This window comes from Abramis brama (genome assembly GCF_963993115.1).
Source record: "Abramis brama genome assembly, chromosome: 10".
In the NCBI taxonomy this organism is placed as follows: domain Eukaryota; kingdom Metazoa; phylum Chordata; class Actinopteri; order Cypriniformes; family Leuciscidae; genus Abramis; species Abramis brama.
The window spans coordinates 2,293,276-2,354,223 of NC_139972.1; the positions used below are offsets into that span (position 1 = coordinate 2,293,276).

At 39.3% G+C, this 60,948-nt stretch overlaps 2 protein-coding genes and 1 long non-coding RNA gene across 9 annotated transcripts in view; all 3 read left to right on the forward strand.

Moving 5' to 3' along the window:
- LOC311091353 (protein NLRC3-like) overlaps nucleotides 1–3,630 on the forward strand; it is a 61,896-nt gene extending 58,266 nt beyond the window's left edge. For all 4 annotated transcript variants that reach the window (XM_084127268.1, XM_084127266.1, XM_084127269.1 and 1 more), the window contains 3 exons: nucleotides 912–1,085; nucleotides 2,211–2,384; nucleotides 2,962–3,630. In XM_084127268.1, the coding sequence (XP_083983394.1) occupies nucleotides 912–1,085; nucleotides 2,211–2,384; nucleotides 2,962–2,986 (373 nt within the window). In that variant the 3' untranslated portion in view covers nucleotides 2,987–3,630. The remainder of the gene's footprint in view (nucleotides 1–911; nucleotides 1,086–2,210; nucleotides 2,385–2,961) is intronic.
- A 16,922-nt stretch (nucleotides 3,631–20,552) lies between these two features.
- Nucleotides 20,553–23,606, forward strand: LOC311091409. Its single transcript, XR_014608076.1, has 7 exons — nucleotides 20,553–20,813; nucleotides 20,888–21,460; nucleotides 21,540–21,654; nucleotides 21,745–21,886; nucleotides 22,024–22,097; nucleotides 22,242–22,619; nucleotides 23,150–23,606. It is a non-coding gene; the product is annotated as an uncharacterized lncRNA (long non-coding RNA).
- Nucleotides 23,607–28,637: 5,031 nt separating this feature from the next.
- LOC311091372 (NLR family CARD domain-containing protein 3-like) lies at nucleotides 28,638–59,823 on the forward strand. 4 transcript variants are annotated; one of them, XM_084127308.1, is made up of 10 exons: nucleotides 28,638–28,806; nucleotides 29,335–29,431; nucleotides 30,628–30,741; nucleotides 32,215–32,310; nucleotides 32,505–34,232; nucleotides 35,142–35,213; nucleotides 37,027–37,200; nucleotides 53,925–54,098; nucleotides 57,078–57,251; nucleotides 58,648–59,822. In XM_084127308.1, the coding sequence occupies exons 2-10, from the start codon at nucleotides 29,382–29,384 to the stop codon at nucleotides 58,661–58,663; spliced, it is 2,598 nt and encodes an 865-aa protein (XP_083983434.1). In that variant the 5' UTR covers nucleotides 28,638–28,806; nucleotides 29,335–29,381; the 3' UTR covers nucleotides 58,664–59,822. The 4 variants fall into 4 exon arrangements, with proteins under 4 accessions (XP_083983434.1, XP_083983435.1, XP_083983436.1 ...); XM_084127307.1 differs by having other exon boundaries at nucleotides 28,695–29,036; XM_084127309.1 differs by lacking the exons at nucleotides 57,078–57,251; nucleotides 58,648–59,822 and adding an exon at nucleotides 55,935–56,154 and having other exon boundaries at nucleotides 28,688–28,806.
- Nucleotides 59,824–60,948: the final 1,125 nt, after the last annotated feature.

Genomic DNA, 60,948 nt, shown 5'->3' on the forward strand with positions numbered 1-60,948 from the left:
TTTATGTCTAAAGTGAAAGCAAACTTGAGAACATTGAGTAAATCTGCCGCTTGTCCTTAAAGGGATAGTTCACCCAAAAATAAAAAAATATCTCATCATTTACGCACTCTAATGTTGTTCCAAACCTGTATTCATTTCCTTCTAATATATTCTAATATTTTTCTAATATTAATATTTTGAAGAATGTGGCTATCCAAACAGTAGCTGGTCCCCATTGACTTACATTGGAGAAAAATATACTATGGTAGTCACTGGGGTACATCAACCGTTTGGTTACCCACATTCTTCCAAATAACTTTTATTTTCAACAGAAGAAAGAAACTTATTCGAGTTTAAAACAACTTGAGACAGTAAATTATGATAATTTGAATTTTTAGGAGAACCATCTCTTTAATGTTAATAAAACAACAAAATGCAAAGAGAAAATCACTCACTGCTCTTGACTGATAACTTTAATAGTAGCTTTAATAAGTATCAATGTATAATTTATACAGTGAAGTCTGTTTTGTTTTATTTTCATATTTGTTCATTTAATTACTTTCTTCAATGCTACTGTTAAATACACCTACTGTAGCTGAAAACATAAAGCACTGTTTAGCCTATTTAATTTGCATGCATACATACGTACATATCATACTTGCCTGTTGCAAAGTTTATTTCAGCATCATATAAAATAAACAATAATGATAATAATTATATTAAAGCAAACACAGCTCTGGTATCGGAATAGTATCGGTATTGGCCGGTATCCAAATTCAGGTATCGGGATCGGATTGGAAGTGAAAAAATGTGTATCGGTGCATCCCTAGATACTACAAAGCAAAACAGACTTTAAACTAAACAGATTAATTGCATAATCTTCATATTCATCAACAGGATATAGACTTAATGTGTGTCATTGTTCTCTACAGGTTGAGTAAGTGTGGTGCCACAGATGAAGGTTGTGCTGCTCTGGCTTCAGCTCTGAGATCAAACCCCTCACACCTGAGAAATCTGAATCTGTCTGAGAACAAACTAGGAGACTCAGGAGTGAAGCTGATCTCTGCTGTACTGGAGAATCCTAACTGTAAACTGGAGGAACTGGGGTAAGATCATCTCTACTGTAAAGACTCAAATTGTGTGTGTCCAGCTGAAAAGAGGGAATTGGTGTGTGTTTCACCTGAACCAGGACTGTCACCATATCAGATTTATCACTACATGATTATCATGGCCAAAATAACACACAATAACAATATATAACCATATCTATGGAAATCTTGAAAACAAGTATAATAATGCTATCAGTCAAATTCATCTTTACTTTGTTTATTTTGTGTTATTTTTGAAAAAGAAGAATCACACCATTACATACAAAAGTAACAATTACACTTAATGGCGACCAGTTTGAAATAACGGTAACACTTTATCACAAGTATACAGTAATACAGCGCTTATAAATGATTTACAAACTATTAGTTTATAGTTAATGAATAGTATATAATAGTATATAAGCTGTAGTTAATACATTAAGTGACTAAATACATTAGAGAGTTCTTCATTCGTTGTCACTGTAATTAAAAAAGTGTTATTGTTTAATTAGCTCTTATGTAAAGAGTTGGATAATGCTTTAACAACGTATTAACCATAAATAGCCCTTATTGGACATTAATTAAATTAGTATTAAGAGTTCCTTAATTTTTACAGATACATTAAGCACGCTCTCTCTCACACACACACACACACACACACTAGAAAGGAGAGATCCCCTGATATGATTGTAAAGTGCTTTGGGTGTACAGTAGTACATATGAAAGCGTTATATAAATTCCTCATCTATTCTAGGCTGGGCTGATACACCAACCCTGATTCGGAACACACTATAATGAATACCCGTTATTTATAGCGTGCTTCTTAAAAGATCATTTAACAAAGTAAATGCCAAAATCATTCAGGAAAATAAGAGTTCTGCTGGACACACACACACACATTCCTTAAAATGTTTACAAATACATTAAGCACATACACATTGAAATAATAATTTTTATACTGTAAAAACTGTATATTCTCTCCCCTAACTGATTGAAATTACTGATGTATTTTGACAATGTGAACTAATGACTATTTCTATATATTTTATATTGACAGCATTAAGTTATGTTCTTTTTTAAGAGTTATGTTTATCTTATTCATCAACAGGATATAGGCATAATGTGTGTCATTGTTCTCTACAGGTTGTGTGATTGTGGTGTCACAGATGAAGGTTGTGCTGCTCTGGCTTCAGCTCTGAGATCAAACCCCTCACACCTGAGAGAACTGGATCTGTCTGAGAATAAACTAGGAAACTCAGGAGTGAAGCTGCTGAAGGATCTGAAGGATGATCCACATTATAAACTGAAGATACTATGGTAAGAATAGTTCTTAACGATTTTCATCATATTTTCATTTAAAATTCATATGGCTGATTTACTCACTAGAAATAAAGTAAATTGCACCAGGTTCAGTAAAATTGTGTGTGTAAATATTTTGTCTGAGATCATCAGATAATGAGTCTTAAATTCAGCTTCAGTTTCTGTAGGTCTCTGAACTTTAAACTGTGTATAAAGTTTATAAGTAAAGGAATATGAGTTTAATTCTGCTCTTAGTTTTGTGACTGATTATAAAAATAATGTTATTTTCAGCTTTTCTCCTTTAACTGTCTCTGTGTGTGTGATGATCTGAGATTTGGGTTGTTTGTTATTAACTGATATTAAATTTGTAGTGAGTGTAATGATCATTTCTGCTGGTTCTGTATCAGCTGTCCGTTGTGTGAAAGTGACCTTTCATGTGCTTTTGATTTTGTAAAGTGACTGAGCATCAGATAGAAGCTATATTATCATATTTGAGAATGAATTAATATAGATTATCTAGTTAGTTTTCTTATGAAAAGATGTGACAGACGTAATATCTCATACTGCATATATGACTGTTTGTGTTTTATTTTAGGATTGGCAATCATGTGGCAGTCTGATCTGATGATCATTTGATGGTGAATAAGGATCCACTGCAGAGACTCACAGTCAACAGAATCAACAGAGACTGAAGATACAGTGACTTCACTGTTATAAATTAAGACTTCATTTAGATTTCAACGATCCTCTGACAGACCTGATGAGGCGGCAGTGAAACACCTTTTATTTCACAGCAAATTACAGTTTCTCATTTATAGATTAACCATTTTATTTGTATAAACATACAAAAACTCAAAAAGCTCAGAGTTTTGTGTAAATATAGAGCCTGAATGTGTTTGTGTTGTACCAGCAGAGGGAGACAAAGACTAATGAAAGATTAATTTCTCATAATTATGAGAAGGGGAAAAAAACAGTTAAGCACACTTTTGAAAATCAAACAAAGGAAGCTTGAGTTTATAAATCGTTTTAATAATAATTGTATTACATTTGAATTAATATCTGAAAGGTGTCATATGATGCGTTTTCATGTTTTTCTTTTTCTTTAGTGTGTTATGTAGCAGTTTGTGCATGTATAAGATCTGCTAACTTACAAAGCTTAAAGCAGGGGTCACCAACTACATTTGTCGGAGGGCCAGAATTTTACTGGACACTCACCTTGGGGGCCGGACCCCCAAAAAATTGAAATAAAAATATAATTTTGGCATAAAATTATCACTTAATGTTTATTATTTGTTTATATTTTTTCATTTCATTACAAAACTGAAGGCATTTTTAGCCTTTATGAGTCAGGCTCCTATCACTTGTACCACAGTCAACCACCAGGAGTGATAGAGATACTTTGTTTTAATTCAAGTAAACTTTATTTATAGAGCACTTGAAAAACAAACAGATGAAACAAAGTATCGATATAGGGCTGTCGTCCCTGGCTTCAGCGCTAATACAGTTTCAGTTAGTGGATGGAAAAGGCCTCTTAACACAGGTAGGCTAAAATGGCACTCTCAAAGGCCATGAAACGAAAAGTTGACGCGGAAAACAGATCCTTTAATGACGAATGGACTGAAAAGTACGCATTTATCATGCCAACCTTCAGAAATGCGTTACCTGTGTGCCTCATTTGCAACGAAACTGTTGCTGTTGCAAAAGAATATAATCTGCGCCGTCACCACAACACTAAACACACAAATTTCAAGGATTCATATCCTGAGCAGTCAGAGGCCCGAAAGAGAAAAATTGCCACATTGAAATCTGCGTACTCCCGTGCAAGTGGCATTATTACTCGAGCTTTAACTGATCAAGAGAGAGCAACGTGTGCATCAATGCAGGCTGCCTGGGTGCTTTGCAAACATAATCGACCTTTCACAGAAAGTGAGGTTTTCAAGGAGTGCATGGTCACAGTTCTGGAGGAACTTGCCCCCGACAAATCCATGGACAGAATTATTGCAGCTGTCAAACAAATACCTCTCTCTGCTTCAACTGCCGCGCGTCGTGTACACGTCTTGGCAGAGCATGTCCAGCAAGTTGTCATTGAAGGGATCAAGGAAGCCAAATACATTTCGTTGGCCATTGATGAGTCCACGGACAATACGGATATCTCACAGTTGTGCGTTTTTGTCAGATTCTTTGATGGCAAAGATTTCCGAGAGGAGCTGCTGGCATTGCTTCCGCTGGAGGACAACACCACTGCTGACATCATCTTCGGAAAACTGGAGGATTTTTTTAAAAGTCATGGATTGTCCTTTGATAAAATCAACCTGATAGTGACAGATGGAGCACCTGCTATGATTGGCAAAAACAAGGGTCTGGTGAGCAGAATAAAGACTGTCGCTCCTAAAACTAACGCGCTTCACTGCATTATCCATCAAAGTGTGCTGTGCGCAAAGCTAAGTGGGGAGCTCAAAGAGGTGATGGAGAAAACAATGAAAATTATCAACCACATCAGAGGAACCTCAAGCACACAGCATCGCCTGTTCCGCAAATTTGTGCTCGAATCCGAGGCTTCTCATGATGACCTGTTACTCCACAATGACGTGCGCTGGCTCAGTAAGGGCAAAGCACTGGAGCGCTTCGTTGAACTCAGTGCCCAGGTAGTGGAGTTTTTGAAACAAAGCAAAGCAAAAGCGGCAGCTGACCATCTCCGCACCATGCAGGACAGTGAATATATGTCCAACGTTGCATTTTTGACAGACATTTTCTCGCATTTGAATGCACTTAATCTCCAGCTGCAAGGAAAAGAGAAATCAGTGGTGGATCTGGTGGAAAAACTCGATGCGTTTGGGAACAAACTTGACCTTTTTAACGCAGATTTGTTGTCGGGGAGGCTGTTGCATTTCAGCACACTGAAGAAGGTGGGACAAAGCCACGTAACAGACAGGATGAAGAAATTCATCACACAATTAAAAGACAACTTCTCCTCCAGGTTCGATGACTTTTTAATTCCCAGGGATGTCATTGGATTTGTGCGTGATCCTTTCAGCATCAACCCAAGTGGAGAATTCTCCACAAACGCAGTGAAAATGATGTCTTTGGACGAAGCGGCCATTCAGAGCGAGCTGGCTGAAATCCAGGCCGCAGGGGACCTGAAGGCTGCTCTCCGTGGTGCTGAAAACCTGGGCGCATTTTGGTTGTCCTGTCCCGAGGAGTATGGTACATTGAAGACGCTGGCTATGTATGTGCTCACCATGTTCGGTTCGACGTACACCTGTGAGGCTGCGTTCTCCAAAATGAACAACATAAAAACACATGAGAGGAACCGGCTGTCACACCAGTCCTTGGATGACTCTTTGCGCATAAGTCTGACAGCGGCCAAGCCTGATGTAAAAAAGTTGGTGTCAGAGGGGAAATGTAATTTTAGCCATTGAGCAGTGTGAGTAACCTATTTCAGCCTTGTGATTTGAAATCGCTATAGCCCACTTAACGTTTTATTTGATGTGCAAACATTATTTGTATCCTGTTTTTGTTCGGATACCAGGTTAGTATTTATTTACCATGCTATTTTAAGTTATGCCAGCCAGTTGGTTTTCTCTCCTTTTTTTGTACGGAGAAGTCTGGTTTGAAGTTTGTTGAGACTTTGAAATAAAAACCAAACGTTAAGTAGGGGGCATAAGGAAAAGTTATGTGTGGAAAATAACAAGAACTGTGTGAAACAATAAATGTAAAAAAAAAAAAAGCGAGTTTGTCCTCATTTCGGAATAAAGCCTAAATAGAGTCATAATTGGTGGGGATTACTGATAGGCCGCCAGTTGATGATCACTGGCTTAAAGTCTCCTACAAAAATATTTATTCTATCTAATGCCCGGTATACACCTTATTATTTTGGGCCATTCCAGACGAAAGATGAGCATTGTGATTCATCTCAAGTGTGGGTAGCTGCAGCTTGAAGTAATGGGCAGTTGGGCATGTCGAACGGTTTCTCATTTATCGTGAAAGCTGCCTGTTCCGCATAAAAGCCAGAGCCATAGAGAGAGAGAGATTCGCAACAACTCCATTCACTCCAATGGAACATTTATTACAGCAATGGCGGCTCGTGGAGCCTCTCAATAGTTCCCGGAAGTAGCAGCAGCGCAGTAGAGTTTCAGCAGAACAGACCGTTGGTGATGCACTTTTAAAAGTAAGACGTTTAAAGAATAAGATTATATATTATCATTACATCTGAATCAAATTAACGCATGCTAGTTGAAAATTGCTCTCTAAATTAGTAGTTTTATGGGATGTTATCTGACAATAGATTAGGCTAATATAGGTTATTGGATAAAGTCAGTCACACATAACAAACCATAGACAGTCTATTAATGGTTTAACCCGTTCTATTAATGCAGTTTTATCCATCGTTAGAGGAAAAAGCTTCTAAACGGGGGTAAAATATAACATTGGGGTGTGTGATACAGTAATGAGGGGAAGTGGTCAAATGAGAATATTGGTTTCATTACTTAGAAAATGTGTAATAATAAAAATAAAATGCATATTTAAGTAAGCAAAACCGTATTGGTGGAGTTTTTTAGGCATTGTGATTCTACAGTCACGAACAATGTATTTAAAAAAGTTTTAGTTGTAAACCTTTCAAAGAGTTTAAATTCACCTGATGTGGAAAGTGTACCAACCTACCCATACTTGAAATCAGCACTTTTTACCAGTATTTGAGAGAGATCTACAAAACTTTTCACTCTGCCACAAGGATCAGTTGGGCCCTTCTCTACAATATTTTATAGAAAAAAAATATTATGCGTGGTTAGTATGTTTTGGGAAAAACATTGTCACTGCAATAAGGCCATTTAACACATACTGAATAGTTTTCCATAAGACTTTGGAATTACTATTCTTGTAGGCTAGAATTTTTTCTACAAAATGAGGTGAAAATCATTCTGACCACTCTTTCACAAACAACAATATAACGATTTTAATTTTGCATGTCAGTTTTTGTGTCAGCACTGCTGTATGCGTGGCCCATGAATATTAATGTGATTCACACCAGGGGTGTGACTAAAGACACTCCCCCCATGGCTAATGGGCCATCAAGGTGCTGTGAGGCAGCCTGAACAAAGAATGATGACCTAAGAATGATTCACTGATGAATAAAAAGTTAAAAAGAACAGCATTTATTCAAAATAGAAATCTTTTCTAACAATGGAAAGACTTAAAGTTATTACTATCACTTACATCCTTTCCAAAAAAGAAAGAAAAAAAGACCAAACTTTTGTTTTTTTATAAAAAAATATTTTTATTCAAAGAATCCTGAAAAAACTATTACAGGTTATAAAAAATATATATTAAGCAGCACAACGGTTTCCAACACTGATTTAAAACTCATTGCCGTTTTCTGTGACACACCACAGAGCTCTGTTATAAGTTGCTCCATAAACTCTTTATGTGACAAGTTACCATGTAGCTCTTTGTGCACAATGAAAGAGTTGGTGGAAGCAATGTCCAAGAAGTGTAGAAAAATCTTACTGTACCACTTCATGGTTATGTGCTGTGTTGTGTAGTACTGTATCAGCTGATCAGACAGGTCAACACCCCCCATGAGTTTGTTGTATGCAGTCACAGGTGCAGGACATGGAAATGTCTTTGTCCTCCATGTATCTTGTGTTTTCACCCTCATCTGCACAGTGTCTCCTGTATAAGCAGAATGGATGGTTTTTGTCATTTCACACAAGAATAGGTAGGCTACTTTTATATTATGACGATGTAAACACAATTAGGCTACATTTCATCTGTAAAATATTACGTCTATGCACTTACTCGGTATGATTTCTCGATCGCACTGAGAACTGAAGGTTCACATTCCTAAAAAACAACATCAAAATAAAACTTTTAGCATACATTATACAAAGTAAACTGCTGAGCAAGTGATGGTTATGGACAAACAATGTATAGTTGATGGGCCATAGAACGGAGAAAGATCTATTTATGGGCCATAGACCGCGTCACCGCGAGTATCTGTTGATGGGTATCCGCACGCATTTAGTGACACACGCAATGAACGGATCGTTCGCGAACGACACACATCACTACATTTCAAACATTTACACCTGTATTCACAAACATCTGTGCATAAGGCAGTATTGAAGCGTGTCTTAGGCTAACCAAAATCGAGCATTTATATAAAAATATAATGTAGACAGTAGGCTATATCACATATTTTACCGGAGGCTGAAACATATTTGCACTAAATCACATTAGTAGATATTCACAAACAAGCTACATTACGCATAAAGAAGTATTTTAGCATTATTTCAGTGTCATAAGCTAATCAAAACTGAGTGAAATATATATGAAGTATATAAATTTAGCACTGAAAGGTTGCCTACCAGTCTAGTTCACATTTTAACATGTTTCTGTCTATTTATAGATGCATATACATGTACGATATTAGGCTTAGTTCATGTTTTTACTCCAAACTCATTTCATAACATACATTTTAATCTGGCATGACCAGTTTAACATGTCTTACCTTAAAAATCTTCTCATCTTCAAATCGCGTTCTTCTGAGGTAAATCCCAAGGTAAACAGCACAGCACAGCACAAGGTAAACAGCACAGCACAGCACATCTTCAAACTCGATGAAAAGCAGAGAGGAGTAAGTTACCGAAGTCTCTTATTCTTTGTTTTGAGGTGATGAGGGCGTTTACAGGTCTGCGTTCTGCCGTGTGGATCATTTGCATGTCAATCGCTCGTGCGCGCGTGGGTGTGGTCACATTATAGTTAATTAGGATGTGTTTGAGAAACTGTACATGTCGCTGCTTTCTTACGGATTACTTAAACAGAGAATATTTGTTTTTTATATAATTTACATATTTTAAAAATAGAGACTCCAAGCGTTGTATAGACATGTGTTTTAAGTCTGTGTGACAAACATTCGCTGAGTTACAGGTCATTTTCTGTCGCGTTTCAGAATGAGTTTCACATTGAGAGAGACGGCAGAACGCGCATCATGTTTATTTTTCTTTATTTGGCGAAAAGCACAACACTTTGTTTTTATTATGAGTATGCACAAAAAAAATACACACTTAACAGGATCGATTGATGTACAACACAAGCATATAAGATAAAAATTAATATTACAATTTTGATTTTGTTTGCACTGATAAGGAAAAAAAACGAGCCTATGCGAAAACAGCCCTGAGCGAAAACTGTGGCTACCTGGAAAATCTGTCACCTGGGCCCAGTTTTTCAAAAAATGTAATCTGGATCAAATTGATCCGGATTTGGAAATCCCTTGTTTTGCTATCCAGGATCACCTGATCCATTTTACTTTTATGCCAGTTTTTTAAAGGAACCTTGGATTGGATCACTGTGATCCACATACCAAATTTCAGGATTACTAAATCCTGTTTACTAGAGCCTTAAATGGAACCAACAGTGTAGCCTACTGGCTTAGCAAAGAACAACAGTTGGCAAAATACCGGTGGCCACAAATAACCATTGTTTATTTTAATTTTAAGAAACAGAAACACTGTAATAAACAGAAACATTTTACTTTCCATATTTTGTTATAATGTTAAATTGTAGATTTTGTTGTTTTACCATATCTCATTAGATGTGACATGCTTCATATATGCTTCAAATATGAAGAAATGTATATATCATCAGTAAACATTGATTTTGTGATCATTCACTTAAAAAAAAAACTCTCTGGTTTTATTTGGTTCGAAAAATCACAACTGAATCCACCCTTCTGATGGGATCAGGATAATCCTATTTTTTTGGATCAAATAGATCCCAAAACCGAGTTCAAAGTTCTGAAAAACCCAAAGGGCAGGTTTGATCCAGATCAAATTTAAGATCGGATTACATGATCTGATCTTAGTTCAGAATCCCTCTTTTGCTTTTGAAAAACCCATTTCCAAGATTTGATCCAATCTGTGATCCGAAATCCCACTGGATTACTTTTGAAAAACGGGGCCCTGGTGATGTGGTCTTGGCAGATCGAGGGTTTACTATAGGAGATCATCTCAAATTACCTGCCTTCACTAAAGGGAAACTTGAAACTACAAGGGGACTAGCAGCTGTTCAGATCCATGTGGAACGTGTCATTCGTGAACAAACGTATACGTGACAAATACGTGAACATGAACAAAAGCTCACTGAGATGACGCAGATGGAAAAAGTAAATAATAAAGTAATCGCGCAGTTCTTCTGACAGGATCATTTTATTTAGCAAAATATCTCATCATTCACTGATGCATCCAGGTCGCACTCACTCGCCATTATATGTTTGGTCTAAAACGCTAAAACTGCTCATGTTTTACCGCAGGACAGCAAAGGTGTGTAAATTCGGTAACACTTTACAATACGGGTGCACTAATAAGCATGCTTAACTAATGCACAGATAATCGTGTTAATGTATGAAGAACTAAACTATCAATTAATGATTACTGCATCAGTAACTAATAAAGATTCTAAATGATTAATAGATTAAGTAATATATGAATTGTTATTAATTAAATGCGTCATAATGTATTAATTCCTTAATAACTTATTTTATTAACTAAAAGTGTAACTTAATGTGTTAATTACCACAGTTGGTCAAAGCAATGTACTTCATCTTCCAGTTGTCTGCTTTAATCATTAACTAATGATTTTCAAATGTATCATTATGTTATGACTTTACTTGTTGAGGCACATGACTATTAACTAATTAAGTAATATGCCATTTTGGTTTTGACATCCACACTAAGCCATGGATTTCGATTTCCAACCATATACAACCAAGGTTTCACTGAGTCCGATGCACCTTGTTGTTCACACACAGGAATATGTCAGATTCAGCTTGAGGTCGAGGTACACTGAGAACATGCGGTTGAGAACTGCTATTTCATAACACTGTGTCTAGACTGGACAAAGACAACAGAACGTCCATTATAGTCAGTGATACTACACTGGATGTGGCGTGACGCTACATGGCAAAACCCCGACAGTAACTGATGCCACACTCTATTTCGAGAGAGGCCAGGCCTGAATTTTATTTGTGTTTTGTTATATCTGACAGCAGTCGTCCGTGAAGGGCTGCTGTCTGTATTTTCATTTTGTATTTGTTCTTTAAATGTTCCTTCACGGATGACTGCTGCTATAAAACAGAAACAAAACATCAAATAAAATCCAGACCTGGCAGCTCTCATCCTTCACCCTCGTCGCTCCTCCTTTTTAGAGCTTAGATCGGGCCCAACAAATCAAGCCCGACCCTACCCGAGCCCGTTGTGTCCGAGCCCGGCCCGGCCCGACACGTTCACTGTAATTATGAACCCGAGCCCGATTTAAACCCGACCATTTTTAATATGTGGGCCGTTATAACCAGAGGCGGCGCCAGAATTTTTTTTAACGCAGGTGCTGCTGTGCTAGATCATTCAGGCTACAGGGGGGAGCTGCGCAGTTATATATATTATATAAATACTATTAATAAATGAGCAAAAATTGGCCACTCAATATTAAATATTAAATAATTTTAATTATCATAATTAAAGTTTTAATTTTATTAAATTGGACAAGCACAACATTCAGCATTCAATCAAATATTCTTAAAGATTAATTAATATTAATAATGTTACTTCAACATATTGTTATTTCAACATAATGGGCCCTATCTTGCACCCAGCGCAATTGACTTTGTACACCGACGCATGTATCATTCCTATTTTGCACCCGCGCAAAGCGCGCTTTTCCCTCCACAGAAGCACGTCGCTAAACTAGGGAATGAACTTGCGCTCCCTGGGCGGTTCAGCGCAAAAAAGGAGGCGTGTTCCGGCGCAAACGTTCCTTCATGCTATTTTGCAGGTTTAGAAAACAATTGTGCCACTAACCAGGAAAAAATAGTTTAAAGTCAGTGGCGCGTTGCGCATGTTATTCATATGCTGTTTTAAGGGCGCATGCTTGGCCATAATCAATGTAGCGTGTGCACAACGCGCATACACTTTGATTCTCTCATCTACACAGAAGCAGCAGTTTTCATTTTTGCAAATCATACATTATTACGATAGATAGATAGATAGATAGATAGATAGACAATTTATTATAAAAGCATACATCTAGTTTACACATTTGCCCAAATTATCATACGCATTTTTAACCGAAGTTAATTTGGGTGGGTTTCTCCATCCCCAACGTCCCTGACGAGAGCGTTGCTCTCCTTGGCTGTGAACCGCTCCTGGCGCGCGCCTGGCAAATCCGCCGTTATGATAGGAATCCGCTTTAGAACAAGCGCGCCTGCTCTTAAAGGGAATGTGAGATGACGTTCTGATTGGTTTATTTCATGTTACGCCCAAACCACACCTATGAATAATGAAGCTCTTCAGACCAACCCATTTTAGATTTGCGCCTGGCGCAAGAGTCATTTATCCCGCCGGAAAAATAGCAACAGCGCCAAGACCCGCCCACAAAGTTACTTGCGCTTTGCGCTTTGACACTTGCGTTTCAGATCGTTAAAATAGGGCCCAATATGTGTGTGAACAACAAGCAAGATGTGCATTTGTAAATTCGGTGACAGCGCGAGTTTCAAATGGTGTAAGTGACCACGGCGCGCCCGCGACTCCATGTCGTGATGTCTGGTAAATTGCTTTTTATGTATTAAATCTAGGCAATTGGTTGATGAAAGATGTATTAAAATTAAAATACAATTTATACTAAACGAAATTCACTTTAAAGAAAAGCTTTCTTCAAAACAAAACTTAACAAACTTGAAACTAAATGTGCTTATTCAATGGCTAAAACACGTAGGCTACTACAGACTCTCTTTTTGAACAAATTGCAGCACATTCATTTAATTCTGAATTTTGCACATGTTGAAAGGCATTTGTTTGTGCATAGTAAAACATAGGCCCTATCTGTAACATTTATCACATTCATAATTGTGCGTGCATTTATTAATTATTATCTTAATGAATAGGCTAATGCGACAAGGAAGAAGCATGTAAACTGCATTGTTTGTTTATTCAGAAATAATTGAATGGATCAGAAAAGTAACAAAAGAGGACATCGAGGGCTGAGGCTGACTACTATCATAATTTCTGTCATGGCAAGACACACTTCATGTGTCTGTTCATCGTCGAAGTCGAAAAAAAAGTTGTTTTTTTTTGCTGTTTGCTGTCATGGGCGAGCAGCGTGCCGCATTTAATGCACGAAACAAAGCCAACACATATGTTGTCACTCCCCATGACTAGTTTAAAATGTTTCCATACCTCCGATTTTCCTCCAAACTTGCACAAAGTTAATTCTCCTGTTTTAATTTTTTTCTTTGCTTCTTCAAGCACTTAAGCTACAGAATAGTAGGCTACAGCGCGCACAGCAGGTGTGATGCGTCACGCGTGTGAGACTGCGAGTGCGAGTGGACGAGACGCTGCGCATGACACGTGACGTGCTTTATCAAGGGCCGACCCGACCCGACCCGGCCCGAGGACAGTGGCGGGAAATATCGGCCCGGCCCGGCCCGCGGGTCGGGTCGGGTCGAGTCCGAGCTCGGGCTCAGGCAGAGAATCTAAGCTCTACTCCTTTTATGCTGGCGTCATTCTCCCACGGCTATCGGCCTCGTCCTGTTCGCCACATCCACTTTGGAGTGCGTTTTCAAAAAGTTTCGTTTTCATGAATAAAATCACTGTCTCAGTGTGGACGAAAGGCCAAGACGGAGAGAAAAATGTGCGCTTTTAAAGGTATTAGGGTGGACGTGGCCTATGTTTGTAGTTTATTTACAATAAAAAATAGATGACAGTAAAATGCATTGCTCTTATTCTGCTCATAGTTAACGATCATTCATAATAATCAAGTAATTCCTAAAAATCCCATATACATTATTAACCACATGGGTAATTAAGTTGTGTAGATTAAAACTATGTGCATTTCCATTGTGTGCAAATATTTATTGTTACTAGAATAAACCCTGTGCCCCGGCTCACATATAGTAACTTAACTGAATGTTACTAGAGTTATTGAAGAGCACAAATAAGGCATTTTAAACTACATTGCAAACAAATATTTAATGAAGATTTTGATATTACAACTTAAGTCATAGAAAAGAAAAAAAAATATTTTTTATACTTCAGTAACAGTAAAACATGATTTTATTCTGTAATGCACAATTTCATGGAGGTTGAAAGGACACTGAAGTAAATAAGGGTGAAACTGATTAATCAAAAACTGAAGCTAGTACTACACATTTTCTTCTGCACTCCACACATTTCCATGTCTTCGGTGCTCAATTTAAGGCAAGACTTGTGAAAGTGCTTCCACAAGGTTTACCACAGTAGCATCACATTTCAGCAGGCTGTTCAGTGTCTGCAGTGTCGGTGGGAGTTTGCGTGGTGCTGTACACCAGGGGTCCCCAACCCCGATTCCGGTCCGTGGGTCATTTGGTACCGGGCCGCGCAGAAAGAATAAATAACTTACACTATTTCCGTTTTATTTATTATCTGAGTCTGAACAATGTTTTATTTTGAAAAATGACCGGATTCTCTCCGTTACATCCGTCTATGACTCACTCTTGGCGCATAGCAAGACGCTTGTCTCGGTCACGTGATACGTTAACGCTAAAAATAAACCAGGGCTGATTCAGCGTTATGGTGAGTTGTATTTTTCATGCCCTTTATATTTGTTTTTGTGGTGTATCTTATTTTGAAGGCATGTTTAAACGTTACCATAGTGACCAGAGAGCGTTAGGGGGCAGAGAGGATGTTACTCATGTTATGTTGTTGGCGCGATGTTACGAGGACGCTGCTAATAAAGTTGCGAGTAGGCCTACACATTGGATTCACATTTATTATTATATTTAAAAAATAACCCAGTTTTTATGCCGGTTGTATCATTTTATTTTGTTGTATTTATCCGCCACACCTTAAGGCCGGTCCATGAAAATATTGTCTGATATTAAACCAGTCCGTGGCGCAAAAAAGGTTGGGGACCGCTGCTGTACACCATTTCCCCAGCAGATCTGGTATACTCCGCTCTTGAGGAACTCAACCACTTTGAGGTAGGCATTGTGGAAGAAAACAGGATCATACTTGATCCGCTGGATGTTACACTTTATTTCGATAGTCCACTTTAGCTATTCTACTAACTATTCTAGTAGCTTTTCAACTACATGTCAACTAACTCTCATTAGAGTATTAGTAAGCTGTAGTAGACTGTCAGTAGACTGTTAGGTTATGGTTAGGTGTTAGGGTTAGGAGAATAAGTTGACTAGTAGTTGCCAAGTTACTTATAGTCAGTAGAATGTCTGTTGGGGGACCAACAAAATAAAGAGTTAGCAGATATTAAGCAGACAGTCTACTAATACTCTAATGACAGTTAGTTGACACGTTGCTAAAAAATAGAAAAAAAAAGTGGACTATCAAAATAAAGTGTTACCAAAACTGCTGCGGTGTCCATACCATCAAATCACAGTAACTCACCGTGTAAACATGCATATGAGCTGCTCTTGATACATGAACTTGTGGTTAGTCTAAGAAATACAAACTGTTTATTAAAATGTATTTGTCATAATGACATTTACTGCCTATTCAACATTTACCTTAAGGTGTTGCACTTGGACCACATAAGTGCCTTTTCTCATAATTTGCTTGTAATCTGCTTCTCCTCATTTACTTGTATTGAATGGCCAAACAGGTTACAATCATGGCAAGTGACTACACATACCAAACCTTCACCATGTTTAATTGTGTTTTATTCTATTTACCTTGTCGCCTCAGTGGAAAACTGAGAAGAGCGTGGATAGCAAATTCTTTTGATCAAGGATACCGGTGTGTTTGCTTTGGCTCGTAGAGTCCTGACCCTGTGACTCGCCCTCTGATCAAACCATACTATTACTTTCTCCCTGGTGTCCTCCTCAACTGCCAAACACTGCAAAAATGTTTGTTAGTTCATTAGTTCATTAGCTAGCTTGTCGTGAATTTCAGCTGCACAGGCAGAAATATTAGTAGTAATTAGTTTCTTATGTTTTTATTCTTGTAACGTTAATATTGATTGATTAACGGACTGTCACTTACCCTTCCTGTGATCAAAAACATTTTCTACATCTCCAGATGATACATTTTGGGATCATTAACCTGAAACATGCTAGCAACACACTAGCAACATGTTAATCATGCTATCAAATGGCTAACAACATGCTAGCAACATGTTAATCATGCTAACAACTTGCTAGCAAAATGCAAGAAATATGTTACAACATGGTAGCAAAGTGTTAAATCATGCTAGCAACATGCTAATAATGGCAAAAAAAATGCTAGCAACATGTTAATCATGCTAGCAAAATGATAACGTTAATTATGCTAGCAAAGTTTATAGAGTGTACGGTATAATATAAAGGGACAATAATGTCTAATAAATACATTTTTAGTTCATTAGTTAACAAAAAAGGCATTTTTTTTTAAAGAATATTAATAGTTACTAATATTACTTAAAAGAAGTTAATGATTAAATAACAATTCCATGCATTAATTAATAGGAATATTATTATTGTGGATTATTTTTAATTAATGAAGGAACATCTTACCAGCAACTTTATCAAAACTGTTCCAATGGTATAAATCTCACAAATGTTGATGTTGAGAGTAAATGATGAAATGCTGAGATGAGATTTAGTGTCTTCTAGGAGTGTGTCGATACAGTGATCTAACGAGACGAGACACGATATTGGGTTCACGAGAACGAGACGAGACCATATTTTAACACTATTTTTAAGAAATCTTCAGTGACGAAATATATGACTGTCTTTTATTCGACTGAAAGTCACAGAATGCAAAACAATGCAGGGACATTATGTAATGTTTTAACTACTAATCATCTTGAAATGAATGTCACTTCAGTTCTACTTTCTGAGTATGAATTATCATATGCAGTAAAAGACAGAATAATATAAGGCAAGCGCTGTAAAAGCTCAAACTCGACTCCGTCTGATGTCTGACAGCTTTTCACCTCCAGGAGAAATATGGTCTGGTTTTAATACGGCGAGATCTGGATTATGTTCTCTGGTCCGTATCCAGATCAGATGGTGGACCTGCACCCTAAAACCAGCACAACACAGCCCTGAATGTCAAAGTTCAAAAGGTCAAAGTTCAAGGGATCATACTATCTGGGGATGCGCACACACACAGATAGTTTTACCTGATTTCCAGTAGATCGGCGACAGATTCATGCAATATTTCACGGATCACCGATTAAAACGAATATATTTCACCAGTTGTATACACTGCATAATAATATAATACATAGTACATAATAAAGCGCTTTGTTTTTGCAGTGTATCCTGCGTATTTGATGCAAATTCAAAGAAGTTGAACATACTTTAGTGTCAAACTCAGAAACCACGTCTATGTTAACATTCGGTTTCATTAGATGAATAGACTTGTCAGCGCACAGTAAAAATTTTCTCCTCAACATTACTGTATCATATTGTGTGTGTCTTTAGTGTGTTGTCATGTGTTCTAATCACAAATAACAACAGATGTAGATTAAAGGAACTGTATGTAAGATTGTGGCCAAAACTGGTACTGCAATCACTTTCAAATTACTGTAGAGCAGTGAAGTGGAAGCATTTTGCAGTGAAGTGGTGTTGTGCACTAGACTGGGGAAAGGTTCTCATCCACACACGATCCTTTTCCTTGTATGTGACATCTCGTCTTCTTTTATTATAATTCCGAAGCTGTCTCTTTTGTGCTTTTTTACAGCATTCCATGGCTTTAGTCTGAAGCTCAGTTAGGTGGTGGACTGTATCGTAAGATGTGCAGTCTGGAGTTAGATTCTTGCCATGTAACACCTTGTCCATGGGACTTTGCAGTTTCCTCCCCAAATGCAGCTCTGCGCGGGTCATCCCAATCGTTTCCTGGACAGCTGAATTAATAGCGAAACGGAGTTCCGGTAAGTATTGGTCCCATTTTCTGTGATTGTTGTCCACATAGGCAGAAATCATGCATTTGAGCGTACGATTAACCCTCTCTGTCATATTTGTTTGTGGATGGTATGATGTTGTCAATTTAGGTTTGATACTCCACTTTTGACAGAGTTCTCTGAATAGTGATGACACAAATTGTGTACCTCTATCCGACAGAATGAAGTCTGGCACCCCCCAACGGGTTAGAATTTCCTTCCAAAGCAGTAATGCAACAGTCTCAGCTTTAGCGTTGCGCATGGGGAAAAATTCCACCCACCGGGAGTAGTAATCTACAAAGACTAAGAGGTACTCATTTTGCTGTGTGCTGCGTGGCATTGGCCCCATAATGTCCACTCCAAGCATCTCATTGGGACGGGTGGTGGTGACTTCTTGTAGTTTGCCCACAGGTTTCTGATTTTCTCCCTTAAGAGTCTGGCATTTGACACACTTTTTAACGTGGTGTTTTATGTCAGTCCACATTCCAGGCCAGAATGCAACATCATGGATACGCTTGTAGGTTTTATAAATACCTACATGACCGCTCCAGGGATTAGAGTGGTAGTGGTGTAGAATGGACGACACAAGGCTGTTTGGAATGTACACTCTGTAATGAACTTGATTGTTCGGCAGGTGAGTTTTGTGATAGAGTTTATCTTCCACTATCTCAAACTGATCTTTTAGAGAGGAGTCATTTTCTGCAAGTGCTTGAAGTGTGTTGGTGATGATAGGTCTTTGTGCTGTTCCTCCCAGATCGTGGCTGGAGATATCGGAAACTCAGCATTCTTCTGTTGGTGTTGACGTTGGCTGGTGTACAGGTTACAACTGGTGCGAATCAGAGACAGAGCATCAGGTGCCATATTTAGTTTTCCTTTGCGATATTTAATGATAAAATCAAATCTCTGAAGTCGCAAGGCCCACCGGATGAGCCGACTCGTGGTTTTTGTGGAAGACATTACCCATTGTAACGCTGAGTGGTCTGTGATGACAGTGAACAGTTTGTGCTCTAGGTAGTGCTGCCATTTTTCCAGGGCCCAAATTACAGCCAAACACTCTTTTTCGGTGGCTGTGTAATTGGTCTCTGCTTTGTTCAGGGTTCTGCTGGCATAAGCAATAACTTGTTCCAATCCCTGTTCCTTGCGCTGGGTCAGCACAGCACCCAAACCAGTGTTACTTGCATCCGTATAGACAGTAAAAGGCAGTTGAAGGTCAGGATGGCCAAGAATGGGAGGAGAGGTAAGACAGCAGTTTAAATGTTCAAAGGCTTGTTGACATTGTTGTGACCAGAGGAATGAACACCCTTTTTTTTTCAGTGCATTGATGGGTTCAGCGATCCTGGAGAAGTTTGGTACAAACCGGTGGTACCACCCGGCTAACCCCAGGAAGCGCTGGACGTCCTTGATGTTGGTGGGCACAGGGTATTCCCGTATAGCCTCCACTTTACTTGGGTCTGCAGCTATTTATTTTATTTATTTATCCTTTATTTTACCAGGATAGTCCCATTGAGATATAAAATCTCTTCTTCCAGGGAGTCCTGGCCAAAATGGCAGCACAGAAAGTTTCACATAAACAACATACAAACATAAAACTCAGAATCTTTCATAAAATTTTGTCCAGCACTCAAAATAACAACACAAGCTACTTAACCAAACATACACACGTTTCCCTTAAATTGGTCAATAAGAGATTTTTAAAAACTTTTAAAGAGGGGAGTGCTTCTATCATTATTATACTCTGCAGCTCATTCCATAACCAGGGAGCATAGGAAGAGAAGGCAGTTTTACCAAGCTCTGAACGTACTCTAGGAACCTTTAAAAGCAATTTAGCACTAGCTCTAGTGCTATAAGTACAGGTATAATACGATAAAAGACGACAGATATAAATTGGTAGTTTTCCTAACAATGCCTTAGCAATAAACATCAACATGTGTATTTTTCTCCTTTGAAACAAAGAAGTCCAACCCACCAATTCGTACAAGGTACAATGATGAGTGCGTGAAGAGGCACTCGTCACAAAGCGCAAGGCAGCATGGTATACACAATCTAACTTTTTTATAGAAGATGAACTTGCATGCATATAAATCACATCACCGTAATCTAATACGGAGAGGAAACAACAGCTATGCCTTGGACGCTGACAACATGTCCCAGAAAAGTTATTTTCTGAAGACAGAACTTGCTTTTTTTTAAATTAATAGTGAGGCCAGCCATTTGCAGCTTGTGAAGAACAGCCTGGAGGTCGGAGAAGTGCTGGGCTACAGATGGTGAGTAAATAATTATGTCGTCAATGTAGACAAAGCAGATGTTTCCACGCAGTTCTCCTAGAACATTCTCCATTAGTCTTTGGAAGGTTGCTGGGGCATTTTTTAACCCAAACGGCATAACATTAAACTGAAACAGTCCTGATGAAGTTGTGAAAGCAGTCTTTGGTTTACTTTCTTGATCCATGTTCACTTGCCAGTAGCCACTGTTAAGGTCAATGGTGGAAAAGATGGCCGCTCCAGATAGTGACTCCAAGATCTCAGTGATGTTGGGTAATGGGTAAGCATCATTCTCTGTAATGGCATTAACTTTTCTGTAGTCCAAGCAAAACCTAAGGCTTCCGTCTTTTTTAGGGACCAAGACAACAGGTGAGGCCCATCCAGAGTGTGATGGTTCTACGATGCCGGCAGTCAACATCTCTTCCAGCTGCTCTGTAATGATAGCTTGTTTGGCAGGTGTTGTGCGGTACGGTCTTTGTTTTATAGGTACTTGGTGGGTAGTATATATGTGATGCTGTGTAACTTCAGTACGTCCCGGACGAAGGGTACAAACTTGAGGGTTTGACTCGAGGATCTGCCGTAGCTGCTGCTTGCCTTCCGGAGGTAAGTGGGCATCCTGTACAGCAGTGTCAATTAGTGTCCTCTCATCCAGGCAGGCTGGTTGAAACATGTTAAGTTGAGGAGGAGGAACAGAAGATAGTAAGGAGAGGCTGTTGGGATTTTTATTTCCCATCTTTCCCCTTGGATGTTGGGAGCTGATAACTGGTACACTGGCATTTGTTGGCTGGAAAGGATAATACTCTTTAGGATTAGACTGAAATGAATACTTTTGATCTGCCACATTGATCTGCAGCCCACTGGAGAAGATGAAGTCCAGTCCTAATACGACTGCATAAGCCAGGGCTTTGGCTGATAGAACAACAGCAGGTATGGTGAATACTTTTTGATGTAGGGTGATTGGCATGTTTATCCAACCTAAAGGAATTTCTGCTTCCCCATTGGCTAGGTAGAGTGGACCCTGTGTCCATGGATGGAGTTTTTGTAAAGTGAGTTCCTTCCAGAGATTCTCATGTAGAAGGGTGTAGCTAGCCCCAGTATCAACAATGGCTTTTCCCTTCCAGGTACCAGTGCAAAGTGGGATCACTAATTGTTGTGGAACAATTGCAGTAGGTGGTAGTTTCTTACCAGTTGTTGGTGACTTGTGGGGAAAGCTGGCAGACACAGAGCGATTGCCAGGTGGACCAGTACCTTTAGTAGCTGGAAATGTTGTCCGCTTGCTATTGGAGGAAGGGTGTTGGCTGGTGGACTGAGGTGACTGGGACTGAGAAGAGACAAAGTGAGGACAGCTGCCAGGTGAGTGATGGCCTTTACATCGCCAGCATTGCACTAATGGCTTCTCTGCCGGGCGGTTGGGAACAGGTCTTTGAGGCATGGATAGGGGTTGCTTAGAACTCACACGTTTTTCATATTGAAGTTGTTGTTGTTCGTAGTCTTTTTCCAGCTGTTGGCCCAATTTCACAAGTTCATCGACTGTGTTCACCCGACTGCGAATCTGGCTTGCAAGGTAGGGGTTCATATTTTTCAAAATCATTTTCACCAATTCACTGTCCGTCAAGGTGGGCTTCCACCTTTTGCAGAGAGCTCTGTATGTAAATGCAAAGTCTCTAATGCTCTCTTTCTCCCTGTGTTCTTGTCCTTACCCTTTCAGCCAGCTCGTCTTCATAATCCTCTGAGAGGAAAGCAGAGAGGAAAGCAGCTTCAAACTCTTCCCACGTGGTTATTGAGGATCGTGCAACTTCCCACCAGTCCCGGGCAGTACCGTAAAGGACAGTGCGGAAAGTGGCCAGGATGTCAGCATTAGTAAGAGGATGTAACGCCAAGAAATCCTGACATCGAGTTAGATAGAGCAAGGGGTCCACGTCATCTGACTGTCTCCCAAAAGTAGGAAATGTAATCTTAAGATGATCACTCTTTACAACAGGAGCATGAAGCAAAGGAGCAGTCGATGGTGATGCAGATGATACTGGAGGAGCAGGAAGCAATGGAGCAGTCACTGGTGATACAGATGAAACGGGAGCATTAAGAGGTAAAGGTGAGTAATCTCTTGTCTGCAGGTCAGTCATTTGTTTCTCTTGCTTTTCGAGTCTTTTCTCAAGTTCAGTTTGTAAGCTTTTTACAGCTGCACACAGTGTGTTGGTGGTTTGGGTGCACTGGGTAAGCTCTGTAGACAACTGGTCATCATTTCTTTGATGGGTTACCAGGTAGGTTTTGATGTCTTGCTGAAGCTCCACTTGAAGTTGGTCAATCATGAACCACACTTCAGACACATATGTAGTCTTAGCTTTGTGAAGTTCATCAGAAATCATGACTTTAAGTGACTTAGTGAGTTGATCAGTCTCTTCCTTCACATGCTTCTTACTTTCAGAAATGTGGGTGAGCACTTCTTGTTGGTTTTGCTTGAGTTTATCAGCAAGGTTAGAAATCAGGCTGTCGTGATGTGCAGTCATGGTTTTAAGTTCTTTGGCAAGTTCACCAGTGGTTTTCTCATGGGTTTGCATTGTGTCAACGTGTCCCAGTTTCCTTTAACTTGAGTGAGTTGATGCATTCCTTTTCCAGGAGTTGATAGGATGTCAGGCAAGTCCTGCTGTGCCACTGAAGATAGAGATGAAGGCCCAGGTGATGTACATATCTGCATGGAGTCACCATTCGGTTCCTGTTCCCAGGTGAAGGGTTGAACAGGAGTACTGCCAGCTAGTGGTGAAGTTGCAAACCGCACATGGGTTCCTGGGAAGTCAGTGGTGCTGGCTTGAGTAGGAGTGAAGTGGAAAGGAGCATGAAGAGGTCCAGTTGAAGAAAGTAGAGGACGGGGTGCTGGAGGCCAGACTGGAGTAGCAACATCTGGTGCCGGTGGTTCCATCTCCACAAAAGTGGATGGAGAGAGAGGAGTGGCAGCCATGTTTGATTGTCAGTGTATGTGTAGTCAGTCAGTGTGAAAATGTAGTGAAATGCAAGTTGAGTGGGAAAAAAAACAATGTATAAATGTTTGAAAAAATAAATTGCAGCAGAATACTCTTCACAGTTCAGTGTGAAATGTCTGTCCAATTGTCCAATTCACCAATTCACACTACAATTCACTTAATTTCACAAATCAATAATTAGATTTCAATAACACAAATGGTTGTTTCCACAACTTTCACATAATTGGGTCAGTTTAGCAGCAAGACAACTAAGGGGTAACACGATTACAGGTGCTGGTCATAAAATTAGAATATCATCAAAAAGTTGATTTATTTCAAGAATTCAACTTAACAGGTGAAATTAATATATTATATAGACTCACTACATGCAAAGTGAGATATTTCAAGCCTTTATTTGTTATAATTTTGATGATTATGGCTTACAGCTTTTGAAACCCACAAAATCAAAATCCCAGAAAATTAGAATATTACATGAAATCACACAGTAATTACACAGTGATACCATGGTCATTGAACCAGGTTTTGGTTATTTTGGCAGTGTGGGCAGGTGCAAATCCTGCTGGAAAATGAAGTCAGCGTCTCCATAAAGCTTGTCTGCTGAAGGAAGCATGAAGTGCTCTGGAAATGTCCTGGTAGACGGCTGCGTTGAGTGGACGGCACAGTGAACCAACACCAGCCGATGACATGGCTCCCCAAACCAACACAGACTGTGGAAACTTCACACTGGACTTCAAGCATCTTGGATTGTGTGCCTCTCCATTCTTCCTCCAGACTCTGGGACCTTGGTTTCCAAATGAGATGCAAAATTTGCTCTCATCAGAAAAGAGGACTTTGGTCCACTGTGCTTTATTAAATCCAGAGTCAACGCAGCCGTCTACCAGGACATTTTCAGAGCACTTCATGCTTCCTTCATTTTCCAGCAGGATTTGCACCTGCCCACACTGCCAAAAGAACAAAAACCTGGTTCAATGACCATGGTATCACTGTGTAATTACTGTGTGATTTCATGTAATATTCTAATTTTCTGGGATTTTGATTTTGTGGGTTTCATAAGCTGTAAGCCATAATCATCAAAATTATAACAAATAAAGGCTTGAAATATCTCACTTTGCATGTAATGAGTCTATATAATATATTAGTTTCACCTGTTAAGTTGAATTCTTGAAATAAATCAACTTTTTGATGATATTCTAATTTTATGACCAGCACCTGTATATATTTAACAACGTGCAAGTTCACAAACAAAAAGTATCTTCCCACAAAACCTTTCAGTAAAGAAAAAAAACAGTTTCAGTTCAGTATGCCACAATTTCACAAACACAAAAAAACAGGCAGTTTCAAGTGACAATAACCAACCTTTAAGTAATCCTTTAGGGAAACTCAAATTCAAAGTTCAAATGGCCAGTTTAAGTGGTCATGGTTTACGTGTTTAAATGTTTAAGTTTCAAGTCGTCAAGGTTTATTTAAGTGTTTAAGTTTCAAGTCCCTGTTCGGGCGCCACTTATGTAACGGTGGCTGCCCCAAATCAAATTTGACTTAATAAATTTAAATTGAAAATAAAACTTGTCAAGTAAAAAAAAAAAAAAAAAAAAAAAAATTATTTTATATATATATATATATATATATATATATTAGGAAATCATTTTGCACACACAAAAAAAAAAAAATTACACAAAGTTACATTTTCACAGAGTTTGTATTTTTTTTTTCCTTTTCCTCACATTAAAAATACCAAAAGATGTAAGGTAAACAGACAATAAGTAGATTGCTGTTCAAGTTCAGTTCAAGATTTCACAAACAAGCAACAACAAAATCAAGTCCTTGATTCACTGTAATGTCTTAAAGTTCGTTCTTTTTTTTTTTTCAAACTCAGTTTTTAGTGTTCAGTTTTCAACAAAAAGAAAAAACATGTAAAAAAAAAAAAAAAAACAAAGAAAAATAAATAATCCAAACGAGTGTTTGTGTATGAGTGTGTGCGTGTGCAATGAGCGTGTGTGTGGTGGTGGCTGCGTGAAGCAGTCTGTGTAGCGGCCGCAAATCCTGAGCCGGGGAAAGAGTTTGGAGACTTGAGACTCGGCGTGAGTTTGGAAACTTGGCGTGAGGTTAAAAGATGATGGACATCACCACTAGTACCTGAGGCAGGCGAACGAACCAGGCTGGACTGTGTTGCACCAGGCAGGCAAACGAACCATGCAGTAGAGCAATTTCTCCGTCACTTTGGCGATCGCACCCAGTCAGCGCATGCACAGAGATTCCAGCAAAAAATAGCAACGAGCTTCAGGTAGCGTGTGTCCCACTCCGATAACAACCTACACGTGTGTTTTCTTTTTACTCGTTCCCCCACTTCCGTTTCTAGCTCTCTTTTACCGTAAAACTTCAAATAATAGCCGAGTCCCAAATAGACGCCTGTCTCTTTTAAACGCCCGGTGTGACGACAGGTTTGGGTAAATAAACGCCGGTCTCAAATAGAGGCCTGGTCTGTTTTTTTGTTTCGGTTTGTATTTAATCTTCTAAAACCCGTCAGATCATCTGTTTAAGCCAGTTCTATGGTGCAGATTGCGCACGCAAGAGAGCCGTGCGCTCGGGAGCTGTTAGTGCAAGCAAGGCGGAGAGGGAGAAGTGGACGGGAGCGACGAGGAGGAATTCGCCAATGAACTTGTAGTTGAGGTGTATCGGGGTGAAGATGATAGTAATGAATGGTTTTTTTATGCTGCCAATAATCTCGCACACAAGACGAGAAGCGCCACGCTGCGTCAATGACAACTCGAGGTATTATGATATTATCTATTCATTAAGTTAACGGACGCTCTGAGGTAAAGTGTTCAGACTGCAGACTTAGCAACAATTGTATTTAATTGTACAGTACAATCATTACATAGTAAAGTGTACAGACATTATATTAACTCCATAATGTCCTTAAACATAAAAATATTGCTGGCCATAAACTGAGCAAGTGCGCGACCGGTGTGTGATAATGTTACCTCGAGTTGTCCTAGACGTGACACGACGCAATATAATGTAATTCTTACATTAACTGATTTGTTAAACACATTCTAATTATAAATAAAACGTAATATAATGTGGTAAACTCTTACTGTCATGCTTTCTGTCTGTCCACCTAAATTATATGGATATGCTACACTCAATGAACAACATCAACACTAAATTAAAGGCCTGTCTCTTATAGACGCCTGTCTCAAATACAAGCCGGTGCAGTTTGGCGATTTGGGAAAATAAAAGCCCGGGCTATTATTTGAAGTTTTACGGTATATTCAATTTCCTCATTGGTATTCAATTTCCTCATTGGTTTGTTTCCGCCCATTAGAAAAAATGAAAAGCTGATATGGACTTCTTCCATATCGCTACAGCCTAAAGGAAAAATGAATTTTCAAAAAGTATTTATTGATGCAACCACAAATTGTATTACTGAAATCAGCAGAATGATATAGTGATGATGAATTATTATAAATACGGCTGCTATTCTCTATGGATAATATTGCACATAAATCACTAACCTCTTAATAATTTGTCACCTCACATGAATACCAGACCCCTCTCCAAAACAACAATTAGAAAAGGAAATGCTTCATTGTGTACTTTTTTGCTGACCTCTTTAACTAAAAGATAAAATGTAATGGGTGTGGGCCTCTTTTTATGTAATATAAATTTGTATTATGCCAGTTCTCTTTATTTGACTGGTCTCATGAATCTCATTAACATATTCTCTTTCCTTATTCATCACATCATGTGCTTTCATTGTTGTTGTCTGCTTACAGGAACAGATGAAAAGGTCTATAAATGAAGTGTCAATTATCGTTACTGGTGTCATTGTTGTTAGGCCATATACTGACACAGCAAATGATGCAATTAAAGTTAGACAAATCAAAAACTTTTTGCAGGACTAATATCCTGATAGTTGCTCAAGAAAGGAGAGCGATTATATAAAGAGAAGATGTGAACATTTCACAATGAAGGGTGATGGTGTGTTAAAATGGTTAATTAACAACTGGTTAAATTATTTAAAATTAACAACTGTGACATTTATTTACTAAAATAACATGATTACATTAGATGGAGAGCAGCATAATGGGTAATGGGTAAGAACAGTTTATACATATACATTACAAAACACACAAGTCTTTCATTAACAAGTCTCCATAGTTTGTTCTTTCCTCCTCAGACTGAAAGTTCAGAATGTGGACAGTGGGACTGGGAAATACAGCTGTCCTGCATGTAGTGCATTTGTCCTGCCTCATTTTTCTTTTTCTTTTTTATTGTTGCTTCAATACCTGTTAGCTAATGAATACGTTAGTTGAACATTCCCCTGAATAAATGCTGTGGGTAATTCACTGGATCCTACTGTGTCACTAATTCTAAAATTATATTTGAATACGGTTTATCACTTTTCAGCACTCTTAAAGAAATAGTTCACTTCAAAATGAAAATTCTGTCATCACATACTCACCCTCAAGTTGTTTCAAACCTGTATGAATTTATTTCTTCTGCTGAACACAAAGGAAAATATTTTAAAAAAAAATGTCTGTAACCTGTCAGCATTTATTTAGGGGAATGTTCAACTAACGTATTCATTAGCTAACAGGTATTGAAGCAACAATAACAAAAGAAAAAGAAGTGTCTGTAAGGGGAAAAAAATACTATGGAAGTCAATGGCTCCAGTTAACTGTTTGGTTACTGACATTCTTAAAAATATCTTCCTTTGTGTTCAGCAGATGAAAGAAATTCATACAGGTTTGAAACAACCTGAGGATGAGTATATGGTGACAGAATTTTTATTTTGAAGTGAACTATCCCTTTAAGGAACATTTATGGTCCTGTACATGCTTTATGCTTTAACTCATTCCTCAGCAGGATTAAAATAAATAAATAAATAAATAAATAAATAAATAAATAAATAATGTGCTAAATGCTTGACATGTCCCTTTAACCACAGCAGTATTGCTGCTCAATTAAAATTAAGCCACAAATTGGCATCATTAAAATAATCTGCAAATACTCACGCACTGCAAAGACACAATGTAAATAGTATACTTTATTTGATGTACTTACAACTGTCATCAGATACAAATTTAATTGAAACGAATGTAACATAATAATGTGGGCGTGGTCTTTGTCACGAAATGAAAGCACATTAAAACTTCCCTTAAAGGCGTCTGAAACAAAAGTGTCCTAATATGATACAAACATTTACCAACAACGTGAAAAGCTTTTAAATCTGGTCAGTGACAAATTTGCTGAGACGAATCGTTCGCCGTCTAACATCTGCTGGGAATCCAGGTAAAGATATCTGCGTGCACGCGCATTCGCGCAAACCACACATCCCGCAGTTAACATGGTCCGTAACATTGGTCCGCCATTTGAGCAGGCAAAATACGAATATGACACGGAAAAAAAAACAGAGCATCAAATTGTTTATCAACGTTTGAGAAGGAACGTTCGTCAGTGTAGTTTTATGATGTTAAAGCTGGCGGATTTGAGATCCTGTATCTTGTAAAAGTTTGATCAAGGTGAGTGTTCTTGTGTGTGACTTCCTCATATTAATATGAATCTCTGGAGGACATTTTGTGTTTGTTTGATATGAAATCTTTAATAAAAGGTTTCTTTCACTTCAATGTTTCTTTTGTGTTTCGTGATGTTTGTGATTCTTCAGGAGTTTAACAGCATATGTGTAAACATGTATGACTGAGTTTGAGTTAACGCAGTCACATGATCCTTTTTCTCCCACACTCCAGATATGTTCAGCTAAATTATGAAGGTTGTTTTATTTAATCATTTAATTTTGTGTGTGAATGTTTCTTCATTCAGAGTCAGTGGAGGAGATCAAACTCATCAGATTCTTCTGTATCTTCATCATGGCTGATTCACAAGGATCCAGAGATGGAGATTTTCCTCCAGGATGCAGGTACTTTCAACAAACACTGTTAAATATTGTTACATAACAGAAAAAATTCTGTTTTTGACCACCCAAGCTGTACAGAACTTGTACAGAAAAAGACCCTGTTCTGTACAACCTGTACAGAAAAAAGGTTAAAAAAATTGGCCTATTTTTGTCAGTTTTTTTTTTTTTTAACTAACGTGCAATATTAAATAAAAATATCATGAAGTTTCCTCTAAGTGCTTTTTGATGAAAAATGAATGTTTATATTAATATGGTTCCTCTCATAAAGAATGAACACAGTAATCTAAAGGATTAAACTGAATCTGTTCCAGTGGCGGCTGCTGGTCTGTCAAAGAGGGGAAGCTCATTTTCGGCCTACATCATAAAAATTATTCATTTATTTATACGTAAATTCTACGTTCCTTTTCAAGAAAATGCTCTGTGAAAAATGAATGTAATAATATAATAAAGGTAGAAATAATAATATAATAAAGTATAATAATAAGGCTACTAATAATAAGATATTTTTTAAATAATTTTTGAATTATTACTAATAATAATAATATAAAAAAATATAATAAGTAATAATATAATAAAGGCATAAATGTATAATTGTGTGAAATGTATTATAAAAATTGGCTAGCAATTTCGACAAGCAAATAGCAAGAAATAAGTTGCAGCAGTTTGTCTTTGAAAAATCCGCGATGGGACTGAGCTCGAACAGCTTCAACATCAGCGACTTTTTATTGTATGAAATCGCTGTCAATCAAAAGGAGACGCAGCCTTTCGACAGACCCTCCAATCATCACGCGGAAGCCCGGAGTCCAGGCCAGCCCACTCCTCATTCACCCCCAGAGAAGCTGAGCTTCCATGGGCGGGACATAATCGCAGCATTTATCCAATGACCGTCTAGTTTCGAAGCGCTGAAAAAAACAGTTTGAAGCAGCCCCATTGAAGTCAATGGAAGCTGGGCTTCAACGGGGAAATGCACTGTGACGCTACGGGAATGTATGAGAAGGAGATCGAGTCAGCCGACCTTCTGTATATAGCTGATTCTGAACGAACTCGTCTTTGAGACGAACGTCTTCTAACGCATTTTAGTCAATAAAATGTTAATACAATAGTACATATTTGACCATTCATTTTTTTGACATTATAGGGGAAGCCGAGCTTCCCTTGCAGTCTTAAAGAAATCGCCACTGATCTGTTCCCTGTTCCAGTTCAGTCCAGCAGAAGAGCTCAAACCCAGAGTCCAGCTGTGTGTCTATGAAGAGTGACTGCTCTATGGATCCGCCAATGAAGTTTAAGAGTGGAGACAAACGGTCTGATCTCAGGTATATCAATTCTATAAAAGTTATGCTTATAGTATGACACTTGAATTAGATGCATAATTTATCTCAGTCAGTCAGTCTATTACTATCAGTGACTACGTTTACATGCAGCCAATAACCCGTTCAAAACCGGGATATTAGCAATAACCCGGTCGCGCACGACCATGTAAACACCAGCAAAAACCCGGATATGCTCATATCCCGGTTTTTAAAAACCCGGATATTATACCTGGGGTACCCCTTTTCTAACCCGAATGTTTGGTCATGTAAACGCGTATCGGCATATCCCCATCAAAAGGAACATTGATTTGTGTTCTGCGCATGTTCTATTCGCAAGGAATCTTGGTCTTTTGAGTAGAGACGGCGCATACAAAACCCCGCGTGCAGTATACCGGAAGTAAACAAGAAATAGAGGTAAACATGGCGAGATGCAGCACAGCACCATACTTTTGGAGCGAGGAGGAAAGCGCAAACAAAGGCGATCGCTATCTGCCCCGAACTATTCATTAACCGCGTGCTGCAGCTGTTGTTGTTGTCTTTGGATACAGGAAGAAGAATCTAACCCGACCATAACCCGGATATTGGCTGCATGTAAACGTAGTCAATGACATCTAGTAAATGTAAGCTGAGATTTTTTTTCCCACCTTTATATAATGGAGTGGGTGTAAAATTGAGTGGATTTTTCTAACCGCTGGTTCAGATTTGTTGAAAGCTTCACAGTGTCTGGTCAGAACAGTGATGTTTCACAGCAAAAGCACCGTTACTAGAGTACAGTAAGGTGGTTTATCTTTAAAGCTCAGCTAAACATTGGTCTCTTAAGTCGGTTGAGCCTTCGTCCTCCATTGTGCCTTTGAGAAGAGTCATGTGATCGTGGTTGATGTTCAGCTGAGTTTAATCATTCTGTAATTATATAGTTGTTTTCAATTTGGCTGTTTTGAATTCATAATTCATAATATTACTGGTTTGTTTTTTTCAGTTGCTTTGATTAATTTTTTGAATCAACCTTATTATTTGCAAACCAATAAGTTAATTTCTCAAAGTAATTATAATCAAAGTTTGACACCGTGCAAAACATCACTGAGTTACAGACGCTAAAGCAGAAGTGTAACAATACTTCCGGGTGTTTCCTAAGACAGAAGTTTCCAGTAAAAGTGCACAACATTTATAAGTCTGTATGCTTTTTATTTTACTTAGTTTGAAAACCAGTTAAAAAAAAATGGCCTATTTTTGTCTGTTTTTGTTTTGAAACTAACATGAAATATTAAATAAAAAGATCATGAAGTTTCCTCTAAGTGCTTTTTGATGAAAAATGAATGTTTATATTAATATGGTTCCTCTCATAAAGAATGAGCTCTATGTACTGTATTGTTTATACATTCACACACTGTAAAAGCTGTTGGTCTGTTACTCAGTTAATGACACAATTACATCAATATCAGTGTGTCTGATTCTTTACCCTCTTCATTCTGATTTAAGGTCAAATCTTCCACCCAGACCAGTTAAAAACAAAACTGTGTACAAGCCTGTGATTCAACCACAATACTTTAATGAAAGCATGTATCCTGGTTTCAGGTAAAATGCAGGACTTTTGTTGCTGTTGTTTAATTTTAGGTTCTGCAATTCACATCACACACCACTCAAACACATGATTAATGATTAACACATTTCAGAAACCTAATGATGCTCTGTGTCCCATAAATAGTTTTGTAATTTATGGCTATTTACTTCTCTAACTTGTGTAATAATGTTGTATTTTAATCTTACAGCCATAACTCTAAACCTGCTGAAGTCCTCAACACATTGAGATCAAATCTGAGAGAGAAGTTTGAGTGTTTGTATGAGGGAATATCAAAGCAGGGAAACCCAACACTCCTGAATGAGATCTACACAGAGCTCTACATCACAGAGAGTGAAAGTGGAGAGATCAGTAATGAGCATGAGGTGAGACAGATTGAGACACAGTCCAGGAGAGCAGAAACAGAGGACACACCGATCAAATGCAGTGACATCTTTAGACCTTTACCTGGACAAGACAAACCCATCAGAACTGTGCTGACAAAGGGAGTCGCTGGCATTGGAAAAACAGTCTCTGTGCAGAAGTTCATCCTGGACTGGGCTGAAGGGAAAGAGAATCAGGACGTCCAGCTCATATTTCCACTCGCTTTCAGAGAGATCAACTTGATGAAGGACAAAACACTCAGTCTTTCAGATCTTCTTCATCTCTTTTTCCCTGAAACCAAAGAAATGGACATATCCAGTGATAAGTATAAAGTTTCATTCATCTTTGATGGTCTGGATGAGTGTCGTCTGTCTCTGGATTTTCAGAGCGATGTGAGGTTGTGTGATGTGACTGAATCAGCCTCAGTGGACGAGCTGCTGACGAACCTCATTGTGGGGAATCTGCTTCCCTCTGCTCTCATCTGGATCACCTCCAGACCAGCAGCAGCGGCTCTCGTCCCCTCTGAGTGTGTCCATCGAGTGACAGAGGTACGAGGCTTCAGTGACACACAGAAGGAGGAATACTTCAGGAAGAGAATCAGTGATCAAAGTCTGGCTGACAGGATCATCACACACCTGAAGTCATCAAGGAGCCTCTTTATTATGTGCCACATCCCAGTGTTCTGCTGGATCTCAGCCACTGTTCTAGAGAAGATGTTGAGTGAAGCAGAGAGAGGAGAGATTCCCAAGACTCTCACTCAAATGTACACACACTTCCTGCTCATTCAGACCAACATCAAACATGAGAAGGACTATGAGAAGAAAGTGAAAGATGAAGACATGATTGTCAAACTGGGGAAACTGGCTTATCAGCAGCTTGTGAAAGGCAACCTGATCTTCTATGAGGAAGACCTGAGCGAGTGTGGCATTGATGAGACAGAAGCATCAGTTTACTCAGGATTGTGCACTCAGATCTTCAGAGAGGATTTGGGCTTGTATCAGGGGAAAGTCTTCAGCTTTGTTCATCTGAGCATTCAGGAACATCTAGCAGCTCTATATGTGCATCTCTCCTTTATCAACAATAACATCAATGTGTTTGACCAGATTACCAAACCAACTAATGGAGACAAAGTTTCCCTATCTGATCTCCATCAGAGAGCTGTGGATGAGGCTTTAGACAGTAAAAATGGGCATCTGGACCTTTTCCTTCGTTTCCTTCTGGGTCTGTCAGTGGAGTCTAATCAGAGTCTCTTACAAGAACTAAAGACACAGACAGCAAACAGCTCTCACAACAATGAGAAAACAGTTGACTATATTAAAGAAAAGATCAGTGAGAATCCCTCTCCAGATAAATACATCAATCTGTTCCACTGTCTGAATGAACTGGGTGATCTTTCACTAGTGAACAAAGCTAAACCTCATATGAGCCGTGGAGGATTACGTGCTGTGAAACTCTCCTCATCTCAGTGGTCAGCTTTAGTGTTTGTGTTGTTGTCCTCAGAGGAGACACTGCAGGAGTTTAACCTGAAGAGCTTAATAGGAGCCAGAAATGATCGGTAAGTAACACTGAGTGCAATCATTACAGTCTAAAACATTCTGAACAAAGATAAACTAAGAGATCAGAGGTGTTTAAATCACAGGGCAAAGATTGATTTCTGGGATATTGTACATAATTTGCGGGTGTTTCTCAAACCTTGGCTGTGTCCTAGTAAGGCTGCATATCTCGACTGCGACGTCATCAAGCGTCTCTGAAGGTCGTCTCAGTTTGAAGGATCTTTTGACGACAGACTTTATTTTGTGTCTTTAATTCAATTATTTTAATTTAATCGTTCGGTTTTGGCCGGCTCAACTTTCCTCTGGAAGACTGACTCCGCCCACACAGACACACAACACAGGGACGAAACGATGAGACAGTGCAGTGTAAGTGTAGGAAATGGATATGGAAGGGAGAGTGGAGAAATGGGTGAATGTCCATGTGCTATCAGCATCTCGTGTGCACCCGCTCCTATGATAGCGGCAGTGTGAGGGAGGAACGAGACGTGGATGAATGAGGTGTGTGTGCGCGCGCGCGCGCCAGTGCTGCTTCCCCAGCGGTGGCATCTAATGTGACTATCACAGTTAGCTTACTTCTCATTTCAAAAACAACTTGTTTAGCACAAAATACTTCTTGATTCATGAAAATATACGCATTTAACAGGACAAATAAATCTGATTTGTCAAAATAGTGTTGTAGTGTAAATGTAGACTAATAGACCTGCCACAGCAACATTGACAAGATAAAGAAAAAACAAATGTGTTGGCTGAATACGAGGCTTCTACAGTTATAGATACTAAAACAACTTTTTCACAAGCAATGTTTAATCAAAAAATATATTTGAGGGTATTTTGGAAGGTATAATGTATTATTTACTTATGTTATTTATTATTATTATTTAACTTATTGATTTTTTTTTTTTTTCAATTAGTGTCACACAAAACACTGGAGATGAAGTTCTTCAGAAGCTGATGCCTGTGGTTACAGCAACTAGATCAGCTCGGTAAGTAACACTGAGAACAAGCATCACTGTTAAAACATTATAACATTTCTTACTTAAACATTCTAAATTAATGGTTTAACAAAAAATATGAGTGTCACACTTCAGCTTTTAAACCCTACACCTATCTGACCTGATCTGTGATCTACTTAACCGTTTTTTATGATATTTGTGTGAGAAATGTATTTTCAAATATATGCATTTATAATGTATATAAACATTTAGAATTCTTTTAATATTAATTTTAATTTAATTTAAATGTTAATACATTTATATTTAGATAAAATGTATTCAATGTATTTAATTTTATCAGTTTTATATAATCTTTCTCCCTCACATAGAGACATAATCTCTAGAATAACAGTTAAACTTACTGATATGTTGAATTCATTGTTTAAAAAAAGAGATATTGCACAAATTATAAACACAAATAGGAAAAACAAAGATTTCTGTTTTGATCTGAGAGAGTGAAGAGTAGGGGTGTCCATGGTTAACCGATTAACCGATTAACCGTTAAAAATTGCGTAACCGAGTGAAACATTTTGCTCGGTTAAGTGGCGTCAATGGCGTGCATTGAATTTAGTTGTAATACATTTTTGCACCAGCAGAGACCGCTAGACCAGTTTTCTAATATGAAGCGGGCAAAGAAAGCGCGCGTCCGAGAGTGAAGGCTGTGCGCGAGCCAGAAACAAACATAGTATCCGCGCCACTGATCGCAGCACAATAATATCTGTCTGCAGAGCCGCAGAGCCACAGCTTTACCCCAGCAGTTTTACCCCGCGCATGCGCAGTTTCATCACAACAGTTTTACCCGCAGAGTCCGTTTACCGTTACATTAACCCATACAATTTGTATTATGAATTTCCTAAACATGTACTTGCTAATCAAACACTTTATATGAACAAACTACTAATCTATAGAACACAATCGGTCTTCAGACCTTTTACTATTGTGTTGATATGCGCGAGGGAGAGAGAGCAATGCAGCGCTCGTGTTGTTTGAAGGCGGTGAGAGTGCGCGCGCGCGCGGCCGGGGCTCTCTCACTGTTTGTTCTATGCGCCCTGTCCACTGATCTATAATTAGTTGTTACGACGACTTATTTGTTCCCTCGTTTTAATAAATCGTGGACACGTTGAACTAATTCCCTCCCTCATTTTGATTTAACGAATTACAACGTGGCCAAAAACAGTTTGATACTATTAATTATAGTGAATGCTAAAGACCTATTTTTTGTGAATTGGTGAATATTCAGGTGAATTATTTCGTGGCCACGAATTAATAATAATTATTAAACTGTTTTTCTTACCTGTGAAGATAGCTCTTCAGTGAAGGCCGACTATCTCGTACAGCTTTTTATTCCTTTTTTTTTTTTTGTGAATTGGTGAATATTCAGGTGAATTGTTTTGTGGCCACGAATTAATAATACCTCAGCACGATTTACAAGACCCTTCTCGATCGCAGCGGCAACGAGCACTTTGATCACTTGATTTAAAAAACAAAACATTTCAGCGCTAGATCGCCTAAAAAAAAAAAAAAAAAAAAAAAACGAACGAAATGAATGCTCTGCTAGTTAACTGGAGATGTTTTGTTTATTTGTATTGGTATTCGTGCCGCGAGATGTTTCAAAGTGGTGGGGACAATATCGACCTTAGAAAATATGGTGGGGACATGTCCCACCCGCAAATTACGCCTCGGGGTTGCGGCGCGCACACTATATGGTTAACCGAGTATTAACCGCTAAGGGCCTCGGTTAACGGTTAATGAAAAACTTGAAAACGTGCAGCCCTAGTGAAGAGTGTGTCATTGTTCTCTACAGGTTGTGGGATTGTGGTGTCACAGATGAAGGTTGTGCTGCTCTGGCTTCAGCTCTGAGATCAAACCCTTCACACCTGAGAGAACTAATTCTGTCTGGGAATAAACTAGGAGACACAGGAGTGAAGCTGTTCTCCGCTGTACTGGAGAATCCTCACTGTAGACTGGAGATACTGGGGTAAGATCATATGTGACTCTCACATGAAACTGTAAATTCATAAAGTATAATCAAAAAGGAATAAAATGCAGGGAAATATCTATTATTACATTCACTAAAAAGCAAAGCTATTGAAACAACATGATCAAATTTTAGATTTTTTTCACATTTGTTCATATGATGTAAGAGATTGAATATTTTTGAAGCATTTGCTCTATTTCTCCTGCTGCTGTGAGTTCATGTTTTTGATCTGTAAATGATTGAACACATGAGCAGATCCTCATTAAGGTGATGCTGCAGTACTGATAGTCACACTGAAAAACACACTTTGACATCATGATATACATTTAACACCCTTTACTTTAAACACACTCAATCTCAGCAGAGTCAGGATTAACACAGTCCATTCATTTTAGGAGAAAACTGGATACTGTAGAGATTTTTCTCTAGGTTTAAAATCTACATCATGTCAGTGTCACAGATTATGACACAGAGAAACACTGTAGTACATCGATATTGCTCGCCCCCCTCTCTCTCTCTCTCCTGTCTTGCTCTGCCACACACACTCCCTCTCTTCTCACAGCCGTACACACACAATTAAGAGGATTTTTCAGAATGATTGTGAGGTAGACTTGAGCTGAAAGAGGGGTTTTCATGACTCTTTATTGTTCATTACATTAACCTTTTCTGTTACATTTTTTCTATATATTTATGTGATAAACAGTTTTAATTTGTTTTATCAGTCAGATCAAAGTGAAAAAATTACTTCAACTTATTACAAGTAATCGATTTACTTTTTCTCAAGTGAGTTTGAACAAATCAAAATTTCTATGGTCCGTTGAAACGTAGTCGATGTTGACTGAATGGGATCACGCTAGGGAGCCTATCTTCTTCGAGCATGCTTGAACGAGCCAAAGTGCGCAATGGCGACGTGAATTTGCATCACGCGCTCCGCCCCGCGAGGTGGGGCGAAATACGGAAGCGGATGCATACACCATCTGTTTTTCGCTGAGGAGCCGAGTGTAACTCTGAGTCAGCGGTGGTCCAACTATAATGACAAAGGGACTACGTCCTCCGTTCCCTCCTTTAGGGAATGGTGGGTTGCATACGCAACCTCTACGTTCCCTTTCAGTCAAGAACGTCAGACTTAGTCAACGTTGACTGAATGGGGTGTTAACCCTGGAAGATGTCACTAGAGCTGCCACCTTCCAGTGCCTTGACAAAAGCCAGCTGAACCTCCCGCATCTTGAGGCGGTGATAGGACAGGGCTTAGGCCAGGGAAATCACTGCTGTTCCGCAAGACCCGCTCAGTAGACTTGGATAACACTGAAAAAGCGTGCCCTGTCGATGGAAGGAAGGGACGCTATGGAAGCCACATCCAGCCCGAAGGGGAGAATGTGAGAGATACACATATGGGCTGGGTAGGTTTCGGGGGTCTTCTCGATGAGAAGAACACCATTCAACAAATAGGTTGTAGGTTGCTTGTAATATGGGCTGGGCGAAATGTCGGGCAGCACAACATATGGGATGTCACTGGGATGACTCCAGGCTATAACAGGGGGGAGGATCAACCAAAACAGTGACGGCAGAAACTCTGCCAAGGGAAAGACACGGGCTCACTGGACGGATATGGGATCGCCGTAGGGATCACAACATATGGACCCAGCCTAACACAAGTTCCACCAATGCATACGAGTGGTAGGCCTAGCATCGGACGCTCCACCAAGTCCAAACCGCAGGTGGTATGGAGGAGCTCAACAGTTTCTGCCAAAAGGGAACTCAACTGGAGCAAAATGGCGCACGTATCCAGTCCATAGGAGGGGAATGGCGCAGCAAGCCGACACAGAGCGGGGCTCCTGTGTTAGCTGGCTTCTATGTGAAGAGAGCACACGGGAAGCAATCGGCTCGACACATAGGCTATAGAATCTAGCGAACGTGTTAGGTGTCGCCCAGCCCGCAGCTCTACAAACATCTGTAAGAGAGGCACCTTGTGCCAACGCCCAGGAGGCGGCTACACTCCGAGTGGAGTGAGCTCGCAAACCCGGGGGACAAGGTACACCTTGGGACTCATACGCCAAGATGATGGCATCCACTATCCAGTGGGCCAACCTCTGCTTTGAGACAGCCTTTCCCTTCTGCTGGCCTCCAAAACAGATGAAGAGCTGATCTGAGGTCCTGAGGCTTTGCGTTCTGTCAACATATATCCGTAGGGAACGGACTGGACAGAGAAAAGCCAGGGCTGGGTCTGCCTCCTCCGGGGGCAGCGCTTGCAGGTTCACCACCTGGTCCCGAAAGGGAGTGGTAGGAACCTTGGGCACATATCCAGGCCCGGGTCTCAGTACGACATGAGAGTTAGCCGGCCCGAACTCCAGGCACGATTCGTCAACCGAAAATGCATGCATGCTGCTCCTCTTCCTCCCTGACTTTGCACAGTGTCTGTGCAAGAAGGCTCACTGGGGGAAACACATATTTGCGGAGGCCCCGAGGCCAGCTGTGTGCCAGCGCGTCCGTGCCGAGGGTCCCCTCGGTCAGGGAATAGAACAACTGGCAATGGGATGAGTCCGGAGAGGCAAACAGATCTACCTGTGCGGCCCCCAAAGTGGTCCCAGATCAGCTGGACCGTCTGGGGATGGAGTCTCCACTCTCCTCTGAGCACAAGCTGTCGTGAGAGCACATCGGCGGCACGATTGAGCAGGCCGGAGATATGAGTGGCACGAAGCGACCTCAGATGCTTCTGAGTCCATAGAAGGAGGTGACGGGCGAGTTGCGACATGCGACGGGAGCATAGACCACCTTGATGGTTAATGTACGCAGTGGCCGCAGTGTTGTCCGTACGGACCAGTACATGCTTGCCGAGCAGCGATGTTTTGAGGCGTCTCAAGGCAAGGTGCACTGCAAACAACTCGAGGCAGTTGATGTGCCAATGCAGTTGGGGGCCCGTCCAGATCCCCGCTACTGCATGTCCGTAGACCGTGGCCCCCCAACCGGTGTTGGAGGCATCTGTGAAGACACACTCACAGCATGTCTGGACCCCTGTTCTAGGGGCACTCCGGGTCTGACCACTGGCTGAGAGTTTTGCGGCAGGCTGGGGTGATTCTCTCCCGGAACGTGTCGCTGTGCCACGCCCCCCTCAGGACTAGATTGTGAAAGTTCAAAGTTCAAAGTTTATTTGTCACATACCAGTTATAGTTCATACAACAAGCAGTGAAATGTAAGCCTGGTATTCCTATAGACTGTGCAATAAAAACATACCCTAAATATTATTCAAAAAGATAAAACAAAATAAAATATACAATTAATTTTACTAGTAATTTGCATAAGCAGTGCCATGTATTAACCATTTTTCTCTTCAGAGTCCTTAAAGTGCCATGTTTTTTATGTCCGAGTTGAGTAGTCTGACGGCCTGAGGAAAGAAGCTCCTCCTGAGCCTCTCTGTTTTAGCCATCAGACTACGAAAGCGTCTACCTGATTGCAGCAGTTTAAACAGCCAGTGCTGAAGCAGTCTCATATGAAGCCAACCGAGCGGTATTACTACGGCTGTGGCTGCCATATGCCCCAGGAGCCTCTGAAAGTGTTTCAGTGGAACCGCTACTCTGCTCTTGAGCGTACTCTGGCAGGTCAGCACCGACTGGACACGTTCCTCTATGAGGCGTGCCGTCTGTTGGACCGAATCCAGCTTCATACCGAGAAAAGAGATCCTCTGCACGGGGGCGAGTTTGCTCTTTTCCCAGTTGACTCGAAGACCCAACTGACTGATATGTTGGAGCAACACATCCCTGTGTTCGCACAACTGTTCCCGGGACTGAGCTAGTATCAGCCAGTCGTCGAGATAGTTGAGGATGTGAATGCCACGCTCTCTCATAGGAGCAATGGCTTCCTCCGCGACTTTCGTGAAGACACGGGGAGACAGGGCCAGCCCGAAGGGTAGGACTTTGTACTGATAAGCTCGACCCTCGAATGCGAAACGCAGGAATGGCCTGTGTCGCGGCAGGATGGAGACATGAAAGTATGCGTACTTCAGGTCGACCGCTGCAAACCAATCACGGGGACGAACGCACCGAAAGATTCGTTTGTGCGTTAACATCTTGAACGGGAACTTGTGAAGGGCCTGATTCAAGTGTCACAGGTCCAAGATTGGTCGTAACCCACCTCCTTTCTTGGGTACAATGAAGTATGGGCTGTAGACTATGGGCTGTATGGGCTTCCCAACCTGGGAAATTGGGGAGTCCAGGAACCGAACCTTGTCCGCATCCGATAAATCAACCAGGTTGAGCCAACTATGGCACTCCTGGACCACCAGGGTGTACATCGCTAGGCCGACCGCGCAGAAGAGCCAAGTCAGTTGCGGTGCGGAGCTCACTGGTGAGCTCACGGCCTAGACTACCCTCGTGCATGTCCATGAGTGCTTTGGCCTGTTAGAGGAAGCGGCTTGCCCACAGGCTCTGTACGCTCTATCCGTAAGAACAGATGAGCGACCACAGGCCTGAGGGGGGAAACGAGGATCTCCCACCCGGTCCGCAGAGGCCGGCCGGCACAGGTGCGCTGCGACAGACCGCTCGAATGGGGGAATAGTAACCTCGTAACCCTTCACCGCTCCACTGTCAAGGGTAGTGAGGGGGGAAGAACTCTCCAGGTCGCTTCCGGCAGTAAAAGGTGCCATCCATGATGTAGTAAGCTCTCCATGCACTTCGGGAAAGAAGGGCACTGGGGCGGCGGGCTGAGAACCAGCACGGCCCGCCCCGAGATACCAATCATCCAACCGAGACTGCTGGGGGCGTGTCCACTGGCTGCGCTGAAACCACGCCCACTCGCGGGAAAGCTACCGTCGCCACACTCAACTGTCTGTCACCGCTACAGCCGGAATGGATGCTCCTAGCAGCTTAATTTGTTTTACAAAGCCATACATGTTCGAGCCTGGACTACCTACTATAATTATAACATAAGCACACAAGGCAACTTACACTCATTGGTGGGCACGCACTGCCGACGATGGCACCAGTTGTCGGCGCGACGGGAGGATGATCACCGAGGCGGGAGATAGTCAGTTCGGCCCCGTTCACCAGTAACAGCGGATTATCAGTGAATCCCAGTTGTCTCCGACGAAAGTTCAAGGTGGCTCTTCACAAAATTAATCCACTTCTTGTTGATATGATAGTTTTTCGGAAATTTAAATAAGGACACCGATCTGTTTTGTACGTGATCGCATCCAGGTAATATGCATTTCCGTGACGAAGGCATAGCTAGCTAGCAAACTGTAGGATGTAGTAACTAATAGTACTGACAGTAACTCGCGATCGGCAAACTGATGTGAATGTGCTATATTGTTAGGGGAGGGGCCAGCGTCAGGGGCTCCAGTGCGTCATCAAGTAGGGGCGTGTCCAGGAGCTCAGGGGCTTCAGTGCGTCATCGAGCCCCCGTTTTAGCCCCGCCCAAAAAATCCGGAACACAGCAATGGTGAAAAACTGTTTAACGGTCTAACTCCACAATTCAGTACTTCACAGTTCACAGTCTTTGTAATATGATTTAGCAATACATTTCTAACATTTATAATGTGTTTAGAATTTTTTTTAGAATTGCCTTTACAGGGACTTTAAGAATGGCAACAGAAAATAAGTGAGTTTTGAGCATAGTTTTAAATTCAGAAATAGTATTAACAGAACATAGTGGACTTCCGGTTATGGCCGCAAACTAGAAGGTCACGTTCGAACCTGCTCTCTACAACAATCCTGATTAATCCTTTTAATTGAGCCAAAAACTTTCCGAAGCTGTGAAACTGGTGCAGAAATGCCTAGCACTGGAAGAGGGAGTAGAGATAAACCCAAATCAACTACGCAATCCAAGTTAACAGGCTTTGGATCGCACGGTATAGAGCAGCCAGCTAGCAAAGATGCTAACGTTACGATCGAGGCCAACGTTAACGCTGCTAGCAAAGAAACTAACGAAGGGGATGTGAACAATAACGCGATGATTCCGGCCGTCAATGATCAACAGCTGCTAAGTATGGTTAAAGATGAGATATTGGGAGAGATACGCAATTTGAAAACAGAGTTCGCGGGACGATTTGATGGAGTAATGAAAGCTATAGAAGAAACAAGAAAGGAGATGTCTGAATGCACAGAGCGGATGGCCGAGGCAGAGGTGCGTCTGTCTAACGTGGAAGACGAGCAGGGCGAATTGAAAGCGGTGGTCGAGAGTTTACAGAAAAGAAATAAGCATCTTGAGGACAAAATGGTCGATATGGAAACAAGATCACGTTTGAACAATCTTAGACTGGTGGGTCTCCCTGAAAATTGTGAGGGCTCCGACATGTGCGGGTTTTTGGAGAGTTGGTTGCCAGACGCGCTGGAGTTAACCCCAACGCGCCATCCTTTAGTCCTGGAAAGGGCTCACCGCGTCGGGCCAAAGAAAGACACCGATGCCTCGCCAAGAACGGTAATCATGAGATTTCTTAATTACAAGCAAAAAGAAACCGTACTGAGAGCTGCCAAAACAAAGAAGGATATCCTCTACAAGAACCAACGTGTGAAGCTGTTTGCTGATGTCGCTACGGAGGTGCACAGGCAGCGGAAGCAATTCGATGTTGTTCGTGACCAGCTGCGTAAACTAGGGGTGCGGCATGGCATTCTTTCCCCTTCCACGCTGGTGCTGACATACAAGGAGAAAGTCCACAAGTTTACTTCACCAGCGGAGGCCAAGATCTTTGTACAGAAGATCCAGATGGATACAGAAGGAACAGAATGACTTGTGTTTATGGGTACTGCCACTGCCGTAACAACCACATATTGTAGGTATTTTTGATAAGGCATTTTTGAAGTTGTAAATGCAAGTACTGTTCACAAAGGATACATTATTTGAATACAGTAGCAGGTGAACGTTGAGATGTTTTTATACTGACAACAGTTCAGATCTCAGGAATCTGACGGTGTTAGCGGTTTGGAAGTAGAGTACTTTAGGGATTTACCCAGTTAGCTGGGAAGGGTGTTTTTTTGTTTTGTTTTGTTTGCCTCTGTGATGTTCGTACTGTTCGCAGCTTTTAGTTTATGTTTTAGTGTTCTACTGTTTGTTAGCTCTCGGACACATTTATATGGTGCTAAAATAATATTATTGTATGTTTTGTTCGGATGACACAAAAATTTGAAATTAAATATACTTCCTGGAATTGCAGGGGCTTAAATAAACCTAAAAAGATCAAACAAGTTATGAATAAAATAAAAGATCTAGGCTCTAAAATAGTTTTCCTGCAGGAGACCCACACTCTTGAGGAGGAAAATATCAGAATAAGCAGGAGGTGGCAGGGATCGCTGTATGCATCCTCATTTACATCTAGAGCTCGAGGTGTAATTACACTATTTCATAAATCGGTACCATTGCATGTCACAAACGTTATAAAAGACAAATTTGGAAGATACTTGATTATTCAAGGATCTATTTTACATGAAAATTTCAACTTAGTGAATATATATGGACCTAATATAGATGATGATCGATTCTTTATAAATTTATTTTTAACCATTTCTTCTCTCTCAGGAAAAAATATTATTGGTGGAGATTGGAACTGCGTTTTGAATCCAATCCTTGACCGATGCACCGGAATTGACCAGACTCATCATAAAAGCAGAGAAATCATCCAGAACTTTATGAAGGAATTGCAGTTGGTAGATATTTGGCGACATTATAATCCAATTGATATTACATATTCTTGTCACTCTAAAACATTTAATACATATTCTCGCTTAGATTACTTTCTAATTTCGGCAGACTTGTTGCCCAATATGGGAGAATGTTCCTATTATAGTATTACAATATCTGACCATGCTTCATGTAACATAAAATATACTCATAAAGATTTATTGATAGACCCTCCTAGATGGTGCTTACATCAAAAATGGCTCAAAGATGAATCTTTTGTAGGATATGTGGGGAATAAAATTGATGAATATTTTAGTATAAACACAACGCAAACTACTGCTCGTATCAAATGGGATGCTTTTAAGGCCTGTATAAGGGGCTATATCATTTCTTATACTTCTTCAAAATCTAAAGAATTGCGCAAGAAAAGACAACAACTAGAGGAAAAAATAAAGAATTTGGAGAAGCAGTTATTTAGATATAAGAATTCACAAGTAGAAAAAGAGCTGCTGCTGTTAAAAGCACAGTATAATAAAGTTACAGCGGATAGGGCAGCCTCCAACATATTAAGATTAAATCAGTCTTTCTATGAACAGGGAGAGAAGCCCGGTAAGATTTTAGCATGGCAAATAAAACAATTAGAAGCACAAAAAAATATAACAACAATAATAAATACAAAAGGAGAAACAATTGTGGATCCAATAGAGATAAATAAAGAATTTAGAAATTATTATGAAAAACTTTATGATTCCCAGGGTCAGACCGATCTAAACGCACAAAAAAAATTCTTAAACAAGTTAAACATACCAACTATTGCAGAAGACCTTAGCCATCAATTAGACTGTGACATTAGTGAAGATGAAATAGTCAAAGTAATTGATAGCATGAGCACAGGTAAAAAAGCTGGACCTGATGGGTTTCCGATTGACTTTTATAAAAAGTTTAAGGGAAAGTTAGTAAAGCCAATATTGGAAATGTTACAGGAAGCTTTTATGGATGGGGACCTCCCCAATTCAATGGTCAGTGCATTAATTATCTTATTACCTAAGCCTGGAAAATCTAGGGATAGATGTGAGAATATGAGGCCAATAAGTCTGCTTAACTCAGATCTTAAGATAATCAGTAAATTACTAGCAATTCGTTTACAGGAAACCCTTCCATTGATCATCCACAGGGATCAAAACGGCTTTGTTTTGGGTCGGCAAGGTCTGCATAATGTTAGGAGGGTTCTTAACGTCATTCAAGCATTAGACGACACTAAGGATACGGCCCTCCTCTCCCTGGATGCCGAAAAAGCGTTTGACAGGGTAGAGTGGGCCTATCTTTTTGATGTGTTAAGACGCTTTGGATTTGGACCGAAAATTCGAAAATGGATACAGTTATTATATTTAAATCCTATTGCTGAGATTTTAACAAATAAAAACGTGTCTAAACCAATTTCATTTAAACGCGGATGTCGACAGGGGTGTCCGTTATCTCCATTGCTCTTCACTTTAGCAATGGAGCCCTTGGCTGTAGCAGTACGGTCACATTTACATATAACCGGAATCACAATTGGTCGGGTAGAACACAGACTGTCGTTATATGCAGATGATGTAATTGTATTCCTTTCAAATCTTAATTCTTCTATTCCTGCTTTGTTAAAACTAATTGAGGAGTTTGGTCACATTTCAGGATATGTAATTAACAGATTAAAATCATCTATCTTGTTGCTAGATAAAGGAGAGAGAGAGAATCCACCTATAGTAATTTCACAATTCAAATCAGTTTCTAAATTTACTTACTTAGGAATATATATCCTTCCAAATTTAGACTTAATTGTTCAGCATAATTATGAATCGATAACTAACGAAATTAGAGATAGTGTCAATAGATGGATTCTTCTTCCCATGTCTCTTATTGGTCGAATTAATATTTACAAAATGAATATACTTCCTAAATTGTTGTATGTGTTTCAGAATATTCCTTTGCCACCCCCTGCTGACTGGTTTAAAACGTTTAAGAAACTACTTCTTGATTTTTTATGGTCAAACAAACGTGCTAGAATACGACTGTCGTTACTTCATTTGCCCTATCATGAAGGAGGCTTGATGTGCCCAAACGTAGTATGGTACTACTGGGCAGCTCAGCTTAGATCTATAGGGTACTATTTTAGCAAAAATGACACTCCCCAATGGACAGAAATGGAGAGTAACATTTTGAGTCCTCCGTTACCTTTGTACCTTTTTTCTGATACAGAAGCTAATTTGTTGAAGAAAACTAAAAATCCAATAGTTAAAAACATGGTTAAGGTGTGGTATAATGTTAAAAGATACATTAAAGAACCAGTTATTTTATCACGGCTAACCCCAATTTGGGGAAATCAGAACTTCTCCCCAGGGAGAGCTGATGCAGTGTTTAAGCAATGGGCTTTAAATGGATTGGAGAAAATTCAAGATTTATATCCAACAGACTCAGACAACCTGATGTCATTTGACATGCTTAGACACAAATTTAACATTCAAAGGAAATATTTCAAAACAATTTACGGAAACCACCCAAATCTGAGTTAGAGGAAATGATAAGTGAAAAAAGTTTTAAAAGGGGAGCAATCTCCCAACTTTATAAACTACTGTTATCACACTCCCCAGATAATTCAACCCTAAAATTAGAAGCTTGGAAGAAAGATCTGCAAATAAATGTATCACCAGATGAGTGGGAAATGGCTTGTAGCAAAGCACATAAGCAAACTATAAATTCTAGGTTGAGATTATTACAATACAAGTGGCTTATGCGTGTTTATGTCACTCCTGTTAAATTAAACCAATTCAATCCAAATATCCCAGACATATGTGCAAAGTGTGGAGAAGAAAAGGGAACATTGTTCCATTGTATTTGGGATTGTAGAGAAATTAGAACATTTTGGGGTGTAATAAGGCAAACTGTGAATGATATTATGTCTAAAGATCTACCTCTGGAACCTTCTTTAATCATTTTAGGCTTGTACCCCAAGCACATAGGATATACAAAAAGTGAGATGCTGTTCATTGATATATGTTTATTACAAGCTAAAATGTTGATTGCATTGCACTGGAAAAGCACAAGTAGACCAAGTATTGGACAGTGGGTTAAGCAGATGTTGGCTACTCTTCCACTGGAACGCATCACATACTTGCTAAAAGGAAAAAAGGACTTGTTTGAAAGTATTTGGAGACCTTTCATGCTCTTTGCAGAAAGCACAGACTTAACCGAAGATCAAGAGGAGGATGACACTCATGAATAGTTTCACAGTCAGGGTTCTGCCCGTTGGGAGATGGCTAGTCTCTGTTTACTTGTGTCAAAGGGCATATTGGAGATGTTATATATGGTAGCATTGTACTTTGTGTTTGAGAGCGGGTTCTGTTGTATGTTACTCAAAAAGTCAAATAAAAATATTGTGGAAAAAAAAAACAGAACATAGTGATCAGGGGGAGAGAGTTCCATAGTTTGGATGCAACAACACTGAATGATTTGCCCCCCATTGAAGCTAGACGATGCTTGAGGGACAACGAGAAGGCCAGAGTCCGAGGATCGTAGAGAGCGGGTGGAGCAGGTTACAGAGATGGGGGGGAATCTGGAATCTATTGCAATCTGGAAATGGAGCTAGCAGATAGACCAATGAAAAGGACATTACAGTAATCAAGACGTGATGTGACAAATGCATGGATGACAGTTTCAGCGTCTTTGATACTGATGAAGGGACGGAGCTGTGCGATGCGACGTAGACGAAAGAATGCTGATTTGGTGATAGAATTAATATGCGCCTGGAAAGAGAGAAAGGAGTCAAAAATTACACCAAGATTTGCAACCGTACTAGATGGTTTAATGTAGGGCTGCACGATTATGACAAAAATCATAATTGCTGATTATTCCCTTGAAATTGTCATTGCGATTTATTAATTACGATTATCACAATTTACATTGAAAAAAAAAAAAAAATATATATATATATATATATATATATATATATATATACATATATATATATATACACACACACACACTACCGTTCAAAAGTTTGGGGTCAGTAAGATTTTTTTAAAATAAGTATCTTCTGCTCACCAAGGCTGCATTTATTTGATGATAAACAATAAAAAAAACTGTAATATTGTGAAATATTATGACAATTTAAAATGACTGTTGTCTATTTTAATATATTTTAAACTGTAATTTATTCCTGTGATCAAAGCTGAATTTTCAGCATCATTACTCCAGTCTTCTGTGTCACATCATCCTTCGGAAATCATTCTAATATGATGATTTGATGCTCAAGAAACATTCATTATTATTATCAATGTTGAAAACAGTTGTGTACAAATTGTTTTCAAAATCCTTTGATGAATAGAAAGTTCAAAAGAACAGCATTTATTTAAAATAGAATATTTTCTAACATTATAAATGTCTTTACTTTAACTTTTGATCAGTTTAACTCATCCTTGATGAATAAAAGTATTGATTTATTTTATTTCTTTCCCCCAAAAATAAAATTAAAATTCTTACTGACCCCAAACTTTTGGACGGTAGTGTTTAATGTTACAAAAGCTTTAGATTTCAGATAAATGCTGTTCTTTTGAACTTTCTATTCATCATAGCATCATGAAATAAAAATGTAATAACTGTTTTCAACATTGATAATAATCATAAATGTTTCTTGAGCATCAAATCATCATATTAGAATGATTCCTGAAGGATCATGTGACACTGAAGACTGGAGTAATGATGCTGAAAATTCAGCTTTGATCACAGGAATGAATTACACTTTACTGTATATTCACATAGAAAACAGCTGTTTTAAATTGGAATAATATTTCACAATATTACTGTTTTTGTTTGTATTTTTAATCAAATAAATGCAGCCTTGGTGAGCAGAAGATACTTCTGTTTAAATGTTTAAAAACATTAAAAATCTTACTGACCCCAAACTTTTGAACGGTAGTGTATAGGCATATTATTATACATGTTTACTTAAAAATTGTGAACACACACACAAGTACTGTCCCCCTTTACTTAACATTGACATAAATTGTAAGAATATGACTAATAGTAAAGACTACTAATAAATAAACATTAGGCCTATGCTAAAGCTATTAAATAGCAGTCCCAAACTAGCTTTTGTTAATACAATGTTGATATGAGCCACCACAGTCTTTTAAAAATATAAAAAATAACACAGTGAAAATAAAGTGGCATTTTGGGGTTAATATTGAAACGACAGTTACCATGGTGAATACACAATATTAACAAGAACTGTTAATGAAACATGGAAACTGCTCCTGGTGAATAGAATGAAAATCATACCTGCATGCAAATCTTTCTCAGCTAACACATGACGTACCAGTAACGTGATTTATTGGTATTTTACTTTTATTTCATGACTAACTAATTTTAAAACGTAACAATGTTGCATGCTCATAGTTTCCTTTGCACTTTATATACAGTGAAGCGATACACAGCGCACGCCGCCGCATTTGCGCGTGCAATTGAAGAGTGCGCGCTACGAGCACAGTAGTCTATAACGGCTGACATGACAGGAACGTCCGTTTTTCTGAGGTGAAAGACTTTTTATTTCAGCATACACGTACATCACTGCCTGGTAGTTCCTATTGTGCTGGGTTTTCTGAAGTAGTTGTGATTCGCCTCTAATAACATAACATGCTCTAAATGCAGGCAGAGTGGATTATTTTTTTATTTTTTTTGTAATCGCGGCTTTGAACGATTACGTAATCGTGGCATCCGTAATTGTAATCGCGATTAGAAATTCGATTAATTGTGCAGCCCTAGTTTAATGTGAGAGCCAGCAATCTCACAGGTGAAATTGGTAGGAATTTTGTTAGTGACGAAGGTCCAGTTAAAATAATCTCAGTTTTGTCCATGTTAAGTTTTCGAAAATTTGAATGAAGCCAATCTTTTATTTCATGCACACAAGCAGAGATTTTGTCGGTCGTGACAGATAATAGAGCAGGTGTACAGATGGCATATAATTACTGATATCGCAGCCTGTTCATTATTAAAATAAAATAGTCAACCAAACTGTTACACCGCTCAATTTGAATAGTCTGTAATATAATCTTTAGCGTGAACACGCCTCACTGTGCTGTTATATGGGAAAGATGATATTTTACGTCAATAATGGCAAGTACAAAGCTTAGCCTACATAATAGGCCTAATAGTTTAGCTTGATTCGCAAATAATGAGACATTTGGATTTGTGCCGAATGAGAAATGCAGTCTTTTTCACTTTAATTCGTTTAGCATCTTATTTAGTTTTATTTAAATAAATAAACGTTTCTCACCTTGAATATGTGTCCATATAAGCTGGCATGGCATTAAAAAAAGAAAGGAATATTATTAGAACTTTAATAGTACAGAAGAAACGCTCGGAGTCAACCGGTGGATTTTTTTTTTTTTTTTTTTTTTAACTACCTGAAAAGAATATAATACAGATTATACTTTTAAGTGGCCAATGAACGAACAATATTATTAAAATATCAGAATTATTTGGTGGAGGTTTCTGCTACCTAAACTGTATAAAATAAATTAGTGAGTGATTTAGGATAAAAAGCATAACATGTCTGAACAGGTCATGTCTGTGGCAAAGACAAATTAAAATGCAATATCATTTTATGTTAGACTTACATTAGTCACATTTTCGTCATTGTACCCTTGCAAAAGACCTTTTATTGGTTATTTAAATGTCAAAGAAATGTATTAAATTCACAGTGTGAATAATTCCACAATGTTCCCACATTGTGGAATTATTCACACTGTGAATTTAACACATTTAGGGTTGCTAAAATGGGACGGGATATTTTCACTTAAGTTCACTAAGATAAGAAAATGTATTGTAACACTCTTTTTAATGCTACAAAAGCCCATGCCAAGCATGTAAAAAATGTATTTATTAATAAACATTAATAACTGAATCATTAATATTTTATTTCTATTTTCTGTTACATAAACAATATAGTCTACTTAAAAATGTGATTACCTTTCGAGGTGAACTCGCGATGCGTCGATGATGCTTTGGGAAAGCCTCCGCGTGATTACATCTGAAGCACGTATGTCAACTAGTCCAATGGAAAGAATGAGCGTCAGGGGCGGGTGACTTCACGACCAGGAAAGGATAAAAACACATCCGGTGCAACTGTTCGCTAGCTTTTGTGCCTCAGCAAAGCACTCTGTGTCAAACTGTCTGTTATATTTATTGTTTGTCTGTCACATTCCTTATATATAAGTATGGCGAAACAACTATTCAAGAAGTGTGTTCCTCCCTGCCCTTGTTTCCTTACGGGTGGAGATACACACAATCTTTGTGTAGTTTGTTTGGGAGTGGAGCATGCTATGTCAGCCTTCGAGGGGCAACTCGGAGAATGCATTCCTGGGGTTCGCAAATGAATCTCTCGGCGGGGTTGGAGACGGGCTCTGCCTTATCTCCTCCCTTACCCGAGGGGATCCAGTGCTCTCTTCCTGGTGTCGGAAGCCCGCCCTGCAGCTTCTTCCGCCCGGGGAGAGAGCCCAATGCTTCAGTGCTCTAGCTACGAGGAGTTAGATGTATTGCTGACAGTGACACAAACATAAATGGGGAAGAGGATTCGCCATCTCTTTCCCCCGCACATGAAGAGCTTGTGGAGGTGATAACACGAGCTGTAGATGGATAAAAAATTGATTGGCCAGCAGAGAGAAAAGGTGCTCGTCCTAAAAGCAAGCTAGACGAGTGCTTTTTAACTTCCAGTTTATCATCTCCATCACGGGCCCTACCATTTTTTCCCGATCTACATAGTGAACTGTTTTTATTAGATGCCCCTATCTTGCCTTCTGGTCTCTTTGGTGACTCAGTCGTTGAAAGATTTCAAGAAACAAAAAATGTATCCCTCGCCGAGTCCAGCCCCCTGGGGATACTGGGTGTGAGCATCCCCAGCCAAGCTCCTCATATCGTGCACAACAGAAAGAGTGTCGCGTCTCGTGCTCCTTCTAATAAATCATGGGGGCAGAGCCGGCACTCTCAGCCGAAGTCTTCCAAGTCAAAGCCTTATCTGAGGACCGTTCTTATGGCGAAGAAGGCTTCGGCTCAAAAGAGGTCCTGACGCCACGTGTGTCAGACCACTGAAGACAGCCCCAGCCGGGGTGGAGTGTGTTCAGTGCATTCAGTCCAGTGTTGCCAACTATTTTCAAAGGAAAGTAGCTAACGCCTTCTCTAAAAGTCGTTAAATGTCGCTAGACAGCATCATGCTTCAATTAGCATATTCATGACATCATTGCGTCATACTTGCGTTCTGCATGCCTAATGTTTTCTCTCTAAATTCATGCTCACATACTGTATTTTAATATATTATAAAATAGCCGAATGTCCAATAAAGATGTTCTCATTTTCTATGTTTTTTTGTCAGACAATAGAACGAGTAGCTATGATATAGTGAACGACTACATATTTTGTGTAAAATGGTCTGAATTGAGAATTCGGGAACTGGATGAACTAAAGCTCTGTGATAGTGAGTATTACAAGTAATAAGCACAAGAAAAGCAAGGAAATTAAAATGGTCAAACTAAATTCTTTAAATATAAAACAAAAGAGAAGCAGATAAGTGATAAGTTCGTAGAAAAAGTCGCTAGTCGCTTTTTTTGAAAGAATGTCACTAAAGGGGTCTAAGTTGGCAACTCTGATTCAGTCTCACGTCGCTTCCACACGTCCACTTGAAAGGGATATTATGACACTCATAGACAACACATTTCATCCTCTGTTGGAACAAGTGTGGATAACTTCTGTCAACCTCATCTATAAGCAAGGACAAAAATAAAGCAATTTAATTTGAATCAATATCGATTGTGGAACAAGAAAAATCTATTTTAAAAACATAAACAAAAAAATGCGATGGGTGACACACACACACACACTGGGTTTCCATGTTTTATGGGGACTTTACATAGAAATAGTGAATTTTTATTTATTTTTTTAATTGTATAAACTGTATATTCTATCCCCTAATCCTAACTGATGTATATGTTATGTTTATTTCATATTGACAGCATTATGTTATTTATATTTTAAATGTTTTGTTTATATCTGGATATAGGCTTAATGTGTGTCATTGTTCTCTACAGGTTGAGTGATTGTGGTGTCACAGATGAAGGTTGTGCTGCTCTGACTTCAGCTCTGAGATCAAACCCCTCACACCTGAGAGAACTGAATCTGTCTGAGAATAATCTAGGAGACTCAGGAGTGAAGCTGTTTTCTGCTGGACTGTCGAATCCTCACTGTAAACTGGAGGAACTGTGGTAAGATCATCTCTACCATAAAGACTCAGAGTGAATAAGGATTAATATGTAGATAGTGCATACAATATATCTTTGACGTAAACCCCATCCGGTGGTTCAGTGACAGATTCCTGCTTGAACCGCCAGATCCTGCCGGCGGTAACGGCAGCGGTGTGGAGTCTCGCTGAAGAGGAACATTTACATCTGTTGTAAACTTTTCCTTCGTCAAAGCAGAGACCAGGAGACATTGGGATATCTTTCAAGCAGAAGTTACTCTTTATTGAGAACTCGCTGTGCGTTGCTGTAGTCATCAAGTCTAACTAGGGCAGTAGACATTGTAGTTTATATACATTTCAAGGGGGAGGGATTTACATAGAGGTGGATACACTTGGAACAAAGCATGTAAATTAAGTATACAGGTTTAGAAACCCACCCTAGACTCTAGAGTGTTACCAATCCTAATCCAATCAGCATAACTATTCAAATGCATAGATGCTAATCCAATCAGCCTAACTATTCAACAACTGGGGCTCTTCCTTGAAACTCGGTAATCATCATTTATACCTCAAATGCTAAATTCAGTCTACTAAACTTTCTCAGTTTATATACTATTGTATTGGAACCTAAATTAAACATTTAATAAATTTGTAATACAACACCATAAATAGTTCTCACTTTAGATTAGTGCTTTAATACAGCCTTTATTTGACATTAATTACATTAGTATTAAGAGTTCCTTAAAATGTTTACAAATACATTAAGAACAAACACACACACACACACACACACAGACACACACACACACTCACTCACACATACTCACTCACACACACTCACACACACTCACTCACTCACACACACACTCACTCACTCACTCACACACACACTCACTCACTCACTCTCACACACACACACACACTAGGGCTGGGACGATACACCTAGACCATGGGTAAAAGTTAAATCATACACTTATACAGACTGTACATGATGCATAAGATGAATCATATTTACAAACACAATTAATCACATCTTTCTGAGTTTTATTTCAGAAGTATCATACAGTACTACATTCTCTTGAATAAATAATTAAAGGAGAACTCGGCAACTCTAGCGAACTCTAGTCACTTCTTCGCTGATTTTTCCTTTTGTTGTCGCATGTTTTCCCCACGAGCTCCCCCTACAGCTGTGGTGGGGCGTATATTTCACAACACGGTCGTAAAAAACTCACTTGCGGCGGCCTCCTCCCCCTCTCTACCGCTGCTCATATGCGTTTGTTTTGATCGGAGCAAGCCAATTGTATTGTGTGGAGCTATGTCTACCGAGGTGGGTAATCTGGTAATATATCATACATGCGTGTGTGTTTATGTCGATTGCCGTAAAGCAATTCGTGTTTCGCGCTCGTTCTCGTTCTCGTCCTCGCTTCTCACGAGACTTCCAATTTCTATCTTGCCGGGACGGTAGTCCCGAAGTTGCAAGGTTGGTTTTCCGCCTGGGAACGCTGGGGGGAGCGGGGAAAGTCACCAATATCACCAGAACAGGTTGTTTAACCATCCAAATGATTTCTAGACAGTTTTATTTAGTTAAAAAAGTTACCAAGTTCTCCTTTAAATTACAAAAACATGTTTTAATAGTCACGTGTCGCCACCTAGTGGCGAAGAAATGTAATCGATAAATGCGTTATTTTAAGTGCCAAGTTTCTATTTAAAGCTGATTTACTCTATTTTGATCGCTACAGTAAACATCAGTGTGGCGAGGGGGGCGTGGTTTTGCGGAGTCTGTAGCGGGAGAGAGAGGACGGAGCAGAGCGGAGCGTAAGTAGGTCAAGTGCAGATAATGAACACCTGTGTCTGATTTCAGTAATTGGCGTGGAGAGACCGGATATAAGCCGGAGCGCGGCAGAGAGAGAGAGAGAGAGACGAGCTGGGACCTCGTTGTGCGCTACTGGGAGCTGGAGAGAATCACCGAAAGAATTCTGAGTTATTGTGTTTTGTGGCTGTGCTTGTGCACGGTGAACGCGCTTTGTGCGCACCTTTTGTTTATTTTATAAGAAACGTGAATAAAGCGAGAGTCCCAGCTCAAGCCGACCCCTGTCTTCTTCCTTCCTTACTAAAAGTGAACTGAACCTCATCACAATCAGTGTTTATATTTAAACTTTTATCCCAGTATCTCTATGATAATTTGAACTATTGTATCACAGAAATAATGATACTATTATGAGGTTTAAAAGACCTTTTGTGAAGCTGTTTCATGACAACTCTCTCTGGGTCAGCGGCAGCGCCAACACAGATTTAAAATGTTGCCATATGATTTTGTCAAAGGTTTAATAGACAGACGAATTGGAAGAAGATCGCGTGGGTGTTTGAATGGAGATCACAGTATTTTAAAGATGAATCGTGCAGCTCTACTGTCTTATCTCTCTCTCAGCATATGAGTAGCGCGAGGGCTTTTCAGTGCATTCAGTCTCACGTCACTTCCACGCGTCCATTTGAAATGGATATTACGACACTCATAGATAGAGACACATTTCATCCTCTGTTGGAACAAAAATGGCTAACTTCTGTCAACCTCGTCTATAAGCAAGGACAAAAATAAAGCAATTTAAATCAATATTGATTGTGGAATAAGTAAATAAAAAAGTTAGATAATGTAAATAAATAAAAACGCCATAGGTGAATGATTTTTTTTTCTCCCAGCCCTAACACACACACACATGTTCCTTAAAATGTTTACAAACACATTAAGCACACACACACACACACACACATATACACACACACACGCGTTGGGTTTCCATGTTTTATGGGGACTTTCCATAGAAATAATTATTTTTATACTGCACATACTGTATATTCAATCCCCTAATCCTAACTGATGTATTTTAACAATGTGAACTAATGAGTATTTGTATACATTTCATATTGACAGCATTATGTTATTTATTTTTTAAGTGTTATGTTTATATCTGGATATAGGCTTAATGTGTGTCATTGTTCTCTACAGGTTGAGGGATTGTGGTGTCACAGATGAAGGTTGTGCTGCTCTGGCTTCAGCTCTGAGATCAAACCCCTCACACCTGAGAAAACTGAGTCTGTCTTGGAATAATCTAGGAGACTCAGGAGTGAAGCTGCTGAAGGATCTGAAGGATGATCCACATTATAAACTGGAGACACTATGGTAAGAATAGTTTTTAACGATTTTCTTCATATTTTAATTTAAAGTTCAAATGGCTGATTTACTCACTAGAAATAAAAGTAAAGGTTCAGGTTTTCAGCGTTTCCCCTTTAACTGTCTCTATAGGCATCTTTACACAGCCGAGTTAAGGCTGCTCTAAAGCGGCTCTGTGACTGTTCAAAGTTCTGTGTAAAGACACAATGTCGCATAAAAGCAAACTTAAAATATGACGGGTCTGACCCACCTCAGCCCCTACTATCAACGATGACTCTGTTATTGTTTTGGTTCAGTGTAAATGAACGCAATCTTGTGCCGCTCTAAACTACGTCATTGTCATGACAACCAAACGCGCAGCGCGAGAATCAAGAAGCGGAAGACAAAACACATAGGCCTAGCTCCATATTGTTTTAGCCAAATTAAAAAATGTCAGCCAACAAGGGACAATAAAGTAAAAGTGTCCTGTACTCACATCGTGAAGCAAACCAGCAAAATAACAGAGTAGTCGACGTGTGTAATCAATTGGCTTTCGCCGTTTGTAATCTTCCTTTGAAGAGTCTGGCAGATCAACGCGCCGCTACATTTCTCTCAGATACGGTAAATGCTTATTCAGCGTCACTGTGTTATATTATATTTCAAAAATCATCTTCTTGAGGACGATATTTCACCCACACATGACCTGCCTGAAACGCTGACGATAGCAGAATTGTTCTTTCTTTCTGGCTCTTTTAATCCTGCGGTGATCTACTCGGTGTAATAATTCATAATTTCTTTGTAGCATTTGTTCCATCTGGAATTTTTTTTATTAAGTAATAGAAAATAGCTCTCAGTACCACAGAATTATGACAAACATTAGAGCGTGAGATCGCTATAGCACGCAGAGGAAATTTAAAATTCTGTATTTTTATTTATCTCGAGTTTTATTTCATTGTTTACTAATTTAATTTCTTTTAAATTCATTTTATAACAAGTAAACATTTCCCGCTGTTTTAATTCCTGTGTAAATGCATTCATGCTGCGTCAGAGAAGCAATAAACATTCTGTGTAAAGGCACATTTTGTAATTTTTGTGCCGCTTCAGATTTGGTTTCTGTGCTGCTTTTTCTGTGTAAAGACGCCTTATGTGTGTGATAATCTGAGATTTAGGTTGTTTGTTATTAACTGATATTAAATTTGTAGTGAGTGTAATGATCATTTCTGCTGGTTCTATATCAGCTGTCCATTGTGTGAAAGTGACCTTTCATGTGCTTTTGATTTTGTAAAGTGACTTTGAACATCAGATAGAAGCTATATTATCATGTTTGAAAATGAATTGACATGGATTATCTAGTTAGTTTTCTTATGAAAAGATGTGACGTAATATCTCATACTGCATATGTGACTATTTGTGTGTTTTATTTTAGGACTGGCCAGTATTAGAATGAACTAATAGATGACAGTTTGATCTTCTGATGATCATCTGATGGTGAATAAGGATCCACTACAGAGACTCACAGTCAACAGAATCAACAGAGACTGAAGATACAGTGACTTCACTGTTATAAATTAAGACTTCATTTAGATTTCAACGATCCTCTGACAGACCTGATGAGGCTGCAATGAAACACCTTTTATTTCACAGCAAATTAGTTTCTCATTCATAGATTAACCACTTTATTTGTATAAACGCACAGTATAAACTCAAAAATGTTGGAGTTTTAGAGTGTTTGTGTTGTACCAGCAGAGGGAGACAAAGACTAATGAAAGATTAATTTTTCATAATTATAAAGGGGGGGGGGAAACAGTTAAGCTCACTTTTGGAAAACAAACAATGGAAGCTTGAGTTTATATATCATGTTTTTAATAATAGTTGCATTATATTTGTAATAATGTATTAAAGGGGTCATATGATGCGTTTTCATGTTTTTCTTTTTCTTTAGTGTGTTATAGCTGTTTGTGCATGTATAAGATCTGCAAACTTAAAAAGCTCAGTCTCCTACAAAAAGATTTATTCTTATATAATGCCGGTACACACTGTATGATTTTGGGCTGTTCCAGGTGAAAGATGAGCATCGTGAAAAATGAGGATGAGGTCTGAGGATGTCCTAAAATGTTCACCGTAGTTCCAGTGAAGGTACAGCAGTCTCTCAGCTGTTCTCAGGTCAGATCAATTCTGTGTTTGGAGCTTTGAGTTCATGACCCACAAACAGGCCCCGCCCACTCTGACCACACCCTACACACACACACACACACACTCTCTCACAGATACACTCTCTCACTCACATTCTCACACACACACACACACACACACACACACACACACACTGTTCTGTTTCTGTTCTGTCTGTGCGCACCAATCTTGCACTTCTATCTACTCCTCAACCAGACCACCTAGAGACTTCGGGTTTTCGGCATTATGTTAAGGAAGGTCTAATCTCGGGAACGCACAAAAAAAATCCAGGAAAAGATTTACTATCTCTTAGTGTTGTGATCCATGACATGAGAAAATTGCGCTAAAACACTCACTGATGTCTATAAAATTCATCCATAAAAACATTTCAATTTGTTAAATTTCAAATGTTCAATATTCGTTTTAAAAAAAAACAAATTCAGAACTATTTAAACTACCACCTAAAATTCAATTTTGTTAGATTACACTTGCAAATTTACACAATTCAAATTCAAATCATTTTGTCATATTATCAGCTCCATAGTAATCTACATCACAAAATGCATTAGTTTCTTTTGAGACCTACAACAGTGAGTTTTTTTTATATTGTTTTTAATTGTAATATTGTTATTAACATATCACTGAGCCCACTTGAGCATAAACACAAGACACTTTATTTAACAACCACACACAGCAACTAACTTTCAACTTTATGCAAATGAGAAGCGATTTTCGCGAGCGACAACCAATAGGAAAGAAGCCTTTCAGTGGAGCTCAGTCAGCTCCCGTCACCGTCTCGAGTCAGTGCAGGCAAGACAGAAGAGTTCGAGGGTGATTTCACTGTTTTATATGATTTGACTGTAAAGTTCTAACCACAAACATGGATATAATAAAATGATGCATGGAAAAGAAACTGTCGACAGTCTCAGTGAGTTTAATTCATACATTTATAGTTCGAGTGTTGTAGTTTTATGATGCAAGTTTAGCACTGCTGCAGTTCATTTTACAGTTTCCCCTGCATTATGTTGACTATTAGGGACAAGAAAATTGATTATTTGTCAAATTCGGATGACGTTTTACTAATTTATGACAGTATGAGTGAGTTTAATTTGTAGATTGATCGATCGTTAATCTAGTAAATTATTTAATCCACTGAACACTGCTGTGTGGTAATCTAAAAACACTCTCCCAACAGCATATTTTGAGCCTAATTCCTAGTCAAATTAAAATAATATAGTTGTATCACTTGTGATGGTGTTTTGTATAGATGTGGCCAGACGAGCAGTCTACCAATAACATTAGAGCGACAGCACTACCAAAGCCCACAAGCGACTTCACAGTATAGCGACATACAGCGACAAAATCTGACAAGTTACAAAACAATATGACCTTTTTAGCTCATCATGAACCTGAACATGGCATGGAAGGCCCCTGAACTTGGGAGGCCCCTGGGCTTCAGCCCAGGTAAGCCCGTGCATTAATACGGCCTTGGGCGAGCCCATCTAATCTTTCAATCGACAGCCAGAGTATAAAAGCAGCCGCTTGGCTCTCTCCA

Coding starts and splice junctions, on each gene's coding strand:
- LOC311091372 (XM_084127308.1), top strand. CDS start 29,382: ATGGCTGATTCACAAGGATCCAGAGATGGAGATTTTCCTCCAGGATGC. Junction 29,432..30,627: donor GATTTTCCTCCAGGATGCAG/GTACTTTCAACA, acceptor TCCCTGTTCCAG/TTCAGTCCAGCAGAAGAGCT. Junction 30,742..32,214: donor GACAAACGGTCTGATCTCAG/GTATATCAATTC, acceptor TTCTGATTTAAG/GTCAAATCTTCCACCCAGAC.